Raw genomic sequence first — 72089 nt, forward strand, 5'->3', positions numbered from 1 at the left:
TGATCACCAGAGGAGGCAGGTATGTCTAGAGAAGGGATGGGAGGGCATGAAAATGGGAATCAATTAAAACAAGGAACCCTTTATCAAGCATAGGGTACTTAGCCAGATTTTTCTTATGGTCTCTAAAGCTATCCCAAAGGGAAGACATGAAGTAGAAAGGGAAAGAGAACCTAATACAATGTTTAAAATGATTTTAGAAAACAAAATTATAACCATAAACTTGAATAAAATGCCCATCAAGGGTGACATATTTTATAAGTACCTTGAGGAGTGCAACCCATATGTCTTTGAAAACACCAATGCCATAATAATTGGAAGTCTTCTTCACCATCTTCTCCCTTTCCTTCTCATTTTTGAAAAATTTATGCACCATGGTATCAGTGTAGTTTGTATCCCTATAGTACTTCATACCATCAGAAGAAAGGCTTGTGACTTCCACAATCAAATTTTCATCCACTGTCACCTTGTGCCCATGTAGGATGATGGTTCCATCCCTCCAGTGCATTCCAAAATACCTAGTGACATATTTGTTAACTTTGTGCAATCTTTTAATGTAAGTAACAATAACCCCTTTCTCGAAAAGCTTCCAAATGTCCTGATTTTTCTTCAGATGCTCACATTTCAGAGGCTCAATCGGCTTTCTAATCCCCCCATTTTGAAATTAACCCTACAACTCAGAAAATTAGTAGCAAACAAACTAATGAAAAAGGACCAAGCAGGTAAAATGGCTACCCACAAAGCATGCCAAAATTTGGTGCAATAATTAATCCACCCACTACAAACGCGTGCCAAGTAGAAAAGGAGGGCGATCTTTCTAGAATTAGTTCTTGTAATAGATGCCTCCTCACTCACTGTCCTTAAAGGAAATAATAGGAAATAATATCACCTCAAACTATGTCATAGAAAATTAGCATGATGAATTTAGTTTTGACCCTATCTTCCTTGGTCCATGTCACTTGTCTTGCACTACCAACACCTTTATTAGCAAGGTAATCGGCCATAATATTTGATTCCCTATAAATATTGGAAATAATACATTTCTCAAAAGATTTTATGATATCCCTAGCCTTATTTATCCATCTTTCCACATTCCATGATGGCTTAGAAATACTTTTGAGATAATGTATTATATTCTTGGAATCTCCCCCTATCCAAACATATTAGAAATTATGCTTCCTAGCAAGATTTAGGCCTTGGAATTCCCCAATGGCTTCAATGAGGTGGTTGGACTAGGATCCCAAGGGGAGCACCACCACTTAAATGGGGATACTATTATGAACTCTTAACACTCCCCCTCATCTAGCCAGCCCAAGGTTACCTTTGGCCACCCCATCAAAATTAATCTTTACCCATCCCTAAGGGGCCCTGATCTAGGATTTAACAAGTCTACATTTGGGATTAGATTTCAAGGCCAAAGAGATATCCACTTGCACCTCCCAAGCCTTGGCAAATATAAGCTCATAGTCATTGTAGACCAATTTACTGTTGAAACTTGACTAGGGTTTCATAATAGGAATATTGTCATTTATAGCTCAATTGATTTTTTCGAAGATAATATTTGGTTGAAGGTAAGAGTCCCTGAAAATATGGTTGTTGTGCTCTTTCCAAATACCCCATGCAACATGAGGAAACACAAAAGACCACAAAGTTTGTAAGCTATGGTTCTTAGTAGGAGCATTCCATTGAAAAATAAGATACTTAATCGATTCACAAAAGATCTAGTATAATTCCCCCTCTTATAGAGATTATCTGTGGTAAGAATCTTGTTTAGGAAAGAAGCTAAAAAAAGATATTGATTTTCAAAATCAGATGTTTGATCCATATTTTAGACCACCAAGGAGAAGGAGATGAGTTAAAATACTGACACACCACCGAGGTGATTAAGAAAGACCCAGAAGAAGAACATCTTTATACTAGAGAATCCTCAGAATTAACATCCTCTAGAGAAAAGGAATTCAAAGATGACTGCAGAGGGCCAAGGGTAGGACTAACCAGTGATAGATTGACCCACCCCCCATCAACCCAATAATTCGCCACTCTCAAGCAAAATAAGGAAATACACTCCTCTTTGAAAATAGTAAGAACAAGATCTAAGGCTAGCCAAGTCTTACCAATCCAACAATCATCCCAAAGGAGAATGATCCTACCATTTCCCAACTTCCAACATGACCCCAATAAAAAAATCTCCCTAGAGTTGATGATATTATTCCAAAGATGAGATTCAACTAGGAGTTGTGGTGAATTAATAAAAAATATGAAATTTTTGAAAATCACAATGATACTTGTTATGCCACAAAGTGTTCCATTCTCATCTGCAACCAAAGATTCTCCAGACTTTCCTAGCAAGGACAACGGAATTAAATATTTTGACACTCTTGTGCATCAATCCTTTAAACCTTCCAGTTTTTCGCACACTCTCCCACATAACCAAAGGGATTATTTTCCTCTCCTCCACTCCTGACCATAGAAAACATTTTTGAATTCTCATTTGAAGCATTCTAGGCCTTGCTTAAATTTGATGGTAACATTTTGGGACTTATTGTCTCCACCACACCAACATTCCTTAAAATCGTAGGTATTATTTTATCGATATGCTTTTAGAACATCCATTAATATAGGTTTCCCAATTGAGAATGATTTTTCTTTGATAGTATCATTATTAAGGAAACTTACAACCATATTTATGACAATTTACACATAACCCATTTAAGATTTTAATCAAATCAACACATAGAAGCCATATGCAAAGAATAGACAACATACCCATGAAAATGTGACACAAGATATATCTTGGTAAAACCCTCACGAGAGGAAAACCTAGCCTCAAAAACATCATCCACAAAGTATTATCAATAATGCATCCATTACAATATAACTATAGAAATCCTTTGAAAACCCAACCCTAACCAATAAACCCATGTGGCCAAGCATGAATCCACACATCCCATGCCATGCTTCCTCCTTCATAAATGCTAGCCTGGCTAACCCAAACAAATATCCTTGTGGCTCTTTTATAGATACAAGCAACCAAAAAACCACCAAGTGGTATTATTGTTGGCAATATGTTGGATTTGGTTAAGTATTGTCATTTATGTCAACAATGTATCGTGGTTGGAGGCTATCTCGATTGGACCTATCGTAGTTAGTCTTGGTGATCATCTTGGTTTTGGTGGTGATTTTGATCGGGTATAACCAAATCTCTGGATTTGGGTTTGGATGCTTATTTGGATGGTTATATGCTTATCATATTCGATTCATTCATGATCTAGTGCTATGGTTACTATCACTTTTGTTTCTAGTTGGTATTTTCTAGTACTGATTAGCTTTACCGGTAAGCGATATTTGATGATTTGGTTAGATGATTTTGATCTTTCTTATGAAAACTATTTATATCATGCTAAAGGTTATTCTCGATTATGTCCTAACTATTTCATGACATTGCATTGGCTGGTGTGTTGTTATGTTGGTCCTATTTGGATCCAGTTAGAGTTTATGTTATTGCACTGAGGGTTTCTACCAATTGGTGAAGTGTGCTAGATTTTGGTCTTAACGAAATTTCCAACAGTTGTAATTATTTGGGAACTTGAATTAGGTCCATTCTATATAATGTAAAACATAATATTATTCAAGTGGTATCGTGTGATGTAATTTTTGTAATTATGGGTTTAGGGTCTAGCAGACCTTGTCAATAAGGTTGATGATCTATATTTTTAGGTGACTCATTCATGTAATCATGAAATGGTTTTGGGGATCAATGGTTATTTATGCATTATCAAAGAAAGGATTATGTGTGAATAGAGTCATATCATTTTGGTGAAGGTTTTGTATTGCAAGGAAAACTTTTTTGCTTAACTAGAACTATATCAAGAATTAGTAGAAGTTACTCTCATACTTCATTCTTTCTCAATTGTAGTCTAGTGCTTTGTTAGTCAATAAAACCTCCTTTTTGTGTTGGGCAGTGAGCTCTAGGCGGTTAGCCTAATTGCAAGTTCAATCCCCATTGTAATTATTTTGCCTACTGCTGCAGAAGTTTTCTCTAATTGTGGGTAGGGTTTCCCACCATGGTTTTTCCATTTATCAAGTTTTCCACATCAATATATTGATGTCATATGTGTTGTCCTTTCATGGTTTATCTTCCATTGTGTTTATGCTCTGCTATAAAGTTTAAATTTTCATTAATTAATGTACTTGTGAGAAAATTGATTTACCCCCCCTTAGTTTTCTCGTAGTATCAGATCATTACAATAATTGGTATCAAAGAAAGGTCTTCTCTACAAAATCTTAACTGCTTGAGGACATACAAAGGCATTATTATAAAATTCTACCTTTAACCCCTATCAGAAGAAGAGTCCCATATTTGATGGTACAAATTAAAAAAATGGAAGGAGCGAATGAAGATTCATCTTAGATGTCATGAAGTTGAAGTTTGGGAGATAGTGGAGAAATGGTATATACATCATGGTCCTAATTTCTAAAACATTGGCACCTGCTAATGAATAGAAGAAATATGAAAATGATGTTAGAGAAAAAGAAGCATTTCTAAGTGCCCTATCTTATGAAAAGTTATAAAATGTTATAAAGTTGGATAATTCTAAGTAGATCTGGTTGAAAGTTCAAATAATTTATGAGGGTGACCAAGAAATATATATTCCAAAGCTTCAAGATTTTTGGGTGAGATATGAAACTTTGAATATGGAAGAAGATGAGAAGATTAGTTCTTTCATGGATAGAGTGATTGAGATTGTCATGGGTATCAAATGTTGTTGTGGATCAATTAGTGAGGATGAGATTATGTCAAATATTTTGAGAGTTCTAACTTTTATTTATAAGATGAAGGCTATTGGAATCAATGAACTCCAAAAAAAGTCAACTACCCCTGTTAGCAAAGATACATTGCTTGGAAAATTGACTACTTTTGAGATTGAAGAACTTGGAGATTGGAGTGTTGCTAAAACTAAGACTGCATTCAAAGCAATGCCTCTGGTAAGAAGAGGATAGATTTGAAGTTTTATTCTAAAAATATGGAGGATATTGAGAGAAAAGAAAGAGAACTTGAAGATCTGGAAGCCCTAGTTTCTAGAAGAATTCCTAAGGGACCGAATGGAAGTAATCATGAAGGAAAAGTCCCTTTTAAATGTTTTTTTATACAATAAGATTGGCCATTTTGCTTCTAGATGTCTTGAAAGATCTCCTAAGAATCATAATATATTATCGAGGATTTATAAGCCTAATCCAGAATATCAAAGAAGACCTAGATTTAGAAGGAATAAGGACAAATCATGCTATTATGTTGGTGATGATTATTTTGGTATTACTAATGATGATGATGATGATGATGATGATGATGACGATGATGATGATGATGGTGGTGGTGATGATGATGAGCTTGTGAGTGGAACCAGTAATGGAAGCTCTAGTAAAGACTGATCTTTATTGCTATCAATGATGATTCTCTTGAATCTCTCATTGAAGCAACTCATATTGAAGAAAAAAATTTAGCTACAAAAATTGAAGAAAATGATGAATGGGTCATAGATAGTGGTTTCTCACATCACATCACCAATGACAAGATTAAATTTCTAACACTGCAAGAATTTTATGGTGGACTAGTCAGATTTGGAGACAACAAGGAATGTAGGATCAAAGGCAAAGGAACAATATCATTGGATGGTAAGATTAATACTATAATGTTTACTATGTTGAAGGCTTAAAGCATAATATTTTAACTGTAGGTTAGATGTTGGATAGAGGATTTAATTTGTAATTTAAGGATGGAAAATTTAAGATCACCAATATATCTATATTGGAAATTCCTTCTAGAACTCATATCAAAGGATTCATCCTTCATTTGAACTCTGGCGAGAAGACTTGCTTGATTTCTCAGATTAATGAGAGTTGGTTATGGCATAAAAGGATGTGTCATGTAAATTTTCATTGCATAATGAAGATCAGTTCAACAAAGGTTGTCAGAGATTTGCCTATGATTGTTAAGCATCATAATCGGGTATGTAGAGAATGTCAAATGGGTAAGCAAGTTAGAACTTCTTTCAGAAATATACATGATAAATCTACTAAAATTTTTGATCTTATTTGAATACTAATCTGTGTGGACTAGCAAGGACTAAAATTTTTCAATGTAATAGATACTTTATGTTACTTATTGATGACTATTATAGAATGATGTGGGTAGCTTTTTTGAATGAAAAATATGAACCTCTTGAAAAATTCAAAATCTTCAAAGCTATGGTTGATACTGAGACAAGATTGAAGATAAAGTTCTAAAGATCAGATCAAAGGGGCAAGTTTACATTTGGCGAGTTCAACATCTTTTGTGAAAATAATTGAATTAGAAGATAACTTTATGTACCTAGGACTCCATAGCAAAATGGATTAGTAGAAAGAAATAACAAAAATATATTAGGGTGAACTCACAATATTGGTTCCCACTTTTTGTACATCCTGATTTTTGCTAAAATCATACATTTTTAAGAAAATACAATGATTTAAGCTTTAATAGGTCCCACTTGAAGTAATTAATGGAAGATAGTTAGATCAAAGGCTCTTAGATAAAAATTTACTGGATAGAACCTCTCTACTTCTAAATCATACCTGCAATGGAGTCTCCTTTGCATCTTTCAAATGCTGATTAAAAACCAATTTTACATTAGCTTTTGGGGGGTCAAATGAATTCATTTAGAAATTTTATTTTTTAAAATATTTAGTCCTTATTATAAGCTTTCCAAATAGTATAATTTTTTGTATATTTAATTTCATTAATATATTTATTTTATTTCTTATGAATGTAGTTTTTAACCGAACATGTTCTTCTTTGTTCAATGCATTGGGAAAAATAGTAAACTAATTCAAAAAAAAATTGGAAAAATATCTATGCACTAGGTATTGATGTCTTCTTTCTAACAAAAAAGACAAAATTAAATTTTGATATATATAGAACAATTTGTTTACAAGCGTACAACTATATCTAAATTGTAATTAGTTGGACTTCAAAACTTAATAAAATAAATAAATCATTATATGACTATCAAACCAACTGCATGCTATGGTTAATTATTTAGTCCTTATTATAAGCTTTCCAAATAATATAATTTTTTGTATATTTAATTTCATTAATATATTTATTTTATTTCTTATGAATGTAGTTTTTAACTGAACATGTTCTTCTTTGTTCAATGCATTGGGAAAAATAGTAAACTAATTCAAAAAAAATCAAAAAAATATCTATGCACTAGGTATTGATGTCTTCCTTCTAACAAAAAAGAAAAAAAATGAATTTTGATATATATAGAACAAGTTGTGTACAAGCGTACACCTATATCTAAATTGCAATTAGTTGGACTTCAAAACTTAATAAAATTAAATAAAATCATTATATCACTATCAAACCAACTGAATTCCATGGTTAATAATGTTACAAACCAATATTCAAAATAATTAAGTTTTTATCATTTATAGAAAAAAAGTTATGCATTTCGGGATGCACGTCAATTTTTTAAAAAGTTGTTTGTTGTAAAAAACTACTTTTTGAGGGAGATGGAAAAATCAATAAAAAATAATTTTAAAATTTTTAAAAAATAATAATTAGAATATCTAAACAAGATGTTACAAATCAGTAGTCGACATCATCTTAAAATTCTTAATGGTTTAAAATTTATAGGTTTCGGAAAGTGAAGGTTATTTTCAAAATGTTCATCTAAGTGTCAAAGTTGGTCAAAAAGTGGGAACTAGTATTGTGAGTTCACCCATTAGATGTTGCAAAGACAATGATGACTGGAGCTAGATTGCTTGATATCTATTGGAGGGAAACTATCAATACAGCTATATACACTTTCAACAAAGTACACATAAAAGGTGATACTGATAAGACTCCTTATGAATTATGGTTTGGTCATACTCCTATTGTTAGATATTTTAAAATTTTTGGAAGTAAATATTACATCAAAAGAGATTATGCATTAGGAAAATTTGTTCTTAGAAGTGATGAAGGAATATTTTTGGGATATTCTACTTAGAGTACAACATATAGATGTTATAACAAAACATTGAATAGGATAATTGAAAGCATAAATGTCAAGGTGGACGAGAAAGGAAATAATTAGATCAGATAATATGAATTTGGACTAGAAGATGAATTTATCAAACCTGAACCGGTAATGCAAGAATCAATTTAGAACAATGAACTAGTGACACCAGTTACATCATAGAATTTAATAGTGACATATGAATAGCAAAAAGAGTTAAAAAATCAAGAAAATTCAAAGGCTCCCGGGTATGTGAAACTAAATCATTCTAAAGATCCAACCATTAGAGATAAAAGGAAAGGTGTGATGACTAGAAAAAGATTAGATAGTAAAGACGTAGTTTTAATTTCTCAAATTGAACCAAAATCATTTATTGAAGCAAGTAAGGATGAAAAGTGGATAAAAGAAATCGAAGAAGAATTATATCAGATATAAAAGAATAAAACATGGGAGATAGTTCCTATACCGAAAGACAAGAATATTATTGGAACTAAATAAGTTTTCAAGCATAAATAAAATGAGGAAGGTCAAGTTGTGTGAAACAAGGCTAGATTAGTTTGCAAAGGTTATTCACAGGAAGAAGGACTTTATTATGGAGAGACTTATGATGTGGTTGCAAGAATTGAATAGGTAAGACGATATCTTGCCTATGTTTTACATAAGAACTATAATGTGTATCAGATGGATGTCAAATGTGCATTTTTAAATGGAGATCTTGAGGAGGAAGTCTACATTGAGCAACCTGATGTGTTTTCTTTGTCAAAAGACAAAGACATGGTTTGGAGACTGAAGAATGCTTTATGGACTAAAATAAGCCCCTAGAGCATGGTATGCTAGATTGGATAGATATCTTTCAAATCTTGGTTTTAGCAAAGGTAATGTTGATAGTAACTTATATTACAAAATTGAGCATAATGACATATTGATTATTGAAGTCTTTGTGGATGATATCATTTTTGGAGGAGAAGAAGCTCTATGCATGAAATTTTTTAATGATACAAAGAATGAATTTGAAATGTCTATGATTCGTGAGATTCTTTTTTTCTTAGGTTTGCAGATTAATCAAACAAATGAAGATATTTTTATTTATCAAACTGTCTATGAAGGAATTACTAAAGAAAATTGGACTTGAGAATTCTAAACCTATCAGCACTCTATGATAACTAGTTGAAAATTGTCAAAGGATGATGAATATCCTAGAGTAAATCCAAGTAGATACAAATCAATGATTGGTGGATTGGTGTACCTTGTTGGAATGTTGGTATAGCTAATGGAGATGATGGTATAGTGGTAAAGGATGATGTTGATAGGAATATTGGTGATGATATAATTATGATATGATCAGTTATTTGTGTTGTCATTAATGGCAACCATTTTTGTCCATGTTTGTGTGGTATAGCCTAACCAATAATTGATTGAAGGGATTAAGTTGCAAAGCTAAACTTCTAAGTTGATAGTGAACCGATAAGCAGTAATAGATAAGGAGATGGTTGTGGTAGAGATCGGTGTTGAGATAGGTGTTGTTGTTTGGAATGTATGTTTATGACATCATAAAGAGTCTATGGCTACAACTACATCACATTTGGCAAACAAAAAATCAAGTTCCTAATTGACTTTTGTATATTCAGTGTAGGGTTTAAGAACAGGTAAAAATATTTTTAACTAGTGATGTTTTATGGTTTGGCAATGATTCTTTTCATGTTCTTAAGTTGATGATGACATGTCAAAATCTATGTGAAGAGATAAGATGTTGTTTGAGCATGATCAAGGAGCAAATTTATTGGGAAATAGTGAAGTTCTTAGTAGAATTAGCTAAGGGTTTGAGAGTGTATCAAACTGATGTTTGATGATGAGCTATGATCATTCAATGATGTAAATTGTCTTGTAACTTGTTGTAATGATCTATAATATGGTTTGATAGATTATTTTTCCATGCTAGATGTATTTTCAGTGTAAATTCAAATGGTTCTAGGGTTATGTAACCAACCTAATTGTAAAGGTTATTTAGGTCATGCTTTTGAAGGTTTAGAGTGTCGGTGATCAAAGAGAAGTGTGTGTACCGAACCAGATTGAGATATGTGCATGAGAAAAGAATATTGGAACTAACAAGGATCTAAACAAGCAAGTAGAGAGGTTATAAAACTAGACCATTTATCTATTGTTTCATAAGAGTTACAACAACACTAAAATCCCTTAACCGGGTAGGTCCTAACAGGTCTGGAATTGTAAATTCCTTCACCGGGTGGCTCATTAACTTGAGTTTAAATCCTTTTGCAAGGTTACTCCTAATAGGGTATAGCTCCTAACAGAGCTAAGATTGAAATCCCTTAATCAAGTGAATCCTAACAGGGTCTTCTTTTAATCGAGCATTGGTGCAAAGCTCCTAACTAGGCTAGGCTCCTAACAAGGTGCATTCCAAAAGAGTCCATATTTTGTGGGTGCTAATTCCCACTGTTCTTTTTCCCATTTTGATTTCCACATGAAAAATCTCAGTGTTCATATGGTGGTTTATTTTCTTGTGTGATTGATTTGATATCATTGCATTGGATACATATTAATGAACACTTGAATGAGTAGTTGGATAATCTATTTAAGTGGTTGATTAAGTTGCTACTAGTACTAATAATGAATTATTGTTGAGTAATATCAATCAGAGGGTTGAAGATTTTAGTTTACTATTATTACTAATTCACCTCCTTCTCAGTAATAATGTGATCCTCACAATAAAAATTGGTATCAAAGCATTAGGTCCTCTTTGTGCAAAAGCTTAAGCACTTGAGGAAAATATTTAAGGAAGATGATCAAGGAAGATCCCAAATTCACTAAGGAAAAATAATGTATATGGAGTGATATAATGAAGATTTATATCAAATGTATGGGTACTCAGTTTTGGCAACATGTTACAAAATATGTACCTCCTACCAGTCCCCTAATTGCAGATCATCTTAAGGAGGAGTAAGAGAACATCCAAGCATTATAAGTGATTGTAAGTACACTTTATGATTCTAAATATATTGATATCCATGGTTTAGAAATTGCTTTTGAATTCTAGGAGAAGTTACAATTAATCTATGGTAATGATGAGCATGTTCAAAAGGATAAGGAAGAGAGTCTTAGAGGAAAGTTTGATGATATGAAAATGATTGAAGGTGAAAGTATTACTCAGTATAGACAAAGGATAAAAGAAGTTGTCGGTGGAATCAAGAGTGTGGGTGGTGCTATAAGTGATGACACTGTGGTAAGTAAAATTCTTAGAACTCTATTACCTTCCTATGCTATTAGAGTGCTAGCTATTTAGGAGTTGAGATCAGTTAGTAAGGATAAAGTCACTATTGATTCTTTGATTGGTAAGTTCACTTCTTTCAAGTTAAATACTTTTAATAATAGTGTATCTAAGACATAATCCTTCTTTAACACATATTTATCTAGTGTACTGGTGAGAAAAGGGAAAGATGTTTGTCATAGTTATGAACGCAAGTCAAGTCATCATGGCGGTAGCAATACTGATATGGATGATGAAGATAATGTGATGGAGTTTGAAGCACTATTGGAAAAAAGAATTCCTAGAGGCACTGGTGAGTATAAAGGAAAGCTTCACCTCAAATTGTTTTTCGTGTAACAAGATTGGACATATAGCTCCAAACTGCCCTAATAATGATAAAAAAGAAAAGTTTATAAAATATAAGGGAAAGGAAATAAATAGTTCTATCTTATAGTTCATGAAGGTGTCACTGATAAAGAATCTAAGGATGAAGACAATAAGGAGATTATTTTTATTGATGTTAAGGAAGATCTATCAGATAAGAAGGCTTTAGTATCTCTTTCAATGATAAAATAAATGTTGATGATGTTTATTGGGTTGAAGGTCTAAAACATAATTTTTTGAGTGTTGGTCAGTTGAATGACAAAGGATATCATCTTGAGTTTAAAAGTGGAGTGTGTAGGATCTTACGATGCAAAGGAGAATTAATTGCTACCGTAAAATAAACTAAAGTTAATCTATTTCATTTGAATGCTAATGTAAATAATTGTTTTGTTTCTAAGGTAGAAGATAGTTGGTTATGGCATAGAAGGTTTTGCCATGTGAACTTTTAAAATGTTATTAAGGTTAGAAAATCTAGTATGGTGAGAGGTATGCAACATCTTCTTAAACTGGACAATGTGTTATGTAAAAAATGTCAGATGGGTAAGATGACTACATCTTCTTTGAAGAGTAAATATTTTTCTTTCAAGAATATTATTGATTTGGTGCACACCAACTTATGTGGTCCTATGAGGAGTAGAAGTTTTGATGGTGATAAGTATTTCATGTTGTTTACTAATGAAATTTTAAAGATGTTGTGGGTAAATTTTCTAAAGGAAAAGTGAGAAGCTTTCAACAATTTCAAGGAATTCAAAGCCTTAGTGGAAAAGGAAATTAACAGGAATATTAAGTCCCTGAGATCTAACCAAGGTGGAGATTTTACATCAGATGAGTTTGTAAGATATTGTGCTTAAAATAGTATAAAGAGGAAAATGTGTGCACCTAGGACTACTCAGCAGAATGGAATTGCATAGAGGAGCAAGAAAACCATTGTTGAAGTAGCAAGGACTATGTTGTTGCGAGGAGATGTACTAATAGGATTTGGAGAGAGGTAGACAACACTGTTGTCTACACATTGAACTGGGTACTGGTGAAGAAAGGTAATGATAAAACTCCTAATGTTAGTTATTTCAAAGTTTTTGGCAGTAGATGTTTTATAATAAGAGATGATTATACTAGTAAATTTGACCCTAAGAGTGATGAAAGAACATTTCTTGGGTATTCCACTAAAATAAAAGCTTCCAAGAGTTACAACAAAAGGATAAAGAAGATTGTGGAGAGTGTGAATTCGAAGATTGATGATTACTCTAATGAAACTAATGATACCAACAAATCTGATGAAGCAAATGATGAAATAAAACTTGTGATTATTGAACCGAAAGTACAAAAATATGTTGAGCAAAATAATGCAGATGATGATGCTCAACTGGTAAATGAAGAACTAGTAGACGAAGAAGATGAAAAACAAGAAGAGGCTACAAGACCAAAACCGATTATACCTAGGTATGTTAGGTTATATCATTTTGAAGATAAAATAATAGGTGATGAATGTGTTGTAGTACAAACTAGAATAAAAATCAGATAAAGTTCTTGTCTAATTTCTACAGTTGAACCAAAGACAGTTAGAGAAGCTCTTAAAGATGATGAATGGATAAAAGAAATGAATGAAGAACTTGATCAAACTAAGAAAAATAACACTTGGTCACATGTTCCTAGACCTGATGACAAAAATTTGATTGGTGCAATGTGGGTATTTAGAAACAAGTTGAGTGAATATGGTGAAGGTGTTAGAAACAAGGCAAGACTAGTTTGTAAAGGGTATGGACAAGGAGAAAGTGAAGATTATGGAGAGACCTTTGCACTGGTTTCTAGGCTTGAAGGTGTTAGAATGTTACTTGCATTTGAAACTTTTTAAGGTTTCAAATTTTATCAAATAGATGTTAGTCATCATTTCTGAATGGTTTTCTTGAAGAATAGGTGTATATTGAACAACCGTATGGGTTTGCATTGTCAAGAGATAAGGATATGGTATGCAAACTATATAAAGAATTGTATGGACTAAACCAATCACCAAGGGCATGGTTTTAAATACTTCATGCACATCTAATTAAGATAGGATTTTAAAGAACCAATGAGGACAACAATATTTATTTGAAGACTGAAGGACACAAGTTGTTGATTGCTGAAGTATTTATTGCTGACATAATATTTTGAGGAGATAATGATATGTGTATGTCTTTGTCAAATCATATGAAGAAAGAGTTTGAGATTTCTCTGATAGGTGAGATTAAATTCTTTATTAGGTTGTAGGTCCAACAAGTGGAAGGAAATTTTTTTATCAGTTAGTCTAAGTATGCAAAGGAAGTGTTAAAGACCTTTGGAGTGGAAGATTGCAAACTATTTGGTACTCCTATGGTTCCCAGATGCAAATTGTCAAAAGAAGATGATTCACCCTCAGTGGATGAGAAGGAATACAGGTCCATGATTGGGAAATTACATTATGTTATTCATAGTAGACTAGATATTGCCCATGTAGTTGCTTTAGTTGGAAGGTTTCAGAAGATCCCTAAGGAGACACCTATGATAGCAATAAAAATAATATTTAGATATCAAAAATGAATAGCTGATAATGGATAGTGGTATCCATCCAAAGGTTGTTTTTTTTTTGTAGGTGTTCACAAATTCAAATTGGGCAAGAAATGTTGATGACCAAAAAAGCACAACTGATGGGGCATTATTTCTAGGTGGTAGGCTGGTATCTTGGACCAGTAAGAAGTAGAGTTGTATTTCATAGTCTACAACTAAAACAAAATATGTACCTACATCCATGAATTGTAGACAACCTATTTGGATGAGACATGTTTTGGAAGGTTTCAAGGAAGATATGATAGAACCAGTTACTATATATTGTGATAACACTAGTGCTAAAAATATTTCTAAGAATCTTTTGTTGCATGATAGGACTAAACACATTGAATTGAAGTATCACTTTCTGAGAGAAAGAGTATAGGAAAAGAAAGTGAGAATGGAGCATGTGTCAAGTAAGGAGCAGTTGGTAGATATATTCACCAAACCTTTGGCTAAGTAAACTTTTGAATATCTTAGAGGAAAACTAGGGGTTATACCCCTACCCAGGATTAGCTAGGATGTTGGTGATGCATCAATCTAGTGGATTTCCTGAATATTTTTTTGTTGTGGATTGATGAGAAGTTGGCTACTCTTTAGGGGGAGTAGCTAAGATGTGACATACAGAGATGATGCAGATGAAGCAATAATTGAGATGATGATAGAAGATGCCTTTGAACATTTGGCATAGTTGTCAAAGGGGGAGAAGATCAATAAGAAAGGGGGAGAAGAGAAAGACAGAGAAAAGGAGGAGAAGGTCTAGTGAAGAACTGATGATCAAGAAGTGAACTTTTGGTGTTGCAATTTTTGGTGTTGCCATCAATGCCAAAGGAGGAGATTGTTGGCATGTTGGTATAACTGATGGAGATGATGCTATACTGGTAAAGGATGATGTTGATAGGACTGTTGGTGATGATATAATTATGATATGATCAATTATTTGTGTTGTCATAGATGGAAACCATGTTTGTCCATGTTTTTCTAGTATAGCCTAACTAGTAATTGATTGAATAGATTAAATTGGAAAGCTAAGCTGCTAAGTTGATAGTGAACTAGTAAGTAGAGCTCAGTGTTGAGATAGGTGTTGTAGTTTAGAATGTATTCTTATGACATCTTAAGGAGTCAATGGTTATAACAACATCATGTTTGGTGAATCGGAAGTCAAGTTCCTAATTGATTATTGTATATTCAGTTTAGGGTTTAAGAACTGGCAACATAATTTTTTACCAATGATGTTTAATGGTTTGAAAGTGACTCTTTTCATGTTCATAAGCTAATGATGACATATCAGAATCCATGTGAAGAGATGAGATGTTGTTTGAGTATGATCAAGGAGCAAATTTCTTAGGGAACAATGAAGTGCTAAGTAGAATGAGCTAAGAGTTTGAAAGTGTATCAGATCGATGTACAATGATGAGTTATGATCATTCAATAGTCTAAATTGTCTTGTAACTTGTTGTAGTGATCTGTAATATGTTTTGACAAAAAAATTTACCATCATTAATGTATTTTTTAGTATAAATTCAAATGGTGCTAGGGTTATGTAACTGACCTAATTGCAAAGGTTATTTAGGTCATGTTTTTCAAGGTTCAGAGTGTCGATAATCAGATAGAAGTGTGTGTATCTAACCAGATCAAGATTTCTACATGATAAAACAATATTGGAGCTAACAAGGATCTGAACAAACAAGTAGAGAGGTGTTAAAACAAGATCATTTATCTATTATTTCCTAACAATTGTAGTAGCACTAAAATCCCTTAATCTAAGTACATCGTAAAAGGCCCGACATTGTAATTCCCTTCACTAGGTGGCTCATTAACTTGATTTTAAATCCTTTTGCAAGGTTACTCCTAACAGGGTATAGCTCCTAACAGAGCTGAGGTTGAAATCCCTTGATCAGGTGACTCCTAATAGGGTCTTCTCTTAATCGGGCATTTTTGTAAATCTCCTAACTGGGCTAGGCTCCAAATAGGGCACATTAAGAAAGAGTGCATATTTTGTGGGTGCTAATTCCCACCTTGGTTTTTCCCATTTGAGTTTCCACATGAAAAATTTCAGTCTTCATATGGTGGTTGATTTGCTTGTGTCGTGGATTTGATATAATTGCATTAGTTACATGGTAATGAACACTTGAATGAGTAGTTGGAAAAATCTATTTGTGTTTGATTGAGTTTCTATCGGTATTGGTAATGAACTATTTTTGAATAGTATTGATCTGATTGGTTGAAGATTTTAGTTTACTGTTATTTCTGATTCACCCCCTCCTCATAGTCATAACCAGATCCTCACAATAGCACACCTAACTTAGACTAGACCTGATATAATGATTGTTGTTTTTATTTCTTCTAGATTTCAGTTTGATCCTAGAGAAACTCATGATATTGTCATTATGATGATTTTGAGATATTTGGTAGGTACAACAAACTTTGGGTTATGGTATCCAAAAAATGATGACTTCACATTATGTGCCTATATAGATTCTAATTGGGTAGGAGATGTGGATGACCAGAAAAGACTACTAGTGGTGCATTCTTTCTTGGAAATAAGTTGTTGTTATGGCTTAGTAAGAAACAATCACGCACTTCATTTTCTACTATTGAAGTGAAGTATGTAGTTGTTGCTACCAACTATACTAAGATTTTATGGATGAAATAAATGCTAAAAGATATAAGGGTGAGTTTTGATGAGCCTATTTTTATTCACTATGATAATACTACTACTATTGATATATCAAAGAATATGGTATTTGATTCCAAATCAAAACACATTTTTATAAGGTATAATTTATTGAAGGAAAAGGTTGAAGCAAAGGAAGTCGGATTGGTTTATGTGCCTACTAAGGAATGAATTGTAGATATTCTAACTAAACATTGCCTTAAGATACTTTTGAATATTTTAGAGACTAGTTGGGGATCACCAACCCTCTGGAAGAGACTTAGTGATGTAGGGATGCATCAATCCGATGAGCTTCTCAAACATATTTTTTTGATTTGGGTTGATGAGATGTTGCTATTACTTAGGGGGAGTAGTCAAATATTTGGTTCAATATTTTGTCTTGATATCCATCCTTTTTCATTGATGTCAAAGGGTAAGAAGGTGTTCATGAGAAAAATAGTCAATCTTTTAGGAAACTGTGTTAATCTAAGGGGGAGATATATATTTCAGATCAATCTTCGGGAGATTTTTGGCATTCCTTGGCACTTTGATGTTTTTCACATTCAGTGTTACCATTAATGCCAAAGGGAAAGATTTTTCACAAGATGCTAGATTTAGTTAACTGTTGTCATTTCTATCAACATTGTATCCCGATTGGAGGCTATCCCGGTTAGTCTCGGTGATCATCTTGATTTTGGTAGTGATTCTGATCTAGTATGATCAGATCTCTAGATTCAATTTTGGATGCTTATTCTAGATGGTTATATGCTTGCCATATTCTGTTGGCTCATGATTAGGTGCTTTGGTTTCTATCACTTTTACTCTTAGTTGAGATTTCCCGGTACAGGTTAGCTTTACCAGTAAGCAATATTTGATGATTTGGCCATACAATTTTGATCCAACTTATTGGAACTCTTTCTATCATGCTAAAGGTAATTCTTGATTATGTCCTAACTATTTGATGGTGTTGCATTGATTGGCAATCTATTATGTTAGTCCTATTTGGACCCAGTTAGAATTTTTGTTATTACTCTGAGGGTTTGTACCAGTTGGTGAAATGTGTTGGATTTTCGCCTTAGCAGAATTTCTGGTGGATGTAATTGTTCAGAACTTGAATGAGGTTCATTCTATGTAATGTAAATTATAATATTGGTTTGGTGGTATCGTGTGATGTGATTTTTGTAATTATGGGTTTAGGGTTTAGCTGACCTTGTCAATAAGGTTGATGATCTATATTTTTAGGTGACTTATTCATGTAATCGTGAAATAGTTTTTGGGATCAGTGGTTATGTATGCATTATCAGAGAAAGCATTATGTGTGAATAGAGTCATATAATTTTGGTGAAGGTTTTATATTGCAGGGAAGACATCTGTGCTTAATTAGAATTGTATCAAGCATTAGTAGATGTTACTCTCACTGTTAACTCTTTCTAGATTGTATTATGATGCTTTGTATGTCAGTGAGACTTCCTTTTTATGTTGAGTAGTGAGCTCTAGGGGGTTGGCCTGATTGCAAGTGCAATCCCCATTGCAAGTATTTCACATACTACTACAAAAGTATTATTTGATTGTGGGTAGGGTTTCCCACCATGGTTTTTCCCTTTACCGGGTTTTCTACGTCAATATATTGGTGTCGTGTGTGTTGTTATTTCATTATTTATATTTTATTGTGTTGTTCTTCGATATAAAGTTTTAATTTTAATTAACTGTTGTGCTTGTGAAAAAACTAACTTACCACCCCTCTTAATTTTCTACTAGTATCAGATCATTCCAACAATTACATCAAATCCATATGCCCAAAACCATGTGACAATAAAATATAATATTTTCCTACCTACCCTTTTATCACATTTAATATTGGGTACTTCATCATAATAACATTCTCCAATATTAAATAAATAAAATATAATAATACCAATATGTCAATACAACTCGCCAAGTGGTTATAATAATATTCCAAGGGAATCTCTACATGTTGCATGTCCATCTAGATACTCCTAGGTGTAACAATACAATACCATATTATAAGGTAATTTCATGTCCACCCCACACAATAATTAAATAATAAAACAAAGGGGATAATGTAATATCTAAAATGGGGATAATGTCGGCTCTACTTTATTGGGTGGTTTTAGCCCATGGTTTTATAATATCATTTGGTGGTTTCTTGCATTGTATCTCATATATATGAGGTGCATGAGATAGAGGTTATGTATACGAGTCATATAGCTATTGAGTTACCTTTGAATCTCTGGTTGGTGGTACTATTGTAAAGACCTTTCATTGTAAGTATATTGTAACCTATTATAGATTTCTTAATAATATGTTGCATAACTTTTGGAGTGTTGTGTTTTTCTCCCAAAAGAGTTTCCCCATGTAAATCATTGTGTTGTGGTATGCAAGATATTATGTTTATTTCTATTAAATTTTTGTAACTGATGTAACAATCTATAAACTTCATTTCATTACAATCCTCTCAAGGGTAGTGTAGGAATTTGTTTCGCTACTTAACTTTCTTAGAAGTGGTATCAAATTTTGATCACCTTTGGTTACAATTGTGGGTTGTTGGGTTTTTTCAATTAATCCAGATTTGAGTGGGAGCTTGTGCAGAAGATACTTTTTGATCTTGTTGTAGGGAATTTTTAGTTTGCAAGTTCATTGGGACGAATATAGGTAGAGAAATTTTTTGGAATTAATTTTGAGATGTGAAAGTTGAAGATGGAAGACATACTAATAGATCAATACCTATGCGATGCTATTGATGTGAATGTCTCAAGACCTATAGATCCTACTTTGGCAACTTACTATTATGTTATGGACCAAAAATCCAAGGTTCTAATTAGATTGTGCTTCATAGACACTGGTCTGATCAATTTCCACGAAGAGAACTCTACACAAAAACTATGGACTATACTTGATCAAATGTATCGAGTGAAATATTTATTGAATAAGATTTCCTTGAGGAAGAAATTACATTCCTTAAGAATGGAAGAGGGTGCATGAATTATAGACCACCTAGAAGAATTTAATATGTTGGTGTCTTAATAGATATATGTCGGTGTTAAGATGGTGAAGAAAAGAAATGCTAGTTCATGCTTTGTTCTTTCCCTGATTTGTGGGATTATCTTGTTATGGCTATCGGTAGTACTTATGTTGTTTTTAATTTTGAATATATAGTGGATGTCCTACTTGGTGAAGAGATCTAGTGGAAGGTATCCATTAGTTCAATGGAAGCCCTAACTGTGCATGGAAGACTTAATGAGAAAGGTAAGAAGAATGAGAAGCATAGTAAGTACAAATCTTGAGGGAGATCCAAAAATTCCTAGAAAGTCCAAAGTCATTGGTTGGAATTGTGGTAAATTAGGTCATATCTGTAAAGATCATAAAGAAGAAAAGAAGAATAAAAATAAGAAGTTTGATTCTAATTCTGAGCCTAAGAAGGAAGATGGTGACGCATTCATTGTAGATTTCACTAATCATAGATATAATGATGCATGGTTAATCAATTCAAATCCATCTTTTCATATGACATGCAATAGAGATTGGTTTTCTAAATATGGAGAATTTAATGAAGGTAAGGTGTCCTTGGGTGATGATTCATATTTAGATATTGTTGGTTATGGTAAAGTTAGAATCAAGTTTCTTGATGGTAGAATAAAAAGTATTAGCATTGTGTTGCATAATCCATGTTTAAAACAAAATTTATTATCTATGAGAAAACTAATAAATGTGGGTGTGCAGACCTAGTGTTTTCTAATGTAGGATGTTAGATGGTTAAGTGTAATATGGTGATTGTTATGGGTGTCAAGTTAGACACTTTGTATAAAATAGAGGCATATACTATTGATTGTAATATTACTTCTATTAAAAGTAAATGTGTGGATACTTCATTATAAGATTTGAGGGTTTCACCTTCAATGGATGGACATAGCTTTTGGGTACCTCAAGGTTCTCTTTCTATTGAAGCAAAGTTACCTATAGAGAAGAATATGTTATGACACCAGTGACTTGGCCACATTGGAGAAAAGGGTAGCCACATTGGAGAAAAGGGTCTAAGGACCTTGAAAAATAAAAACCTTGTTGACGGTATGGTTGATTGTAATCTTGAATTTGATTTCTATGAGCATTGTATTTATGGAAAATAAAATCATATTTAGTTTTACTTGAGTTTTCATAAACGTTGTGGTGTTTTGGATCTTATTGATTCTGATGTGTTTGGTTCTGTAGATGTTCCTTCCATTGGAAAATCCACATAGTATGTTTCATTTCTTGATGAATTTAGTAGAAGGACATGTGTATACTCTCTAAAGTGTAAACCTAAAGTTTTCAATAATTTTAAATAATATATGTTGACACGGTTAGCACCTCCTCCAAGATTCTTGACATGTTCTTCCTCCTGCCTCTCATGTATCCTTGTCTCTAGCCACTGTGGTGTTCATTGAAGGCTCAAGATTTTGGTGTAATGGTTGTAGTGTCTTGTCCTAAACCAGTATTAGACCATTGGGTTATGGGTTTGAATCCCAAGAGGCGTCCTTCATTCCAGTAGTGTCCAACCCTCAATTAGTACTAAGGGGGAGATTATTGACTTGATCAACACCTTCAAGATTCACAACATGCACTTACTCCTTCCTATCATGGATCCTTCTCTCTGGCCATTGTAGCATTCATTTATGGCTTGATCTTTTGGCATAATGACAGTGGTGCCTAGTCCTCATGTAATGCCCCGCAAGGAACCCTAAAGGATTGCAACACTACAAGGCAACTAAAGGGAGAAATAATTTTTTTTTAAAGATTAAGTGAATTAATCATAACTTGCACAATTAAAAACATAAGTGGAAGACTATCAATGACATCCTAAAGGGTTACCAATGAAGATTACTTCTAATAAAAAACTACATCACAATATTAATCCAATTATCCATCTAAATTAGGGAAAGTCAACTACGATTAAATAACTCAAATTCATAAATTGATTACCAAAGATAGATTTAAAGAGTTACAACATATATACCTCCAATGATTCATTTATACATAAGATGAAAGATAATAGAAACAACATATATCCCATGAACTTAAATTACAACATTTCATAAATTACATGGCTTCCATAGAACAATAAGGTACAAAGGTTACAAAGTTGCTGATACAATGACCACACGGGCCTCAATGGTACAATAACAAGAACATGAGTTGCTACACAAAGCAAGAACTAAGATACACTGACGAAGCCAATCCTCGCATGAAGGTAGGAACAAGATATCCGATGGGAAGTGGCACTACCACCCGACCATGTGATCCCATAATGGAACCACCCCACTGTGCTAGGAGATAGTAGAAGACCCTCAAGCAAGCAAGATAAGTACAACAGTTCACATGACTCCGCAGTACACAAGTGACTCAACTCACAAAACAATAGCGACCCTAAAGAGAGAGTGTCATCACATGGCTTAAGATGGTTACCCTAGGTAGGTCTCCATAGGTCCCGGCCCCCATATTCAGTTATCCTGGTAACCTCTCCCGAACCCCCAACTCCATCTAAGCATCATGCGGACCCTACCATCCTTTCGTGAGGACAAGGTGGTAGGTTTGCCATTCCAGGCCTTCCCAAACACCTTGAGCCTATACAAGCACTCAACCATGTACGGGGTACATTATCTTAATTAAATTAATAACTACCCACCCCCTAATCAAATTATTAGTTTATCACTTAATAGCTGACTTTCGAGGGGTTATCCTGCCATCCACTTCGGGTGCGGCCCCCGCCCAAAAGCCACTCTCTCTATTAGGACACTAACTGGATAAGACTCTCTATGAGAACTCTATGGTGGGGCTGACAACTATAAATAATCCAGACATAACACAGGTGAAGGACTCACAGTCACAAACCTAGGGTTGACCATTAGGGACATAACACATGATGGCTCACATCCTCAAGGTTTAAACATCGACACCTGACCAAAGGGTAACATCAATGACATAATGACAATCTTAACCATAATGCAACAACATTTAAACAACTAGACTGCAATTATTAAAACATAAGATCCTACACAAGCAATCTTTCTTTAAAGCAGTCAACAACATAAAATGCTCGCAATAAGGATTTCTGGAATTAAAGAAATCGCATCTATTTAACATAAAAAAATGATGAAGTCACATGTCTAATAAGGTTGAATTGGAACCACATTTACGATTTTAAACCCCCAACCAGTTGATGATGATAAAATTGCAATTTACCCAAATCGACTATAACCAAGTCAACATTTAAATCAAATTAAACAGATATATATAAGCTAATATAAAATAATTCCAATATGATACATATTCATCAAATATAATACCATATGATTATATTACATTACTTGGATAATGAAAACTAATATTAAATTTATCCAATGCCTCCTTTATTCCAAGAGTTAATAATTACTTCCATTCATTTTTATATATTTTCCAAAATACAAAGAAAATAAATCTAATCACTAAATAGAAGAATTATTAATTAACATTAATATCATTATAACTAACAATTCACTTTAATATTATTATTTAATATTAAATGATAATGATATTATTATTATTTAAATAACAATACATTATTATTTATTATTAAAAAGAATTAACTTTATTTATTAAATTTTAACAACTATACATTATTATATTATTATTTTTTTTAAAACTTAAAAAAAAATAAAACAAAATTCTAAACAAAGCTACGTGGGGCCCAAAGCTCCCACGGCAGCCAATGCTGCTATCCCCAAGTATGGGGAAGCAGCGCTTGCTGCATCCTCAGACTTGGGGAAGCAGCGCTGCTGCTAACCCCAAGCTGGGGAAGTAGCACTTGCTGCAAGGAGAGGGGGTGTGTGGGCTGGGTTGAGCCCAGCTCCCCACCACCGCCCCCAATCCCAAACTAAATTTTTTATTTTTTATTTTATAAAATTAAATTCTGATTTGTAATTAAAACATCAGGGACCAAAAAAAAATCTAACAGAGATACAGAGATGAAAATCTTTGTTAAAAAAAATAACAAATAATTTCCCCAGCCAAATTCTCCACTTTTTTTTTTTAACATTATAACAAAAAGATATAATATAGAAGTCACTGGTAATAAAAATTTTACCAGCAAGAAAACTTCTGAGACAAAACAGAGGCAAGAAAAATTTCCCCAAATCAGCCCAATTCATTCATAAAATTAAATTGAATGGGAATAAGCTTGATCTCTATTCCCCAATTGATTTTCTTTGCTCCAAACAAGAATGGACAAGAAAAATTTAACTCATAATTATTATTTTTAAACTGGAAAATTACCAGGAAGAACTATTGTGTAAAAGCTTGGCAAAATTTTGCCAGCATAACTCTACTAAAACCCAAAAAAAACAATATCTCCAACTACAACCAGCAAAAGCCATGAATTTCATGCACAAGCAAAATGAAAAACATAAATTAAATTAAGAAATTACTTGGAGAGAGTTTGAGTTTGAAATTTGGTAACCAAATTGATGGGATTCTTCTTCAACAATCTCATGGTAAGCATAGACTCAACACCCAACACTCATAAACCAAGCTTTAAACAATAAACAGAGAATTGGAAGAAAGCATGGATTTTTAAAAAAAATAGGCAAGAAGGATTAAACCAACCTCTAGAGTTCCCAAGAAGAAGTTGTGTGCTTCAGCAGAATTCCAAGCTAATTCAAAACCCAAATCCTTCTTTCAAGAAATTTTTCCAGAATTTCTTTTTCTCCTCCAAACAAGCATATCCCCTCTCCAAAAATATTCTCCCAGGTAAAATAGTAAAAACAATGTTTTAAACTAATTTTCTAGGTTGAAATATTTTTCTATTTAAAAACATTAAAATAAAACAATAGACTTTTTTTTTTTCTTTTTTTTCATATTCCTCTAAAATAAATGGGAATTCCCCTTTTTTTTTGAAAATTACATTTCTCATATTTAGCAATTAAATCAACTTTTCAACTAAAATGGAAATCAATAAGTTAGCTTTATTTGTATTTATAAAAAGCAATTAACTTTATTTATTTTACTTCTACCATTGGATTTAGACATGATTACTTTTCCAAAATAAACAACTATAGATTTAAATCTAATAAATTAATCAATTAGACTTGGTTCAAGGCATAAAGGCATAATAATGAATAAATTGCTTATACCAACAAAGAATGACAACTTAAACTTAAATAAATAACCGAACCACTATGGCACGCAAATTGAGGAAAAGTAAGAAGACTCAAAATTCAAACAAAAGGGATGGACGACCGACTGACGACACTCACAAGAGAAGACTGAGGGTAAGGACTAGGGTCAACAGCTATCTCCTCCACTCCCATTGGACATATAAGGCACGCTCATACCTGTGAAGCCAAGTGGAGACGATACCCCGTACCTACCTGGTACTTGTACCTGCAATATCCTGCATCATCGAATCACACATGCATGCATATAAATATACAATACATGACACGCACACCGATGAAGGAGAATCATGACGTTCCCTATCTCATCGAGATGAGTGAAGGAAAATTGTCCCCTTGCATCCAATACAATTGCAGACACACAACATATATATGACACATCGCCTAGATAAAGTAAGATGTCAGTACAAAGCAATAATCCATGAAATACTAGAAATCACCAATACTAAAATACTAAAAATAACTCATGCATCTAATAACCAGATAAATAGGAAATAATATCAAATATGTCTAAAAAATGTCGAGCAATAAAGTGTCAACTGAATAGTAAACTGCACATAAAATCAGTCTAATAAGTCCGATCGAGAAGGGGTACTACACCTCAACAAATTATTGGCATTAAGATGTCATTGATGTGAATAATTGAGAAGATGTAGCAATGAATGAGATTTGACTCGATAGAGGTTTTGATTGGACAATGATGTAGAGTCTTCGTGATAGATACAAAGTAAGTATTATTGCAGTATCATATAACATACCATGTTAGTCACACAAGGGAAAGGAGGAAGTGATTCGATCATTGGGACATAGAAAAAGGACAAGAAAGACACAGTAAATTGAGTTGGAAATGCATTTGTGAAAATTGGTTTGAATCATAAAAAGTAAAGTTGCAGTTGTGTATAACATGCCATGTTAGTCACATGTTGTTACAGAGAGTAACAGTCGCAGCTATGTATAACATTTCATGTTTGTTACACAAATGTTACAAGTCGAGTGCATAACATGATAGTTATTTGACTTGAGATGTCAATAACATGAGAGGTTAGTCATATCCTCTTTGTGTAAAAGGATGTTGATAACTTGATAGGTTATGCTGCCCTACTATCTCACGAAAGGAATGGTTGAAGAAATGTGACTCTACGAGGCAAAACAACAACTAAGTAAATGACATCTCTTGCTACGCATTGACATTGAAAATAAAGAGGTAATGGTTGTGTAGGATAAGGATACTAAAGAGGATTGAAGTGGACCCCACTATCCCATGACAATGGAGAATGGACAAAGAAGTTATTGTAGGGTAGTATACAATGAAGTTAAGGCTCCCCACCATCCCGCACTATGTAAAACAGGTTAATGTTAATCTTGTGGGGTAGGTTACAAGGAAAATATAGAAGGTCTCTTTGTTGGCATTCTACACTCTTATGAGAATAGTTGGTGTTGTCATTGATGGAAACCATTTGGTAACCTTTTGGCACTCATCTATTAAGCCATTGATAGTAACCAACACCGACATAGACATCTACATACACCGAAAGGCACTTCACTGGTAGCGGCAACAATGCATACCGACACCCCAGTTGACAGGGAATAAACTTTTGTTTATTGTATTTAAATTTAATTATCTTTTGTAAAGCTGACATGGCATATTGTTATAGAATCATATATATGTATGAGATCTTATATGTCATTTAGTATGCATAGAGAGAATATATAGATAATATTTTTGTATAAGGAGATATAGTTGACAACGAAGGTTTTGGTAATAGAATGAGCTTAAACTAGTACTGAACTTGGCATAGTTGATGTTGATTTGAAGTAGTACATTGTATTGGATTTCATAATCCACTTTAGTAGTTAGTGTGACTCTTATTGAGTAGTGAGCTCTAGGCAGTTGGATTTCCTGCATGTGCAGGCACCTCATTGTAAGTAATATTTATTCATTGGCTACTGAGTGAATATTGTGGATCACAAATCCCACCGAGGTTTTTTTCCCACACTGGGTTTCCTCATTAAACATCTTATGTTATGGTGTGTTTTCTATGTTGTCTCTATTATTCCTGTTAACTGCATTAATTCTTATTTACCCGTACATTATTTTGGGATGCAAAGTTCTTAATAAGTTTAAATATTCTTCTAACTGGTTAGATACTCATTCACCCCCCCTCTCAGTATCTTTGGGATTGTCATTAATCCTAACAATTAGTATCAGAACCTGATCCTTTTTTTTTTTAAATCCTAATAGCTTGAGGAAGGTTCTGACAATGGTACAAATGGAGAACTTAAGAAAACAATTGAAAGGAGGTTTTGTAGATTATGATGTAGAGAAGTTGAAGAATATTAAACTTGAAGATGATCTAAGGACTGCACAGGAATTCATTCAAGGACTTCAAGAGAATCTTACTCTAGCTTAAATTTAAAGAAAAGGGGTAAAAGTACAAAGTTGTGCCACACTTTTATAAAGGAAATGGTCAATGTTGATTGATTTTTTAAAATTAAATTAATAGAAAGTGAAATATTTGTTTTGAAATTTGAAATGATGTAAAATAATAGAATTTATATTCTTATGTCTATTTTATGTTTATAATTTTAACAAAAAATAAAAAAATTATTTGAATGTACTTTTTTATAAAGTAAACATTGTAATTTAGTTGTTGAAAAAATGTTGAAATTGAAGTTACACAAGCCACCACACTTTATTTAGTAAATTTTACCTTCTTTTTTTTGAGCTTTTTTTTTGTATATTGGTAACTTGAAACTTTAGTGCATGGATACTTTTTAAAATATTTTTTATAAATAGATATTTTTTAATAAATTTGAAAAGTTGCATGTTTTGAAATATAACTCTTTCCAATTCCCACCACCTTTTCTTCTTAGTTATTTATCCAAATTAGAAAAGAATTATATCACCTTGACATAGATTCTTTTCCCTACTACATCGTTTTTTTAATTTTTTTTTTTAATAAATTTTATTATTTTTCCTTGACAAGATAATCAACCTTATATTTTAGTGTTGATGACCTACTTTCAATAAAAATAAAATATTAAATATAAAAACTAATTAAAATATTAAAAGATATATATTTTGCAAAATTCACTTATAGATCTATAAAAGGGTGTTTTTACATTTCAAATAAAATATTATTTATAAGAGTAGAAGTTGTTGAAACATCGAGTTTAATTTTTTTTTGTAATTAGACCAAAAGTAGAATAAAATATACATTTAGTAGACACTTCCAATTGGAAAAGTTGTACCCCATATATAACTTAGCTATAATGAATCTATATAGATCATATGTTTGACTTTAATTTTTAGTTAGAATTACTTAAATTAACTTGTGTTGATAAGTTAGCCTGAAACATGACATAGTTTTGTGATTTTACCCAAAGAACTTCATGAGAAGATGCAAAAAGATGATGATGAAAAGGAAACTCTTAATGAACTTGTGAACAAATTGAGATTAGAGAACTATAACATGAAAAATGAAATGCAAGACATGACTATGAGATTTTGTAAAGACATTCAAGATAGGAAGAAGAATGAAGATGACTTAACTAGGAGACTCAATGATGCTAGAAATGAAAATCTAAGACTTAGTCATGAAAATGATATGTTAAAGACAGATCTGATTCACATGCAACATGATAAAATTGATCTTATAAGACGAAAGGGAATTTTCGAAAATGAATTGGCTACAACAAATCAACACAAAGAGAAATTCAAGAAAATTTCAGAGAAACTTGATGACATGTTGAAAAGTCAGAAACTTAATGGAGATACTAATGGACTTGGATTTGAAGTTGGAGAAAGTTCTGGTACTCCAAACAGTCATGATCACAATAAACCGGTAAGACAACCTAGTGCTTATAAATTTAATGGGAAATGATTTAACTGTAACAAGTATGGTCATAGAGAAAATCCGTGTAGATTCAAAAATAATTAAAAAATTAATGCACCCACCGGTCAATTTTCCAAATGCAACAGAGTTGGTCATAATTCATAAAACTGTAGATTGAATGTGAGATGTTATGTTTGTGAAAGATTTGGGCACTTATCTAATCAATGCAGAATAGAAACTGGCATAGGATACGGAAAGGCTATTTAGAAGAATAATGTAACTTGTTATGCTTGTATCAAGATTGGACATATTGCAAAATTTTGTAGAAGTAAGACTTCACCGACAAATAATAAAGGATACAATTTGAAAGGAAAAGAAAAGGTAGATGAGGTAAAGCAAGAATTTTCAAAACAATGGATTAGAAAGACATATCAGAATGTTGGTGAGACTAATTCTTTACCAGTAGAACAAAGTATTACTCCACCAACAGGAGATTCTTCATCTCACTAAGAAGTAACCCTTTGGGGGTATTGTAGCAAATTGAATACCATGCAAATTACCCTCGGTCGATGGTGAGAAGATGGATTTCTTCTTTACCGAAAGATGTGTTATGTTTTCACTTAATCGACAAGCATTTAATGCGGTTGTTGAGAGAAAAATCATTATAAATCATTGGATTTCCCTCATTTTTTATTCATTGAGCATTCAAATTAGAAAAGAGTGCAAAAACTGAGCGAAGGCATTCAATATGAAGGTGTGATGCGATTTCTTTCAAGCATTCAAATATTTTCAGGAAGTTAAAGGTATTTTTCAATGGCTTCTTCTTCTGTTCCTAAATTTATTGTGAACCCTACTATCATGGAAAACATAAAACACCCTAGGCCTATGTTCAAAATTATTCCCGAAGTATTTAAGCATGATTATTCCATAGGGGATTTTTCAAAAATTCCTAAAGGTGTAGCTAATGCTGAAAATCATAGGATTTATATTCATTGCAACATTGAAGAATTAGGTTCTGGGGAATTGTTGAAAATATTTAGAACCGTAATTTGTGATGAAAATGACATTGTTAAACCTGAACAAAAGATTGTGGAGACTTTATATTTTGTTGAAATATTGAATATCCCTGAATTTCTAAAAGAAGTAGTGAGAATTGTCCTAAGTAGGGCACATGGAGAATTTATATGGTTGGATTATGTCTGCAAAATTTACCCGGCAAGCAATTAGGGTAGTAATTGGTTTACCCTAAACCGGCAGCAAACCAGACAAAAGAAAAAAAGTTCCTAATAACAAAGTAATGGCCCTAACTGGAGAAACTTTAGACAGTAGATCACTAAGAATGAATGACATCAAAGACATCAATGTGAGATTCATAAGTATGATACTTGGTTACAATACTACACATGCAAACAAACTTAATTTACTTTCTAGTCTTTCATTAATAGTACATAGGAAATGGTCGACACTAATGCAATGATTAATGTGTGTGAATGGCTGAAAGATGAACTCATTGATAACTTGAAAAAGATTAAAGGAGATAAGAAAGGAACATTTCTCTTTGGTAATCTTTTAGTATGCTTGATTTTGTATTTCACTAAGGAAATTCCTAGTATAGGACCAAAAGACTTTGGATATGACATACCAGTAGGAAAACAATTATAGGAAGATTTTACCGGCATGGGTACTGCAAAGGATAACAACATAACTGAATACTTTAAAGCTTTTCAAGCTAAAATGAAAACCAAAGAAAGACTACCATAGAGTGCAGTGGACAAATATAACAAACATATTTTTTGTAATCAAGGAGGATGAGACATGGATGGAAGTTGTACTTCCTCAAACTATCTGGGTAACTAAAATGGGTTATGAGGCATATCTAAACATTATTGAGACTTATGAAAAAGCTTTGTTAGATGCACCTAGAGAAACAACATAATTTTTTTTTGGTAGTGCTAAAGCTATTAAGAGTGGTGTACAAACGATGAAACAAAGGAAGAAAAGAGAAAAGTATATTAGGGATGCTTCAAAGAAGGTAAAGGAAATCAAACAAAATGTTATGAACATTACTAGGATAACGGCTAGTGAGCTGGAAGGACTACAACTAGAGGCACACATTTCACCGTTTGGCACATCTTATGATAGTGAGATACCAACTTAATTCAAAAGAGTTGAAAGGAAGAGAAAACCTTCATTGGTACTCTCTCCTTCACCCAAAAGAACAAGAACTTTAAGAAAGAAACAACAGGCAGTAAGGCAACCATCTAAGACATTAATTCCCAAGAAGAAATAAAAACTGGATATACCTTCATTAGATGATTTGTTTAATGAAATAACTGATGTTGGTAATTTGGCTAATGTGAGTAAACTGTATAGCACATTCAAGGATTCAGACAAGGAAAGCATTGAAAACAGTATAATTTTACATCTAGATATATAGAAGAAAGTCTTAATTGAAGTTGTGGATGACTTGCCTAAGGAACTATATAGGAGATTGGACGCAAAGAGGATTGCAATGATGGAATTGGATAAGAAACTTAAAGTTGAAAATTTTCTAGTTGTACATCTAGTTAACTCAAAAGAGGAGACTGATGACCTGATTTATGAAGCTAACAAATCCATTTTTTCTAGTGGTCACCGATGAGTAAGTTTGATGGCATGTTGAGTAAATGATGTTGCAGAGGAGACTGCTAATAAATGGGACATTTTTTGTGGAAAAATAAAAATAAGAGAAATTGAAAAGGCCAAAGAAACACATTCAAAGTAGATCAGAAGGACAAGGACAAAGGGAAAGGTAAAGTTGGTGGAATACTGAACATCAAGATAACTGACTATTTGCCACCACCTTTGGATACTGCACTAGTACACACTAATGATCCACCAGTTATTGATAGTGAAGGTATCACACATGATAACACTAATCCTAAATCTGAAATACTATTCACCATGAATGTGGATACTCAGGAAGTAAATATTGTTGTGGATAAGGACACTGCAAAGGTTAAGGATGGTAATGTTGACAGTGCCAACATTGCTGAGAAGCTAGTAGAGATTGTTGAGGTTGAGATACAAATAGAGAAATCATTACAAACAAAGAAACCATTGGATGCTAGAAAAACTTATGAAGGAAAACATGTTGACACAAGGCAACCTGACATAGTGATACCGACAACTAAGAAACCTATAGAGGTAGAGGTACATACCATGGCAAAGAAACTGACAATCATTGAGACACCTAAACAATCAGACAAACCTTTACTGGTTGAAATGCAAACTCAGAATGATCCACAGGAGGTTAACATAAGAAAAATGGTTACAAATGTCAGAAGCATGAAGGTAATTAAGGTATTTGGTTAGACATTCGGCACTTCATCAAGTGAATTTAGACCCACAAGTGTTATTAAAGTACTTTTGGAATCTATCAAGAAAATAATATACAATAATGCATTATCTTACAAAGAAGTTGATGACACCATACCAATTCTTAAGTTGATTGCACCAAAATGTAACATAGATCATGTAAAGGATTCTTTAGGTAAGTTGGACACATTGTCCAAATTCATTGCTGACAATATAATAACAGTTGATAAGGTGAATGAGGACACCTTCAAAGAGAAAGTTCAAAAATAGAAGGATAATTTTTTTCAGGACACAATAAATAAGTGCACAAAACACCTAGATAAACTATTATCAGTACTGAGCACTACAATTTTGGAATATAAAGAGTTGTACAAAGAAACGTGCAAACCACATCTTTTGATACAAGACATAGAAAATGAGATAAGAAAAGTACATAAAGAAATAGATAACATAGTTGATAACATAATTGGTTCATTTGAACCTATATCAGTTATTGAGCAGGAAATAGTAGGTTTTGAGGAAAAACTAGAGAAATTTGAGAAAGAGAAGGAAAGGATTAAGGCTAATCCTAGAGAATTTAAATACAAAATTGGTCCTAAGTTGGATAATCTTATCTCTCTGAGAAATAAAATCTCTAAGGCATTACTTCAAGGAGAAAGATCACTGGAAGAGCGCATGCATCATCTCACTGACATGATCCAATAGGCTGAGAAAACCTTGAACAACAACAACAAATTTATGCACAATCTTAATTTGGTCTTGGCAGACATATTTCGGATTGTAACCAACCGGTTACAAACTTTGAGGTGAAATTTTTGCACTCATTTGACAATTTCTGACAATCTTTGTCATTGATGTCAAAGGCAGAGTAGTGGAGAGATAAAAATAATTATTTAGAGGAGATCATCTGCTTAGGGGGAGAACATATTTTTTGTAAATTTTTGGACTTTAGTTTTGGAACAGTTTTTGGATTTTTCTCATAAGTGTTTCCATCAATGCCAAAGGGGCAGATTGTTGGTATTCTACACTCTTATGAGAATAGTTGGTGTTGTCATTGATGGCAATGATCTAGAAACCTTCTGGTACTCATCTAGTAAGCCACTGATAGTTACCAGCACTGACATAGACATCCACGTACACCGACAGGCACTTCACCGGTAGTAGCAACAATGCATACAAGCACCCCAGCTGATAGGGAATAAACTTTTGTTTATTGTATTTGAATGTAATTATCTTTTGTAAAGCCGACATGGCATATTGTAATAGACTCATATATATGTATGAGATCTTATAGGTCATTTAGTATGCATAGAGGGAATATATGGATAATATTTTTCTATAAGGAGATATAGTTGACAGCGAAGGTTTTGGTAATAGAATGAGCTTAAACCAGTACTGAACCTAGCATAGTTGATGTTGATTTGAAGAAGTAAATTGTATTGGATTTCATAATCCACTTTAGTTGTTAGTGTGTCTCTTATTGAGCAGTGAGCTCTAGGCAGTTGGTCTTCCTACATGTGCAGGCCCCTCATTGTAAGTAATATTTAATCATTGGCTAGTGAGTGAATATTGTGGGTCAAAAATCCCATCGAGGTTTTTTTCCTACATTGGATTTCCTCATTAAACATCTTCTATTATGGTGTGTTTTCTATGATGTCTCTATTATTTTTTTTTACTGCATTAGTTCTTGTTTACCGGTACATTGTTTTGGGATGCAAAGTTCTTAATAAGTTTAAATATTCTGCTAACTGGTTAGATACTGATTCACCCTCCCTTTCAGTATCTTTGGGATTGCCATTAATCCTAATAGTCTTGGAATCTCATGGCATGATGGACGAGTAAAAAGTGACCTTGCAGGAAAAGAAAATATTGAGATGGGAGAAGTATCCCACTATACTGCACCATACAAGTTAAATGTATGATGGTCTTGCAAGGAGACAAAGAACAAGGTGAAAGATTGATCCCGCTATCCCACATTGTGTAGACTTAGAAGAAAATGGTTCCATGGGGAAAGAAAATCAAGAAAGGTGATGTATCTTTCCAACTCGCAAGAAGGTTGGACTTGCATAATAAATTTTTTATTCAATCTGTAAAAAATGCCAATTTAGCACACCACCACTATACTATATTTGACCAAGTCTTTAGGTCATATTGAGAAGATCAATGGTCTAGATTTAAAGACTTTAAAGAGCATAGGTTGACACAATTTTGTGCATCCAGGAACTTGAATTTCCAACTAGATAAAATGTTAATTGATTCAATGGATGAATCTAATACAAGACGGGAGATTGAACAGATCACGTTGCATGACAATGATGCAAACCAATTGTGATGATCTACGATTGATCAACCTTATGAAGGTAAATATAGGCTATATAAAGATGTGGGTTGTCGATCGACCAAGTTGGTGAATGTGATTTAAATTATTTTTTAATTGATTACTGGATGTGAGAAAGTGTTACAAAGTTGTGTTGGATTGAGGAGATGAAAGAGTTGATAAAGCTTGAAATTTAGAGATATGGTTGTTTGTGTATAGTTGCTTAAATAGATAGAGAATAGTAGTTGAAGAGATATATAGAGAGGTTGAAGAGAAGAGAAAAAAGTTGCATGTTCATATTAGAGAGAGATTGATAGCTATAGAGACCTAAGATAAGAGATATAGAGTAGTAGAGATCATAAATTTGATTATATAGAGAAAAGGGAGAGAGGTAGAGAAAAAGAGGTGACGAGAGTGGAAAATAAATAATTGTTTGTAGAGAACAAAAACAAGACAATTGCTGAGAGAATAGAACTAGAGAATAGGTCAAGCTCTAGAGGATTAATTTTGAGAGAAGAAGATAATCAGTAAGGTGTTAAAAAACCTCATTTGTAATGAGGTACATAAATTGTGTTTGCTTACATGATTATTGTAAATCTCTTATTCAATGTTCAGAGCTAGGGGTTGGTGCTCCTTTGGGTTGGTGTTCATAAAATCTAGGGGTTGGTGCCCTAAATATTGAAATAAATTTTATTTGTGAGGCTAGATTGGAGCAATAGACTCCAGGAGCTATTCTCATCGAGCTTTTCCCATTTTTCCTTGTAAATACGTGGGTTAGTGCAGGATCAAGGGGGGCCAAAAAGTGGCGATGTGAAAAAAATAGCCTTCTTCACTCGCCTAAAAACGTGAAAATCCATGTTGACTTTTTGCTTGGCCTGGGTGTCAGTACACCTTGGCTTGGTAATTACCTATGCAAATCGGATATCCGATTTTTATTTCTAATTTTAATTTAAAAAATATATTATATGTTACATATTATATAATATATAATCTATTACTATATTATATAATATATATTATATAATAATATATTATATATAATATAATATAATATTATATTATATTATATTATATTATATTATATTATATTATATTATATTATATTATATTATATTATACTATAATATATTATAATATAATATAATATAATATAATACAATATGTATTATATTATATTATATTATATATTATAATATATATAATATAATACAATGCATATTATATAATATAATAATATATTATATATTATATTATTATATTATATATGTTATTTAAAAATAATTTAAGTATAAAAATCGGATATCCGATTTTCTAAGACTTTTATATTTTGACAGTGGCAGCCCATGAGTCATTTTTAACTCACGGGCCGTGCGATTTCATCACAATTTGATATCGGCTCCATCCAATATCCAGTTTTTTGACAAAAAATTGCTAAAAGATAGATTCAGAGGTAAGAATTTTATCATTTTGAATCGTTTTCATTCATTTTTTGTATTTTTTGTTAATGTTTATTTTATTTTTCATTGAAAATATGTTTTTTTTAAGGGAAACTAGGTTTTTTTGAATCAAAAAGCTAATTGTTTAAGTTTGTTAACTAAATTTAATTGTTTACATTCAATTAGGTTAAAAATGAGGGATAACAATGAAAACACTAACAAATAACAACTGCAATAGCCAAACCCTCATTTGCCAAACCCCCCCTCAATTCAGGAGTTGATTGCACAAAATTTGAATGAATTGAGGGGGATTGCAGAAGTATATCATAGGTTCCCTTGTCTAAACCCAATGTTTGATCCTCTCACCTCGATCATAAAAAGTATGGAAACCATGACTGAGGAGCATGATGCCACCCTTTTGTGGCAAGATTCTATTTGGGAAAAATATGCAGATGGCTTGTCGTATAAGGATATCAAGGATCTTGAGATATCCAAAGCTGAAATTGCCTCAGTGTTTGTCAATCCCCATACTGGTCAGCCCATAGATCCCAAAAAAACAAAACTTTCTATTAAATGGTGCCCAAATGATGGGATTCTAAAATTTTTTTGGGATCGTTGGTGGATGGTTTTCGACAAACTACCCAGCAATAATCTTGATATCCCCTTCTATTTTATAAAAAAATTGTATGCTGAGTTTGTTTTACACAAACATGTGAACTACTTTGACATCCAACCTTTCCAAGGTGTAGGTTTAGGTATGCCGCAAAGTAGACCTAGGGTAGTTAGAGTAGTCCAGCACCCGTATGTCCCCCCTCCTCCTATTGATCCCCCACCTCCAGTGTAGCATCCTGATATCATTCATGAGACGGCTTCATGGACCATATCAACTATTCACTCTTTGAGTAGCCTTTTGGTTTCTCAGGCTGCGTTAGTAGCTCAGCCTACTGTTGATGGTAGCAGTGCATCCAGTGGCATTGACACATCATCCTCAGCTCCACACATATGCGTGTCCCATAGTTGTGTCATGTGTGGGCACATATGCTTGGGTCTAGTAGGACAGCCCGTCGATCATCCTATGGATAGTGTAGATTATGAGGTGCATGAGATGCATGATGCACTAGATGTTATTACACAAACTGGAGGATACCCTAGGGAGTCCTCACATGCTAGAGGAAAGGAGGCACCATCATCATACATTGATGATTTAGTGGTAAGATTTGTATTTTCATAGTTCATGTTATATTTTAATTAAATATTTATAAATTAGATAATATTAAGTACTAATTTTTATTTACATGGTCTATTTAATAGTTGATGACTAAGGATGAGTTGAGACAGATTCAGGAGGGCACCTTGTCAGCCATTTCATTTGGCCTTGATAGCTTGATGATACATATATTATTGCACCTAGTCGTTTGTATTTTATTGTACATACATGCTCATCATTTATATTGGTATTAATTATATTATGTAGTAACTTGCATGTATATCTTATTTTACTCTTTTAGGCCACAAGCAACATGAGTGCAGAGCAGTGTGATTTAGGATCTGGTAGTGCAATTGGAGACAAGGGAAAGGTAATTGAATGAAAATATGATTGAATGAATAGTTTAAATAACTTATAGTGATTATACATGTCTAGACATAGATTGATAGTTTCATATACTTGTTGTGTATATATATAGAGAATCCTTGGCTTCGCATCCTTGATGACTACACCTAGTATACCTGAAGAAGAAGAAGAGATGCCTTGCGTAGATGTGTGCTTATTTTATATTTTGATTAGTAGATATAATTTGTTATTATCGGTGACAATTATATGCTAACTTGTATCAATGTCATGTTTCTGAACATATGTAGTTTGTTTATGAAAATATTCAAAACATACCTCCTCTACTGAAAACATACATCAAGAGTCCTGCAAAGCTAAAGAGAAAATGTGGAGATGAGGTAAACATGAATAGTTCAATTATAGTTCATTTTTATGTTAACTTTTCAAATGTGAATTATATAATATAACTAATATTAATCGTGGTTTGTTTTTCTTGTGCAGGATCCTTCAGAGCCGAGCAGTGCGGTGAAGAGGATTGATTTTGATGATCCATCAGCAACTTAGGATGTTATAGATAGTTTTGGGATGCTTACATGTCTAGTTAGCATGTATATTTTGTATATGGACATACATTCACGTATTTAGACATACATTTTGTTTCAATTGGCATTTATGCCATATTTGTGTATGGACATACATTCGTAATCATTTGACATTTTTATATATACAGAAGTTGATATTCGATCATATAAATTGTTGCTCATTTGTGTGTGGTGTTATCATGGAAATCTTTAATCTTCTTTCCAATAATTAACAATGGTTAATAATAGCTATTTAATGAACAATACAATTCATTTCATTTCATTTCATCGTAAGTGTTGTTTTTATAATGAATAATATAATTCATTTAATGAACAATACAATTTATGAACAATGCAATTCATTTAATCAACAATATAGTACAATTCATTCAATAACAATACAATTCATTTAATGAACAATACAATACAGTTCATTTAATGAAAAATACTTGATACAATTCATTATTACCTTATGCATGGTCCTATTTTTCTCTCCACCTCAATTGAACACTAGGAGTTTTATTAGGGCAGCAATTTTTTAGTTGGTGAAAAAATCGTCAGTCTCACTCAATGGAATGTTGTCGCATGGCCGATTTCTTGTTCTGCTCATCGCGATGATGAACTGTCATCTCTAACATGTCCAATTAGGAATTATTACCCTACGCATACTCCTATTTTGCCCCCCCCACTCGATCGAATGCTCGGGGTCATACCCTACCGACATCGTCCCTTGAGCACCCTAAGTGCTCAAAATTGTCAAACTTGGACGGGCCCTAACTCAGAATCCATGGCACCTACAAACATTCCATTTAAACCTATGAGGTCATGAGAGGGGTACCTACAAAAGCCTATCTTGGTTTTTCATGTTTCCCTATGGTTTTATTAGGGCAGCAATTTTTCGGTTGGCAAAAAAATCGTCAGTCTCACTTAATGGAATGTTGTCGCATGGCCGATTTCTTGGTCTATTCATCATGATGACGAACCATTAGCTCCAACATGTCCAGTTAGGCATTATTACCCTACACCTGCTCCTATTTTGCCCCCCACTTGATCGAACGCTCGGGGTCATACCCTACCAACGTCATCCCTTGAGTGCCCTAAGTGCTCAAAATTGTCAAACTTTCACGGGCCCTAACTTAGAATCCATGGCACCTGTGATTGATCTGTTTGAACCTACGGGGCCATGAGAGGGGTCCCTACGAAAGCCTATCTCAATTTTTCATGTTGCCCTACGGTTTTATTAAGGCAACAACTTTTCTATTGGTGAAAAAATCATCAGTCTCACTCAATGGAATGTTGTCACATGGTCAGTTTCTCGTTCTGCTCATTGTGATGACAAACAGTCAGCTCTAACATGTCCAGTTAGGCATAGAGTCCCTATGAAATCCTATCTCAGTTTTTCAAGTTGCCCTACAGTTTTATTAGGGCAGCAATTTTTCGCTTGGCAAAAAAATCATCAATCTCACTCAATGGAATGTTCTCGTGTGGCCGATTTCTCATTCTGCTTATCGTGATGATGAACCACTAGCTCCGACATGTCCAGTTAGGCATTATTACCCTACGCATGCTAATATTTTTCCCCCCCACTTGATCAAACACTCGTGGTCATACCCTATCGGTGTCATCCCTTGAGTGCCCTAAGTGCTCAAAATTGTCAAACTTTGATAGGCCCTAACTCAAAATTCATGGCTCCTACAAATGATCCATTTGAACCTATAGGGAAACAAGAGGGGTCCCTATGAAAGCCTATCTCGATTTTTGAATTTTCCCTGCGGTTTTATTAGGGCAGCAATTTTTCAGTTGGCAAAAAAATCGTCAGTCTCACTCAATGGAATGTTGTCGCATGGCTAATTTCTCATTCTGCTCATCATGATAATGAACTGTCGGCTCCAACATGTCTAGTTAGGCATTATTACCCTACATATGCTCCTATTTTTCCTCCCCACTCGATCAAACACTCGGGCTCATACCCTACCAACATCATCCCTTGAGCGCCCTAAGTGCTCGAAATTGTCAAAGTTTGACGGGCCCTAACTTAGAATTTGTGGCACCTACAAACAATCCGTTTGAACCTACGAGGGCACAAGAGTGGTCCCTATGAAAGCCTATCTCAGTTTTTCAAGTTGCCCTATGGTTTTATTAGGGCAAAAAAATTTCTGTTGGCGACAAAATCGTCAGTCTCACTCAATGGAATGTTGTCGTGTGGTTGATTTCTCATTCTGCTCATCGTGATGATGAACCATCGGCTCCAAGATGTCTAGCTAGGAATTATTACCCTATGCATGCTCCTATTTTCCCCCCCCCACTCGATCGAATGCTAAAGGTCATATCCTACCGGCATCATCCCTTGAGTGCCCTAAGTGCTCAAAATTGTCAAACTTTGACGGGCCCTAACTCAGAATTCATGGCACCTAAAACCAATCCATTTGAACCTATGGGGCCATGAGAGGGGTCCCTACAAAAGCCTATCTCGGTTTTTCAAGTTTCCCTATGGTTTTATTAGGGCAGCAATTTTTCGTTTGGCAAAAAAATCATCAGTCTCACTCAATGGAATGTTGTCACGTGGTCGATTTCTCATTCTACTCATCATGATGATGAACCGTTGGCTATGACATGTTAAGTTAGGCATTATTACCCTACGCATGCTCCTATTTTTCCCCCCCACTTGATAGAACGCTCGGGGTCATACCCTATCGACATCGTCTCTTGAGTACCCTAAGTGCTTGAAATTTTCAAACTTTGATGGGCCCTAACACAGAATTCATGGAGCCTGTGAATGATCCATTTGAACCTATGGCGCCATGAGAGGGGTCCTTATGAAAGCCTATCTTAGTTTTTCAAGTTGCCCTACGGTTTTATTAGAGCAGAAATTTTTCGGTTGGCGAAAAAATCATCAGTCTCACTCAATGGAATTTTGTTGCATGGCCGATTTCTTGTTTTGCTCATCATGATGACAAACCGTCGGCTCTGACATGTCCAGTTAGGCATTATTACCCTAAGCATGCTCCTATTTTTCTCCCCTACTCAATCGAACGCTTGGGGTCATACCCTATGCATGTGACATCCATGAAGGGATATGAAAGGATATTTTGTAAACAATGAGAGACCTTTAATGATAATCAAGTTGAAACCTTGAAATTTATGCAATATGGTTCAAATCCAAAACTGTACCCTGAAGCCACACACTCTTCCTTCTCCTAGCATACAGTAATGAGTCACAAGCTAACATAGAATTTGGAAGGATTTGACAAGAGCATTTTGATTTTACTTACATCTTGTGTATTATAATATAGACCAATTTGCCAATGTGACATCTTCATATGAGAGAAAAGCTTCATTTTATCTCAATACAGTTGTATCTATTTCATTTTTAGAAAAAATAAATAAGTTCTACACTAAATTGCAATAAATAAATTAGTATCCTCTATATTATGGATTTGAATTGATGTTCTCAATTAGTTATTAGTCCTACACCTCACACTCACAAGATTAATAATGAAATGACATTTATGATTCATCAAATGCTAACAAAGTCTAATCAAAGTTAAACTTCAAGATGTATACAACATATCATATTCAACTTGAAGATGCATACAACTTACCATATTCAAGCTCACGCCAACCACCACTTGGATATTGTTATATGTCGATTAAAGTACAATATATGTAATAAAACCATATAGTCTTACAAAAAAGCCATCATAGACCATCTATGTTGATTAAAGTACAATTCATTTGTAACAGGGGCACACTCACAATGTGAAGTTGCAAAGCCCTATGGGAAGCATCAAAATAGAAATTTACTAATCTGACTCATACTACTATCAAAAGCATCAAAGATGCTACTGCTAGAGAACACCATGCTCCATTATGGAGAGAATATCAGGTGCATCTGATGTCAGCGTTTGAAAATGGAAGAATGTTATTCAATTGCCAAAATCTAACTGACTTTATTTTATAAACCATTAATGAATAAAAATAGACAAGGTTACCTGAGTGAAAGTTCGATGACCACCTTGACTAGTCAATGTCAAATGTTTGATTCAATAGATCATCTATCATGACAATTCGATCCACTGCAGATGTGTTCTGGCCACATGCATTTGAATCATCTTCATGATAATAAACACAACAAGACCCACAATTTAATCTCATTAATGCACAAAGGAATATGTACCATCACCAAGGGAGGGCCTTGTCAACGATGAATGAGCTAGCATGAACCTGTATTTTTAAGAATTGTTAGTGTACACATAAATTGCATGGATGAACATAAGTGGTGTTGCAAAAATACGTCCCTTCCAATTATATCGAGTGTACTCACTATGTGCATGTAAAAACTATGTTGCCCAAAAAAAATGTTCATCAATACACCTGCATTTTGAACACATCCTTAATATTCAAGTAACAAAATTAAACATTAAGGTTTAATGATCATTGTTTGAAATGAAATGCATGATAAAAAAATAAGGCACCATTAAATACCTACTACTTAAGTGTGCCTGAAGGGTCATCTCTTTGTTTAAGAGTATCCAGCATTGCTTCATGATCAACAATAGTCACTGTCCATAGCTCTTTGGTCTTTGGTTTTGCTTGATGCTTCAACAACTTGACATTTGTAGCTATAATAAGGTGTGAATACATTATAATGGTTTTGTGTCTCTCATAGTCTTCAAATGCAGGTATGCCATTCTTTCTAATCATGTATGTTTGCAACCAAGTTCCCACAACAACAACTAAACTTGTAGGATATGTGAACCCATGATCATCTGGCACTAGTTGCGTTAGCTTTTGTTTTCCTTGTACACATTGTGCCAACCAATATTTTGATCTCTCTTCACTCCCTTGTGGTGCAACAACTACAAAAACATGTCCTGGTTGTACAAGATCTGATAGACGATCATACTCAAGTGAACTTTCCATGTCATCATTTGAAAAGGATATTGTTTGAGATAAAGGAGTTATATAGTGGGGAACCCACATATCAACCCACTCACTTGACTTGCACTGATCCCAATCACACTGAAGACAACTCTGACAAAAACAAGCCAATGCTAGTGTCCAAGTGGTCCATGTACTTGCATCTGAGTTGAGAAATGAATGCATCTTTGAAGAATATTTAATTGTTTGACAATCCAATCTATCTCCCACTGTTCCCTCCTCAACAAACCAAAATAATCTGCTCACTATTGAATCAAGAGTACCTCCATGTGACAATGTTGAACTACACCAATCAACAATAGAATGTGCATCAAAGAAATTTGCACCTAAAATCCTTAATTTCTCCTTAACAAGAGCTCTCTTCAAATACGCACCTGCTCTATCATACTCTCCCTTCCCATGCCCTGCCTCAAAAAACCACCAAATATGAGGTATATGCCTCTCCACATGCATTCTACTCAACCAATAGAACATATGGGCATTCTTGAATTGACCCATATAGTTATCTAACCATATTATATGTCTCGGTCAATTGCAATATCTTTCTCATGCAAGAACTCAAAATTTTTTTTGAAAGAATGTTGTAGATACTTGGAGGAGTGTGATCTATCATCACTCATATAAAAATGGTACTCCTTGATTATCATCCTGTCCTCTTCTGTACTATTAGGAGCATGTCTATATGTAATGTGAACAAAAATAGCAATCTGGACTGAATTGTAGTACTGAGATTGTACCTCATTCTGTGGTTGCAATGTATAGTTCTCTGCAAAATCAACCACCAATACAATAGTGCCAATCAGGAAAGCATTCTTACACATCCTAAACTATTGAGCCAACTACTGAGACCTATGGGTGTGCTTTGCATACTTGTAGAAAATATTTTCCTTAAAATCCAAAATAAAATCAGCAATACCCACTTCTCTTGAGACTAATTCGCATCTAGAACCTTCGCGTCCACTCTTCAAATTATATTTCACTATCTCGTATCTTTTTTTCTCAACATAATTATTTCCAAACTCGTGTTCACTGCCCTCATGAAAACATGAAATAAACTTTGACAACCCACCGCATTCTGAGCACTTCTCATTCAAACAATCATTTCTATAGAAATAGTAGCCATCATCTCTAGGGCATAAAAATAGATCTTGCAAGTCTCTTGATGATCTCAGAAATAGCATTGCACCACACTCCTGCAACATCTCATTAGTATGCATCATAGAACAAATATGACATAAAAGTTCATGGTACATTGAAAACTCCACATGGTACTTGCAACAATAGGTATTGCGAATCTTAAGAGGAACACAATAAAATGGTTTCAGAGATTCAAAGGCCCTTTGTGATATTTGCAAAGTTGGATGTAATTCACAAAATTTTTTGTACAACATTGTTTGGCTTGATTCCAAGAAATGTTTGGGATGCGGTGTGCAGTCTCGGTTGTCGATTCTTAATTTCAAAACATCCTTTACATTGGGTGACACTTTAGAATTAGAGTGCCAAAATTGTTGAATCTCTTCCTTCACATTGTCAGTCAACTTTCTATCAACACGTGGAAGCGTCCCACCAAATGCCCATGTATCTTGTTGAAGTGGATCATCAAGTCTTTGTCTTCGTGCAAGTGCTATATCCAAAGTTTTATAGTTTATGTTAAGATCAGCACAAGTTTGTCTCATTTGATGAGCCTTCCTCAATTGATGGCTTACTAAGGAGGTTGTAATCACTCTTCAAGCGGCTCTCTTATCTTTCTTTGGTATTCTTTCTAATAGAATTGAGATCGTCAAATAGATTTTTTGCAATAATAGAATTTCTCTTTGTCTTCTTGTTCATACGAATGTTCAATTTGTTTAGCAATGGTCTCATCTTTAGCATCTTTAGGAATTGAACAAAGAGTTGGCATTGCTTGGTCAATGTCCTATTGCTAAAATTTTGTTTGAAAAGTTCTGTAGCCCACAACTAAACGGTTCTTGTTGACCTCTTGCCTTCAAGATTCACAATAATGTTCTCATCAATTTCGAATAACCATTTTGGGGTTCTTGAAGATCTTAGATTTGGAATTTGTCTTTCATCCATGAGAGGGTCTTCATTTCTAAAGTAACTAGGTGTTACATATGGTTCACTTGGTGAGGCAATTCCACCTTCAATGTTAAATTTTTCCACATTTTCACCTCCTATGTCAAAATTTTCCACATGTCGAGCATTTTCATTATCACTTTCAACATTTTCAAAATTTTCAATATTTTCACTTTCAAAATTTACATTTTCATTTTCAATAACTTGTGGCACATTTTCAATTTCAATTTCCTCTTCAATTGAAGTAACATTAGCAATATTTAACATACCTTGTCTTCTCCTCCTATGACATTCTCTATCTCTTTCTCTATACACTTCAACTTGGTCATTTGAAAGTTTTCTTTTGCGTTTAGACTTCCGATGACTACTACTCCCCATTTCCCTCCACACATATTCTCCTTCATGATTGACAATGTAAGTTTTCACTTTAAGAATCTCCCAAAAGCACAAATTTGTCTCTAGCTGTCTAAAACCCCGTGATCCTCAACAGAAAACATAGGACCCAGACTATCAGCCATTGGAAACTATAGAATGGCCCACAAACCCCTTTTTTTTTTTTTTTAGTACTAAAATTGGATATCCGATTTTATCCGATATTCGATTTTTAACAAAAATATGTGGTCCCCAAAAAAAACTCCCATTGCAGCAATTTATGAACTAAATGATATCTAATTAAATCGGATATCGAATTTTATTGGTCATATTTTAGAGAGAGAGAGGGATAGAAGGAGAGGGAGAGAGGGAGAAAGAGAGAGAGAGAGAGAGAGAGAGAGAGAGAGAGAGAGAGAGAGAGAGAGAGAGAGAGAGAGAGAGAGAGGAGGAGGAGAGGGAGAGGGGGAGAGGGGGAGAAAGGAGAGGGAGAGAGTGAGAAAGATAGAGAGAGAGAGAGAGGAGGAGAGGGAGAGAGGGAGAGAGAGAGAGAGAGAAGGAGAGGAAGAGAAGGAGAGGGAGAGAGAGAGAGAGGGAGAGAGAGAGAGACACATACAATCTGACCCCTAATGTTATAACTTGGTGTCTTAATGGGTCCTATGGTGTCATTAGGGGCTATATGGTGTCTTGTGACACCATTGGACCCCTTAAGACACCAAATCATGTCGTTAGGGGTCATATTATGTCTTATGGAGTCGTAGAACACAATATGACCCCTAACGACATGATTTGGTGTCTTAGGGGTCCGATGTTGTCGTTAAAGGTCATATGGTGTAGGGGTCATATGTTGTCCCATGAACCCTTATGACCTCTTAGGACACCATATGACCCCTAATGACACCATATTGGGTCGCTTTGGGTCATATTATGTCCTAAGGGGTCATATTGTGCCTTAAGGGGTCCTATGGTGTCCCAAGACACCATATGACCCCTATGGACACCATATGACCCCTTAAGACACCAAATCATGTCATTACGGGTCATATTGTGTCTTAGAGGGTTGTAGGACATAATATGACCCCTAACAACATGATTTAGTGTCTTAAGGGGTCTGATGGTGTCGTTAGGGGTCATATGGTGTCCACAAGGGTCATATGGTGTCCCATGAACCCTTATGACCTCTTAGGACATCATATGACCCCTAATGACACCATATTGGGTCTCTTTGGGTCATATTGTGTCTAAAGGGGTCCTATGGTGTCCCAAGACACCATATGACCCCTATGGACACCATATGACCCATAACAACACCATCGGACCCCTTAAGACACCAAATCATGTCGTTGGGGGTCATATTGTGTCCTATGACCTCGTAGGACACAATATGACCCCTAACGAAAGGATTTGGTGTGTTAAGGGGTCCGATGGTGTCGTTAGGGGTCATATGGTGTCCCATGAACCCTTATGACCTCTTAGGATACCATATGACACCTAATGACATCATATTGGGTCGCTTTGGGTCATATTGTGTCCTAAGGGGTCATATTGGGTCCTAAGGGGTCCTATGGTGTCCCAAGACATCATATTACCCCTATGGACACCATATGACCGCTAGCGACACCATAGGACCCCTTAAGACACCAAATCATAACATTAGGGGTCATATTGTGTCTTACGGGGTCGTAGGACACAATATAATCCCTAACGACATGGTTTGGTGTCTTAAGGGGGCCGATGGTGTCGTTAGGGGTTATATAGTTTCCATAGGGGTCAAATGGTGTCCCATGAACCCTTAGGACCTCTAATGACACCATATGACCCCTAATGACACCATATTGGGTCGCTTTGGGTCATATTGTGTCCTAAGGGGTCATATTGTGTCTTAAGGGGTCCTATGGTGTCCCAAGACACCATATGACCCCTAACAACACCATAGGACCCCTTACGACACAAAATCATAACATTAGGGGTCATATTGTGTCTTACGGGGTCCTATGGTGTAAATATGACCCCTAACGACATGATTTGATGTCTTAAGGAGTCTAATAGTGTCATAAGACACCATATGACCCCTAACGACACCATAGGACCCCTTAAGACAACAAATCATGTCACTAGGGGTCATATTGTGTCTTACGGGGTTGTAGGACACAATATGACCACTAACGCCATGATTTGGTGTCATTAGGGGTCATATGGTGTCCATAGGGGTCATATGGTGTCTTAGGACACCATAGGACCTCTTAAGATACAATATGACCACTTAGGACACAATATGACCCAAAGTGACCCGATATGGTGTCACTAGGAATCATGTGGTGTCCTAAGAGGTCATAAGGGTTCATGGAACACCATATGACACCATAGGACCCCTTAAGACACCAAATCAGGTCGTTAAGGGTCATATTGTGTCTTACGGGGTCGTAGGACACAATATGACCCCTAACAACATAATTTGGTGTCTTAAGGGGTCTTATGGTGTCACAACACACCATATGACCCCTAACGACACCATAGGAGACACCAAATCATAACATTAGGGGTCATATTGTGTCTTACAGGGTTGTAGGACACAATATCACCCGTAATGACATGCTTTGGTGTCTTAAAGGGTCTGATGGTGTTGTTAGGAGTCATATGTTGTCCATAGGGGTCATATGGTGTCCCATGAACCCTTATGACCTCTTAGGACACCATATGACTCCTAACGACACCATATTGGGTTGCTTTGGGTCATATTGTGTCCTAAGGGGTCATATTGTATCTTAAGGGCTCCTATGGTGTAAATATGACCCCTAGCGACATGATTTGGTGTCTTAAGGGGTCCTATAGTGTCACAAGACACCATTTGACCCCTAACGACACCATAGGACCCCTTAAGACACCAAATATTGTCATTAGGGGTCATATTGTGTCTTATGGGGTCGTAGCACACAATATGACCCCTAATGACATGATTTGGTGTCACTACGGCTCATATGGTGTCCATAGGGGTCGTATGGTGTCTTGGGACACCATAGGGCCCCTTAAGACACAATATGACCCCTTAGGACACAATATGACCCAAAGCGACCCAATATGGTGTCACTAGGGGTCATATGGTGTCCTAAGAGGTCATAAGGGTTCATGGGACACCATGTGATAGCATAGGACCCCTTAAGACACCAAATCATGTAGTTAGGAGTCATATTGTGTCTTACAGGGTCGTAGGACACAATATGACCCTTAACAACACAATTTGGTGTCTTAAGGGGTCTTAGGGTATTACAAGACACCATATGACCCCTAACGACACCAATCAATCCCTTAAGACATTAAATCATAGCATTAGGGTTCATATTGTGTCTTACGGGGTCGTAGGACACAATATGATCCCTAACAACATGATTTGGTGTCTTAAGTGGTCATATGGTGTCCATAGGGGTCATATGGTGTCCCATTAACCCTTATGACCTCTTAGGACACCATATGACCCCTAATGACACCATATTGGATTTCTTTGGGTCATATTGTGTCCTAAGGGGTCCTATGGTTTCCCAAGACATCATATGACCCCTACGGACACCATAGAACCCCTAACAACACCATAGGACCCCTTAAGACACCAAATCATGTCTTTAGGGGTCATATGGTGTCCTAAGGGATCATATGGTGTCCTAAGGGGTCATAGACCCCAATATGACCCCTTAGGATACAATATGACCCAAAGTGACCCAATATGGTGTCATTAGGGGTCATATGGTGTCCTAAGAGGTCATAAGGGTTCATGGGACACCATATCACATAACTATCATTAGGGGTCATAGTTGTGGGTTGTAAGACACAATATGACCCCTAATGACATGATTTGGTGTCTTAAGGGGTCCTATGGTGTCCCAACATACCATATGACCCCTAACGACACCATGGGACCCCTTAATACACCAAATTGTGTTGTTAGGGGTCATATGGTCTCTCTTTGTCTTTCTCTCTCTGTCTCTCTCTCCCTCTCCTTCCTTCTCTCTCTCTCTCTGTCCCTCTCTCTCTCTCCCTCTCCTTCTCTCTATCTCTCTCTCTCCTCTCTCTCTCTCTCCCTCTCCTTCCTTCTCTCCCTCTCTCCCTCGCTCTCTCTTTGTCTCCCTCTCTCACTCTTCCTCTCTCCCTCCCTCTCTCTCTCTCTCTCTCTCTCTCTCCCTCCCTCTCTCTCTCTCTCTCTCTCTCTCTCTCTCTCTCTCTCTCTCCCTCTCCTCCTCTCTCTCTCTTTCTCCCTCTCTCCCTCTCCTCTCTCTCTAAAATATGACCAATAAAATCCGATATCCGATTTAATCAGATATCGGATTTCTGGCATGTGGTAGTTTACTTCATAAATGGCAACAAAGGGAAATTCTTTGGGGACCACAAATTTTTGTACAAAAATCAGATATCAGATAAAATCCAATACCTGATTTTATCCAATGTCCGATTTTATCCGATATCCGATTTCTGTACTCAAATTTTCAAATTTCAAATTTCGGCTCGAGAATGCTTTTGTATTAGGCTTGGAAGTGACAAGCCTGGAAAGTCAACTGAAAAAATGTGTTTTTTAGTATTCCTTGATTTTCCAGACTTTACATTGGTGGCTGACGACTTTTTTGGTAGCCAAAATTGATAAAATGAAAAGGGTTTTTTAAGGACATTACCATCTTTCCAACAATATAAGTTTTGACTTATTTTGACTTTAATAAATAATTATTATTTAATTTCTAATTGAATTCTGACAATAGTCCTGATTGATATACTGATTGAAAAACACTCATAACTTTCAAATGGTATAACATTTTTTGAAACCGAAACATGTATCACATCCTATGCTTCATCTACTATAGGGAAAAAATTTTAAAAATTAAATTTCATAAGGTTTTGATCAAGTTAAGGTGGTCAGATGTAGGAGTTTCTGAATTTCTGAAAAGCTGTAGTAAAAAAATCAAAAATAATTATTTATTTCATAAAAAATTAAAAGCAAATATGTGTCACATCCGGACATGAGTCTAATACTTATATTATAAATATTATAAAAAATATTAATATTTGATTGTGATTAGGGTGGTCAGACATACGTCTACTTCTTAATTTTTTCTTGAAATTTTAATACCACTTCATTGAAATTTGAAATTTTCATCAAATAGGATTTTTTTTTTCCAAAAAATAACTAGTAGCTTAGAAACTACCTTCAATTTTCTATATATTCTCTTGTTAAATATTTTAAAAATAATGTTCACAACTTATTCAAATTTTCATGTCAAGTTGCATAACTCTGATTTTTCTGAAATTTCATTGCCACTTAAGGGCCTGTTTTGGCACACCATGATCCTGCACATGCCCACGTGTTATGTGGTATGTCTTCTGTAGATGTAATTCTTGATCTATTTTCATATGCATACATTAGCTTTAAGTTTTAGAATATCATGGATTCAACCCCCCTCTCAGTGACCACTTGTGTTCTTCAATTTAAAGAAATGGTTGAGTTCTAGACTAGAAAGAAAATTAATTTTTTTATGACTGATAATGGCACTGAGATTTTATCTAATGATTTTGATAGATTATGTAAATACTAAAACATTTATAGACACAAGACAACTCCCTATTCTCCACAGTCGGATGGAGTTGCAGAAAGAATGAACTAGGACACTAATGGAGAAGGCTAGGAGTATGCTTAGTGGTGTTAGTCTAAAACAAAAGTTTTGGGATGAAGTAATTGCCACTTCTTGCTACCTGGTTATCAAGTCTCCTACATCAATTCTTATTGATAAAACACTTATGGAAAAATGGTCAGGTTATAAGGCTTCATTGAGAGATCTTAGATTTTTTGGTTGTGAGGCACACTCAAATGTCCCAAAGGAGAAGCAAATAAAGTTAAAGAATGAGGTTGTGAAATGTACCTTCATCAGTTTTAGTTATGGTGTGAAATAATATAATCTTTTGGGCACTATTGTATAGAAGGTAATTCCTATCACATTACAGCCAAAATAGACTAAATAGGAAGATTTAATTTAATTCCCTTCTATGATTGAAAGAGTTAACTCAAGACTAATTGATAAGAAATATGTTGAGGAGAGCTCATATAGCTTTGGATCTTGAGAAGAGGACAAAAAACATCCAACTCATCTTATTCAAAGGTCTACAAGACATAGACAACCACTTGAAATGTATTCAGCTAATTATTGGAGATGTATTTTTTCTTTGAATACTAATATAGATGAACCTAGATCTGTAGAAGAGGCATTAGGTATGAATGGTGTAAAATCTAGGAATATTGATATAGAAGAATAAATTCACTTGGTGATTTGGAGGAAGATATTTATATGACACAACAAGAGAACTATGTGGTGAAAGGTAAAATTAATTTGGTCTATAAATTAAAGAAAACTTTATATGACCTAAAATAGTGTCCTAGGATGTGGTGCTAGAAATTTGATACATATGTCTTGATTTTGGGATTTGAACATTCTAAATTAGATCACCGTGTTTATTATAAATCTGTTGGTGATCATTTCTTGTATAATGCCTTATATATTGATGATATGTTATTCATTTGTAAAGGGAAAGGTATGATTTAAGAACTAAAATCTCAGCTTGCTGCTAAATTTGAAATCAAATATCTTGGTGCAGTGAAACATATTATTGGGATGGAAATTAGAAGAGATAGAGTGAATAGAAAGATATGGCTAGGCTCGAGTAAGTATGTAAATTTAGTTTTATGAAGGTTCAACATGCAGGATTGTGGACCATTGTGTGTTCCCTTTACAGTTTGAATAAAATTACCTATTTTAGATTGTCCTACATCTCGATCATAGATGGAAGACATGAGCATAGTGCCTTAGTAGAGTGAAGTGGGAAGTTTTATGTATGCTATGGTGTGTACTAGACTAGATATTTTCCAAGCAGTGGTATTTCATTCCAAATATATGTCTAATCCTATTAGATTCATTGGGATGTATTCAAAAGAGTCTTCAGATATTTGAAGGTTACCACAAAGTATTCTTTGTGTTATCATGGTAATTTGGTTGGAGACATGATTTCCCTTGATATTCATGGTTATCTAGGTTTGGATTGGGCAAGTGATATTGATAGAAAAAGATCCACCGATGATTATGTGTTTACTTTATTTGGTGGTACAAATAGTTGGATGAGTAAGCGACAAGATGTGGCTACTTTTTCCACTGCAAAAGTAGAGTATATGGTAGCTACTCTTTCTTGTAAAAAATCCATTTGGCTTAAGAGACTATGTTCAGATATTAGAAAAAAACAAGGTGCAATGATAATTTATTGTGAAAGTCAGAGTGTGATTTATCTAGCTAAGAACCTGACATTTTATGCTTAGAACAAAAACATTGATGTTTAGTGTCATTTTGTAAGAGATATGGTCAAAGATGGCAGGGTGATGTTGGTTAAGGTAGAGACTTTGATGAATGTTGCAAATTCTTTAACTAAGGTTGTGAGCACAAAAAAGTTCAGATGGTTTTCAGAGTATATGGAACTCATGGCCCCTAGCAGTTAATTTATTATGTAGATACTCCCTTTTCTCTTGCAAGGTACTCAATAAGTGGGAGAAAGTTGGGAAAATGGTGTCTAACCCTTGCATTTACACTAGGTTACTATTTATATAGTAAATTTTTCATTTTAGAATGAAATGGTGCAAAATTCTCCTCAAAGTTTTTGATTGGCTAGAAAAGCATGCCAACAAATTTTCATTGCAAGGTCTTAACTATTTTTGACAACATTAAAGTTTTAATTTTTGAAGGGTGTGGTGAAAGGTTTAAATTTAATTTTGATGAATTTAGAGGCTCCAAAATGCCTTGAAAAGTTGGCATAAGTGGAATAGAAGGTTATGCAGTGATAGAGAACTTTGTGAACTTTCCAACATATCAAATGTTTCATCAATTAGACACCTAGTTCACAAGTTATGACCTCCAGAAGTTTTGACTCCTCAAATAGGAAATATAAAATGCATCAAACAAATAAATGAGATATAAAAGGTAGGAACACATGTTGATGTGTGTTTTTGACCCATCATAGGAAATATAGAATGGGGATAAGGTTGGCTCTACTTTATTGGGTGGTTTTAACCCATGGTTTTGTAAGACCATTTGATGGTTTCTTGTATTGTATCTCCTATATATGAGGTATGTGAGATAGAGATTGAGTATAAGATTCTTATTTCTATTGAGTTACCTTTGAATCTCTAGTTGGTGATACTCTTGTGAAGAGCTCTCTCTACAAATATATTGTAATCTGTTATTGTTTTTTGAATAATATATTGGGTGGATTTTGGAGTGTGGAGATTTTCTCTCAAAAGGGTTTTCCCCGTGTAAATAATTGTGTTGTGGTATGCATGATATTAAGTTAATTTATATTAAATTTTTGCAACTGATGTAATGATCTATTAAAATTTTTCCATTATACTTCTCTCATGGTTACTGTAGGAAGTTGTTTCACTACTTAACTTTCTTACATTAATGCAATCTCCATATACCACATTAGGGGATTGTTTAGGAATGCTTAGACCTATGAAGAAAAGTTCAATCAATGCTTAGTATATTCATCAACCAAAGCACAAAATATCTGCACAACATATATATCCATATACATATCTAACAATAGTATTAGTAATCATGATCAATCCTTCAATAGAATCACTAGAAAATATGTTAGTAGATCAAACTCCATCATAACCATAATACATTATCTCATATTCATTAAGAAGTCATAAGAATTAAACCCTAATATAATCAAAATTTCTTTATATGCATAAATCATAATAAACATCATCATGTCCTAAAACATATTGTAAAGTGGAAAATTGAACCTTAGTGATTCCCCACCTAGGAGAGAGAAAGGAAATCACTAGGATGATTTTCACTTGGGAGATACTTTACATTGAAAAGAGGGGTTTGAATCCACTAGATCCAAATCCAAGGGAAAGAAGGATGTCAATACCAAGTGGATGATAAAGATTGAATGCAATTTGCCCTCTTTTGTAAATAGGAGAGTTGACTTGTTGACTATGCATAAAATCAAGACAAAATGGATGAAATGAGGAGCTATCAATTTGAGATCATGTTGTAAATTTGGATATGAGAAACTTAGACTAATATGAATCTTCCCTACAAATTTGGAGAAAAGTTTTCTAGACCGTGTTGATAGTGCACACGGTCCTCCAGAAAATCCAGATGAAAAGGGTTTTTCCATCTTTGTAAATAAAGCCCAAACTTGTAATTATAGTTGCACACCTACAACCTACACACAAAAAAGAAGGGAATAAGGGTTCTGGATAGGCATTTTCCTTAGTCAAACCCCGATTGAGGAACCAACCTTGAAAGAAAGTAATTGCAAATGCTTAAATGTAAATAACAGAAATGTATACCTTGTAGATTTACAACTTGTTGATGATGATTGCTTTGCTTCTTCATTTTAGTCACAAGTATCACATGAAATGGCATGTAATATGAAAAAACCCTAACACACACACAGGCTTGTAAATGAATATTGTAATATTTCTCTAATGGATGAATGAAGAAGATACATGAAGAAGAAGACTTGAATTCTTGATGAAGACCTTTTGCTTGAATTTCACCTATCATGTATTTTGTATGCATGAAAATGAGAAGAATAAATCCATTTTATACATTCCTTAGAGAATTAATTCATCTTACCAAAGGCCGACATCGGGGAGGTTTGAAATCCTGAAATGCCAATAGGGCTAGACAAACCTATCTTACGGCCACCCTAAGATGGGGTGGACATGAATGTCACACCCCTGTCTTTCCCTATCTTGGGGCCTTGACAAGGTCTTGAGGCTATTTCAGGGCTGAAATGGGGAGAATTCGTGGGTGAAACTGCAAAAAGGGGTCTTGATTGAGAAGGGAGATGTTTTCGGTAAGGCGAGGACCTCAAATATAGTTAAAATTTATAGGTTCAGAATTTTATGATGCTACATTTAGCCCTCACTTTAGCAGGAGTATGGTTTATGCCAATACTATCAGTAAAGTAGAAGAAAGAGAGAGATGAAGACAAGAGATGCAGAGCAATACCACAAGGAGTATAAGATGTCACTAATCTTGAGGAACAAAAGACCCAAATATTAGGATCTTAACTCACTCAAACATATGCAATATCACACAAAACAAAACAAAGCACAAATTACACATGACAAAAATAGGACACAAGACAATAAACCAACTAGCTGAAAAGACCTCGATACTTAGATGTCTCAATAACTAATTGAAACACAAGGAACAAGGCCACAACATAAACACAAGTGATCACATAAAAGAGAAAAGATGACATCATCCATGAACCATCAATTGTAAAACTATGAGTTCATGAGAGGAAGAAGAGAATGGATATGAATACACACTTTTGTGATCCATGAGAAGAAAGGTGAACAAGAGAGAAACCATGGAAATCTTGCCCCTAAAAATAAGTGGTCCATGGAAAGAAAGACATGGAAATATATCCCCTAGAGTTTATCTAGGTGATCCATGTAAGGGAGGAGAGTGAGAACACCATTAGTTCCACCCAATCTCATGTGGGTGTGTACAAGTGAGGTTTGAAGCTCCTGATAGGATTCTATGCTTGAGTACTCTACAACCTGTATAAAATGTATAGTACAAATATCAAGAAAGGTATAATGTCTCTCTCTAAGAGTTTGTGCTCTAGTTTTGATAATAATCACTCTACATAAGAGAAAAGTGGCACCATCTCGCTCTAATAGTTTGTGCTTTGGTTCCAAAAATGACTCACTATAGTAGAAAAATAAGTGTCATCTCTCTCTAAGAGTTTGGGCTCTAGTTCCAAGAATGACCTATTGTACAAGAGAAAATTTTTGACATCTTTCTCTAAGAGACTGCCCTTTGGTTCCAAGAATGTCCCACTATACAATGCACGAGAGAAGTATAGTACAAAGGAGCAGTGTGGGTGCCCCCCCACTTAAGATGTCAACATATTTTTATATTGATGTATTAAGGAAATTAGAACAAGGATACCTTCCTTCGACACTAAGAAGATATCCACTATGCAACAATGCCATTAATCCAAGAAAGAGAGGGAATACTCTTCAAGCAAAGATAAGATAGTTGAAAAAAGATATATTACTATAAGTTTAAAGGAGATCCTTGGAGAAGAAGAGATTTTTGTTCAAAATACATATACCTCCAAGAGGAGTCATTTTAGACAAATATAACATCTTCTAGAATAGAGAAAAGAAGAGAACAGGAAATCAATCCTTCCTCCAATTTCTAGGTGAAAGGGATTCTTGATGAAGGATGAATCACTTTTATACCAATGGGGATGGGTGAATTTATTATAGATGTACATTACCAAGTGTGAAAGAGTTTTTAGTCAAGAACTTACAGCTCCTGTATAAGAGATAACTTTTGAGTGAACAACAACAATTCCACACAAGTAATGAAATCAAGTAATAAAACTCACATCATCCACAACATAGGAAAGAGTGGATCCTTAAAGAAAGAGAGAGAGAGAGAGAGAGATAATTTCCCCCAAAGTGTAGGAAAATGACAAGAATACAACAAATTTTAGAGAGAGACTACTCATAAGAGATGTACCATTTCAAGAAAGGAATAAATCCTAACCAAGGAATAGACATGCACTCACATGAAGGATAACTCCATTCAAGAAAGGACATTGAGTTATGAATGACACAATAGAAGATGTAATTTGAAAAGAGAGAGAAAGAAGAGGAAGATTCACAAAAGTTTTCTAGGAAGAGATTGTTCATAATAGATGTACCATTTCAAGCAATGAAAAGATCCCACTCACAAAAAAGACATGCGCTCGCATGAAGGAAAACTCCATGCAAGAAAGGATATCAAGTTTATGAATAATGTACTCCATAAAGAAAATAGAGAAACCTTATAAAGAGGAAAATAAATATTCTTTCCCCTCAAACATAGAGGCAAGGATAAATAGACTATTATATTGCTAAATAAGTATGATTTCACCTAAAATTGTACCAGCATGAATGAGAAGGAGCCCACAATAGGTAGGCTAACTATGTCACATAGTGAGAAGAAACATAATAGGAACTTGAATGTTATTTTAAATTATCATGATGAATATTCTATTCATTGTCATATGTTATTTTTAACATCCCTATATCAATGTAATGTTGTATTTGTGTTTTCAAATTTTGACACTCACTACTGTAATGGCTATGGGTTTGATAATATTTGCAAAAAGAAGAATTTTGAGAATGTTTTTTGTGTTTTCTTATTCATTTAGGATACAGAAGAGATATTAAGTTAGAATTTATAAGATTGGTTAACACATTTTGTTGTTGTAACCCAAGATTAGAATGAGAAGATGTGGATTTACAAGAAAATGGAGAAGAAGAAGAATGATGCAGGGACTTCGCAGGGTCATAACTTTTGACTCGGTTGTCTGATTTGGCTGAAATTTTATGTGGGCTTAGATCTTGAGGAGTTAATTAAATTTCCAACTAAAAAAAGTTTGAGAGGGCCCCAATTTTCAAGGCCAGATTCCTTCATCTAAGGCCTCAAAATTGGCTTTCAATCTTTTTTTGGTTTTTTAGAAAGTTAGTTTTTTTGGTTAATTTTGAGCTCGTAATATTTTTAAGATTAGAAATTTGTTAATTTGTGTCGTAGGAATGTTTTTTTATATTTCTAGAAGATTTCATAATTTTTGGGATAGATTTGAAAATTTCCTTAAATGGCAATTTTCAGATTTTGTAAAAATCTACCCAAAAAGGAAATTTTTGGTGATTGTTTAAAATAGGGACTTTTTCATTGTAATGGAAGAATGGTTGTAGTTGCAAAAAAATAATGAATAAAATTTGACCTAGACTTGTGTTATTTCTAATTATTCTTTGTTATATTGATTATGTTTTAATGGGCTACATCATCTGGTATCAGAGCAGGAAGATGGTTGGGAGAGGAAGAGGAAGAAGTCTTGCTTAGATGCATAGAGACATGAAAAATCTCCAAAGGTAGGTTGCAGAGCTCACAAATATAATGGAAAATTAGAGAATGAGGCAAAGGGAAGATAATTCTGATGAAGGCTCGAATGAAGGAGATACAGATCAATCTAAAGAGTTTGAAGAAGAACTAGTAAAACATGAAAATTTTGAAGAGAGGATGCTAAAGGAATTAGAAGAGAAAAATGAAGGAATTAAAGTTGAAATTTTAGAATATGCAGGTATTCTTAAACCAGAGGATTTGATTGATTAGTTGAATGAGATGGAGAAATTTTTTGAGTGGAAGTCTATGACAGAGGAAAAAAAAAAAAGTTTGCATGCACTAAGTTATAGGGTCATGCAATGATCTAGTGGGATCATCTACAAAAGGAGAGAGTGAGGAAAAGAAAAGAGAAGATCAAAAACTAGAGCAAGATGGAGAAGAAATTAAGAGAAATTTTTTTTGCTTTTAGACTATGCACAAACTCTATTTCACAGATTTCAAAATCTGAAGCAAAACTTATCTACTATACAAGATTACACAGATGAATTTTACAAGTTGTCCATTCAGGTTGAGCATCAAGAATCTGATGAACAAATGGCTATTAGGTATGTAAATGGATTGAAGTTTTCAATTCAGGATGAATTAAGCATGAACTAGATCGACAGTATGGAAGAGGCCTATTAGCTAGCTCTAAAGGTAGGAGAAAAACAAAAGAGACAATATTTTCAAAGGAATAGAGGAGCAAGAAGGGTACTTCATCTCCTTCACGTGGCAGTTCAAGTTATGGTAGGGGAGATTCATCCTAAGGAGTAGAGAAGCAAGATGATACCCACTCAAAGTCCTCTAATCTACAATGAGGAAGAGGCTATGGTGGCGGTAGAGGATGGGAAAGGCAAATGAGACCATTCACTTGTTCTGGGTGTGGGGAAGAAGGCCATAGAGCAGTTGAGTGCTTGAATTTTAACATGCAAGATAGAAATCAAGGAGGACCATCCAGAGTGATTTTAGCTAAATCTAAAAATGATGGAGTAGATTTAGAAGTTCTCCCAGACATAGGAGAAAACCTCATGATAAGGAGAACCTTGATAATTATAGATAAGGAGAAAACATAGATTCAAAGCTCTGATGACTCATGGCTTCGAACCAATATTTTTTGAACCAGATGCACCTCAGGAGGAAAGGTATGTCAAGTTATTATTGACAATGGTAGTTGTGAGAATATGGTTTCAAGAGAGATGGTAGATAAGTTGAATTTACAGTGTGAGAAACATCCTCACCCTTCCCGTATTGCATGGTTTAAGAAGGGGAATGAAGTTACTATTGATAAGAGGTGCTTGATGAAGTTTTCTATAAGAAAAACTTACAAAGATGAGGTCTGGTGTGATGTCATCCCAATGGATGCATGTCATGTATTATTGGGGAGGGCTTGGCAATATGACAGGAAGGTCATTCATGATGGGGAAAGGAATACTTATACATTTTGGAAGGAGGGATCAAAAGTCATCTTATTACCCATTAAGGATGTAGGGGAAGCTAAGAATATGTCGTCTGAAAGAGAGCTTGTTAAGAAGATGAAGGTGACAGGATTTTGTTATGAATTAATGGTACAAAAGGAGGAAGGAGGAGGGATACCAATACCTGCTAAAGTAGGAAAGGTACTCAAAGAATATAGTGATGTTATACCTGATGAGCTACATGATGGTCTTCCACCAAAGTGAGATATTCAACACCATCTTGATCTAATTCTGTGAGCATCTTTACCTAATCATGAAGCATATAGGATGAGCCCTACACAACATGCAGAGCTCAACAAGTAGGTGATGGAGCTTATGAAAAAAGGTGTTGTGTGAGAAAGCATGAGTCTAGGTGTTGTACCATCTTTATTAACACCAAAGAAAGATGGTACATGGAGGGTGTGCATAGATAGTCGTGTAATCAATAGAATTACCATCAAATACCAGCTCCCTATATGCCACTTGGATGACATGATGGATGTTCTTGTAGGGGCTCAGTATTTTAGTAAAATTTATCTGAGAAGTGGGTATCACCAAATTTGGATCTGAGAAGGGGATGAATGGAAGACTGCTTTCAAGACTAGATATGGATTATATGAGTGGATGGTGATGTCATTTGGGTTGTCTAATGCACCTAGTACCTTCATGCAATTGATGAATACAGTACTTTAACCTTACATTGGTAAGTTGGTTGTAGTTTATTTTGATGACATTTTAGTTTTTAGTAAGAGAAAAGAGGAGCACTTGCAGCATTTGCGAATCATAGTGGATGTGTTGAGGAAAGAGCAACTTTATGCAAACCTGAAAAAGTGTACTTTTAGGCAAGAGAGTCTAGTTTTTCTTGGATTTATTGTTTCTGTAGAAGGTATCAAGATGGATTCAGAGAAGGTTAGAGAAATTATGGAATGGCCTAGTCCTCAGAGCATAATAGAGGTAAGAAGTTTTCATGGTCTGGCCACATTTTATCGAAAGTTTATTCAAAATTTTAGCAGTATTGTTGCACCCATCCCAGATTGTACCAAAGGAAAGGAATTCATGTTGACCAATGAGGCTGAAGAAATTTTTAAGTTTCTTAAGAAGAAGGTAACAAAAGCTCCCATATTAGCATTACCAGACTTCGAAAAAATGTTTGAAGTTGATTGTGATGCCTCACATGTAGGTATTGGAGCTGTTCTTAGCCAAGCAAGTAAACCAATAGCCTTTTTTAGTGAAAAGTTGAATGAGGCAAGGAAGAACTATTCCACATATGATCTAGAGTTTTATGCACTTGTGAAAGCCTTGCGACATTGGTGGCATTATTTAGTTCCAAAGGAGTTTGTCTTGTTCATAGATCACATTGCATTAAAATATCTGAACACACAAAAGAAGTTGAGTAGTAGACATGCGAAATGGGTTTCATTCTTACAAGGCTATACATTTGTTTTGAAGCACAAATCAGGAAAGAAAAACCAAGTTGCAGATGCATTAAGCAGACACGCTGTACTTCTAACAATAATGGAGAATGAGGTAGTTGGTTTTGATGCAATCAAAGATTTGTATGAGTCTGACAATGACTTCTGGGAGATTGTGGAACAATTGAAGAACCCAATAGCTAGACATATGTCTGATATTCAAGGTGAATACTTTATGTAAGATGGCTATCTCTTCAAAGGGAAACAATTATGCATTCCAGTTGGTTCCATGAGGGAGAATATCATTAGGGAATTTCATAGCAGTGGTTTGGCTGGGCATTTTGGCAAGGATAAGACAATAGCCTTACTCGAAGATAAATACTACTAGCCAAAGATGAAATGAGATGTAACCAGATATGTGGCAAGGTGTAGGATCTGTTAGGTTACTAAAGGACACTCACTGAATATAGGGTTGTACATGCCACTTCCTGTACCTCTAGAACCATGGACAGATTTGAGCATGGACTTTGTTTTGGGATTGCCAAATACACAACGAGGTAAAAATTCTATTTTTGTGGTTGTTGACAGATTCAGTAAAATGGTTCATTTTATTGCTTGTAAGAAAACTAATGATGCAACATGAGTGGCCAAATTATTTTTTTCAGAAGTTTTTAGGTTGCATGGTGTGCCAAAAACCATTGTCTCTGATAGAGATACCAAGTTCTTAAGTCATTTTTGGCAAACTTTATGGAAGAAGATGGGGACTAAGTTGCAATTTAGTAGTTCCTATCACCCTCAAACTAATGGACAAATAGAGGTAGTCAATCATAGTTTGGGAAACCTATTACGATGCATTGATAGAGAGAAGCCCAAGCAGTGGGATTTGGCATTGTCCCAAGCAGAGTTTGCTTACAACATCTCAGTGAATAGATCTCTAGGTAAATCTCCATTTCAAATTGTTTATGGTAGGAATCCTAAGGGTGTTTTATATTTGGTGTAGTTTCCCCTTGGCTAAAGAATCAGTGATGATGTAGTGGCATTTGCAGAACACCTTCACCAATTGCAGGAAGGGGTGAGACAAAAGTTGCAGGAAAGTAATGCAAAGTACAAATCTATAGTCAATGTTGGTCGATCATGTCTCTAAGTAAGGTGATTTAGTGATGGTTTATCTACAGAAAGAGAGGTTCCCTACAGGCACATACCACAAGTTAAAATATAAGAAAGTTGGTCCTTGCAGGGTTCTCAAGAAGATCAATGACAATGCTTATTAGGTCGATCTACCACCTGATATTGATATCTCTCCTTTATTTAATATTTCTAATCTATACACATTTCATGGTTACATTCATGATGATGGTAGTGAGGAGGAAGTAGATTGGCAGCGAACACTCCCTAGTAAGAAACGGGAGAAGATTGCACAAATTCTTGACAAGAAGACTATTCGCACTCGGCAAGGAGAATACCATAGATACTTGGTACAGTGGGATGGATTAGCACCAGTAGAGAGCACATGGATTATAGAGTGGGAATTTCATCAGTTGGATCGAGGTCAGTGGTAGCAATTTGAGGACACCCACTCATTGGAGTTGTGTTCTTTTCAACCAGAGGAGAATGATTTAGGGACTTTGTGGGGTCATAAATTTTGACTGAGTTGTCTGATTGGGCTCAAATTTTATGTGGACATAGCTCTTGAGGAGTTGATTGGATTTATGACCGAACAAAGTTTACTAGGGCCCTAATTTTCAAGGCCGGATTCCTTCATCTAATGACTCAAAATTGGCTTTTACTCTTTTTTTGATTTTTTAGAAAGTTGGTTTTTTAGTTAATTTTGAGCTCGTAATATTTTTAAGATTAGAAATTTGTTAATTTGTGCCATAGGAATGTTTTTTATATTTCTAGAAGATTTCATAATTTTTTGGATAGATTTGAAAATTTCCTTAAATGGCAATTTTTGGATTTTGTAAAATCTACCCAAAAAGAAAATTTTTGGTGATTGTTTAAAATAGGGACTTTTTCATTATAATTTGAGAATGGTTGGAGTTGCAGAAGAATAATGAAGAACATTCGATCTAGACTTGTTTTTTTTCTAATTACTCTTTGTTATATTGATTATGTTTTAATGGGCTACATCAATATGCCATTCATTGTCATATGTTATTTTTAACATCCCCGTATCAATGTAATGTTGTATTTGTGTTTTCAAATTTTGACACTCACTACTGTAATGGCCATGGGTTTGATGATATTTGCAAAAAGAAGAATTTTGAGAATGATTTTTATGTTTTCTTCTTCATTTAGGATAAAGAAGAGATATTAAGTTAGAATTTATAAGATTGGTCAACACATTTTGTTGTTGTAACCCAAGATTAGAATGAGAAGATGTGGATTTACAAGACCATGGAGAAGAAGATACTGACAAAGGAAAGTGTGATTTCTCATGACTTTGTTTCTCACATTCAAGAATTTGTTCATTGTATCCATGTGTATGTTAAAAAGACAGTTCAGTCTTAGGGGGAATTGGATTGAATTTTAAAGAGGCCCAATCAATTTCAAGATTTGTATTAAGAGAGAATTTGGAATATGAAATTTAGGCATCTTAGACTCTCTAGAAAAGGTAGGAGTGAAATATAAAGACCCCCAATCATCCTCTAAGAGTTCTTCTTTAGGAGCTTATTTGATAGGAGATTGTGTATTTGAGTGAATTGAAGAGAGGATTGTAGGAACTAAGAAAGCATGTGATGCTTTACTTATGTTCTCATCAACTACCTCATTAGTATATGTGTAATGGACAACATAATAATTAGGAAGAATTTTTCATTTCCTAGGAACATGAATGGAATTGATTTGATTTTTGTTAGGCTATTGATTTTCGGGAGAGAGAGCATTATGATGAGAAATAATATCATCCTCTTCTTATAAGGTATCTTTATGTTCAAGACACTCATTAGGAAAAGGACTATCATATGTAATTAATGCTTCATCTTAAGAGGGAAGATCATGAAAGAAGGTATGGTATCACTAGGATAAGTAGCCATAATATCATCCTCTTGCAAAAAATAATCTTTATGAGGGAGGTACTTTTTAGGAGAAGAAGGAACATAGTTATCCAAATATTCATCTTGAGAAGGGAGATCTTTGAAAGAAGTGTCCATATTCCCTTTTTGCACCAATGTCCCCTGATTAATGAGATCAATTTTGGGAGAGGTTAAATCATAGCTATGAATGAAAGGGAGAACTAAATTATCATCATATGCATGAGAAGGAACATCATGGAGATCTTTAATGTAACTTGAAATTGAATTATAAAAATAAGACAACAATTCCATATGCACTTATGATCAATCATGAAACTTCATATAATGTTCACCCCATTCATACATAGAAAATTGAATAAAAGAGCGAAAATTGAATTTGAATTGAAAATTTGAAATTGGAATTTTGAAATTTGAATTTTAAATTGTGAAATTTCAAACTTGCAAAATAATTGAATAACTCAAAATTCTAGGAAAAATGATAATTCAATTAAATGATCAAATTGATTGAAAGAACAATAATGCAACCTCTTGGGAAATTAATATTTAAAATTAGAATTATTTAAAAAAAATTAACCTCTTAATTTAAAATTATCCAAAAGATATTAAAATTAGGGCCTATTGAAAAACCTCTTAATTTAAAAAATTGAAAGTTGTTGAATTAAAATTTTGAAATTTAAAATTAGGGTTGTTCTTAGTTAAGCACTTAATTTTAAAGTATATCTTGAAAATTGAAATGTTGAAAGTGGAGATTGTTTTTTAATTTTAGAGAGATCAAAATTCGATAAAATCAACCAAATTTCTCAATTTAAGCAATTAAATATAGTCATAATAGTCTCCCAAAATTTTAAGAAAAAAAGTCAGGAACTGTGTTGAAAGTGCACACAGTCCTCCCAACTTTTTTGGAAATTTTAAAGGATGAAAGTTATGATAATTTTAAAGCTTATCTCCCAAAATAGATTGATTTTACGATCTCTTGATAGGTGAAATTAAGGTTTGAATGTTGAAAAAGGACTCAATTAGGGTTTTGAAAAAGATAATAAATTGAATTGCAATTTTGGAAAAGGTTAAACCTAATGGATAAGGCCACCTTAAATAATATTTATAAGATTGAAACTAGTTGAGATTGATTGAAATTTGGACAAAATCCAATTAAATTTGAAAATTAGGGTTTTAGGACCAAACCACTGAATTTTGGGAAAAGGAGGGAAATTGAAATTTTGAATTTTTGTAGTAAGAAGACCAGTCTAAAAACAATGATAAATATAAAAAATTGAAGATCCAAGCTTGACACAAATTCAATTTCAACTCTAGATTTTTTGTAAATTGCAAGAGAATCAAACATGCAATTTTGAATTTGTTTTCAACCTTAGGAGGTTTAAAAATTGATAAAATCAACCAAATTCCTAGATTTAAGTAGAAAAATAAAGTCAATTCCATCTCCCAAAATTTCAGGAAAAATATAGGGAACATGTGCAAAGTGAACATGGTTAGACCAACTTTTTTTGAAATTTTGAAGGATTATAGAATTATGATTTTATTGCAGATTCCAAAATAATAGCTGATTTGGAGATGTCTAGATTGAACTTAGGTTTTTACTTTTTGACCACTTAATTTTTCAGAATGAAAAAACATATTTGAATTGCAATTTTGAAATACAAATCAGATTTGAAACAAGCAATTAAAAAGTTACACTTCACAAGCTTAATTTCCTCAAAATAAAAAAATTAGGGTTATTATGCAACTAACCTCCAAAATTTGCAAAAAGATCAAACTTGGAAATGAAATTTTGAAATTCAACTTGCAATTAATCAGATCTAATTATGAGAAATCAAAATTAATGTGTAAGACATCAGGTTCACCAAAATGTAAAGTGGAAAATTGAACTATACTGATTACCAACCTAGTAGAGAGAAAGGAAAGAACTAGGATGATTTTCACTTGGGAGATACTTTACATTCAAAAGAGGGGTTTGAATCCACTAGATCCAAATCCAAGGGAAACAGGGATGTGAATACCATGTGGATTGCAAGCATTGAATGCATTTTTCCTTCTTCTGTAAAAAATAGAGTTGACTTGTTTACTTTGCAGAAAATGAAGACAAAATGGATGAAATGAGGAGCTACCGATTTAGGATCCCACTGTAAATTATGATCTAAGATACTTAGACTGATATGGATCAGCCCTAAAAATTTGGAGAAAAGTCATTAGGATCGTGTTGAAGATATACACGGTCCTCCGAAAAATCCATGAAATGAAAAGGGTTTTTCCGTCTCTGCAAGTGAAGCCCAACCCTGTAGTTACAGCTGTGTACTTGCAACCTACACACAAAAAAGAAGGGAAGATGGGTTGTGGATAGGGGTTCGTCTTAGAAAAACCCCAATTGGGGAATGAACCTTGAAAGAAAGTAACTGAAAATGCTTAAATGTAAGTAATGGAAATGTATACCTTATAGATTTGCAATTTATTCATGACGATTGCTTTGCTTCTTGAATGTAATCACAAGTGTCACAGGAAATGGTATGTAACATGACAAAACCCTAACACACACATACTTGTAAATGAATGTTGTAATGTTGCTCCAATGGATGAATAAAGAAGACATGAAGAAGAAGACTTGATCGATGCTTGAAGACTTCAATTCTTGATGAACACCTTCTTCTTGAATTTTTCCTATTGTCTATTTCGTATATGTGAAAATGAGAAGACTAACTCCCTTTTATACATACCTCAAAGAATTATCTCATCTCACCAAAGGCTGACATCGAGGAGGTTTGAAATCTTGAAATGCAGATAGGGCGCAATAGACCTATCTTAGGGCCACCCTAAGAAGAGACATAGGGGTGCCACACCCTTATCTTGCCCTATCTTGGGGCCTGGATAGGGTCCTAAGGTTATTTCAAGGCTAAAACAAGAGGAATTCTGGGGTGAAAGTGTAGAAAAGGGTCTTGATTGAGAAGGGAGATGTCATCGCCAAGGTGAGGACCTTAAATATGTTTAAAATTGCTAGGGTCACAAATTTATGATGCTACACATAGAATCATCTTGAACAGTCCACCAACATGAATCAAGTATTATGTCCATACAGACACATTGAAAGGAATACCATACACACATAAAGTTAAACATGAGTCCAATAGAAGTAAAATAGAAAGCAAGCATGGATGGGTATTATCAGTATTTCCTAGTTCTTCAATGTGGAGAGAACATAAGGAATTGTCTACAATCTTCAATGAAGTTTTTTATTCCCCATATGGGGGAACCAAATAATTTAGGACATCAATTATAATCTTGGAGTCTCTCTGAATTACCAATTTATAGAAGCCACGAGTTATGCCCTGTATGGTTTCCCACCATAAAGAAATTAGCTTAGCCTCATTATATGTATTAATACTAAAATATTTAGTGTAAACCTCCATCAATTGTCCCTTAATGTACAGCCCCAAAGAACAAGGTTACTCACACACACTCAAACAACTAATTAGAATCTCCAAACCAAAGACTCAACCTTTAAAATCCATGAAACCCTTGGCAACAACATAAATGGAGTCACCAATACCTTCTCTTTCTTCAATGGGCCCTTTGATGCAAAAATAACTCACGGAGTTTTAACCTTCCACATCAATTCTTATATTGATACCAACCCCTACATTGGACCACCTATAACCAACTTGAGTATTACACATCTACCATTGCAAAGGAAGTGTGGACCTGATAGAGAGAATCTTGTTCTAGTTTTATAACACCACTCACAACACAAAGAACTTCACTTTTGAGCCCACAATACATTCAAGTGGGTTTGTTATCACAAGGCACCTATTCCTTGAAGCCCTGCCTTGGGAATTTTGAGGACATAAATTTCTAAACTACCAAATGACACCCCTAACTCTTTACACTTTTTGACACCCTATTCTAAGAAAAAAAATACTTCCAACTCCCAAGTCTTAATATTACATGGAATCGATCAAAACTACTACAGCTACAGTAGGCCTAATCAGGGGTTCAGGACACTTTTACAAAGGAGATATGCATAAATGACTTAATACAACTCTACCAATGATTGGAATAGATCTGCCACATCTCAAAACACCAAATCCATTATTCCCTAGGGTCCACCACTCTTAATTTTTTCTCTACAAATTTTTTTTTAATCCTAACTGGGTAGTCACATCAAGATGCCTAACCTAGGGTTTGCTTTCAAAATTCACCACTTTAATGGGCAACTTAGAAACCATGAAAATCATAAAATAAATTACCTCCCCTTCCATTTCCCTTATTTTGAGCCAATTTGGTCTAGGAATGTGGGGTTAGGAGAGCATTTTCTTGAAAACCCTAGTTTTTGAAGCTTTTTAGACCACCCTACACTAAGTTGCAGATATCCTCCTCATTTCTCAGTATTTTCTTGTCAAATATAAACCAAAAGGACACTAAAAAAATTTAATACACAAATCAAGAGTTTAGTCTATCCATAGAACCTATACAAATCCATACAAAGCACTGTTGCAACGAGTTTTATGAGAAAATCTTAGTTTTTAATAAAGTTTGATCACTTTCTTTGAAAACATTCACCATCCAACCTTTCTCCTTGACATCCAAGGCCTTAATTAAAGTATCAAAAACCTTCTCAAACAACTCCAACTAATTTTTTATTTAATTAGCCATTGGAATAGAATTTTTTTACAAATTGACAACTTTTCACAATAAAAGTTGTCACTCAACTTGGCAATTAGGAACTTGGCCCATCAACCAACAAAAATGAACTTAAAAATACATTATTTCATGGCTAAAAAACCTAAGAAGGTAATACATCATGAAAATAATAACAAAACATTCCAAGGAACCCCTTGGATCCATGTTGCCACTTAGGCTCACAAGGTGACTTGGTTTACATTATGAACAATAGGAACATATTACATGAAACCATGTGAATGAAAGACCTTAATGACACTTATCCAAAAAAAAAACACTAAAAAAAACATCACAAGATGCATATGCCTTATTCAAGGCTTATTCAAGCACAAATACCCCAAGGGGATCCTACACCATACACTTAGGGTGGAAAAGAACTCAAGTCCCTTGAGAGATCAAATCATGAACAGTAGTGCCAATCTTTAGAATGTCTTATTTAGTAATCCAAGTGGCATCCTCATCAGGTAGAACACTCCACTTCACAAGGAATTATTTATAGGCCTTCCCTCTAGCCTTTTTCACATGTCTTGACTCCAAAATGCACTCATGCTTCAAAGGTTGGCTTGGTGGCAAGTCTCTAACCAACTCATCATCTGTATCCATACATGAATCTAGACTTAAAACTAAAATAGTAGTAACTATAAAAGGAAACAAAAAAGAAACATTAAAGATAGGAGATATCACCAATCTCGGAGGCAACTCAATTTCGTATGCATTTTGTCCAAATTTGTGCACAATCCTGCAAGGACAAATGTTTTTCATTAAAAGATTGGTATGATACCCATTTGGAAGTATCTCCTTCTTAAAATGTTCCAAGACCAAATCTTCTACCTTGAATTGAACATCCCTTCTCTTGACATCAGCCTTCTCCTTATACTTTATCGCACTTTGTTGAATAGTATCCCTTCCCGTATCATGAATCTCCTTCATTCCTATAGAAACATCCTCTCCTAATGCACTCCTCTTGTCCATAGCACTCAAATATATAATTTGCAACATTCCTCTTGGATTAGAACTATAAATTACTTCAAAGGAACTTTTACCTATACTTCCATTGATGGAGTCATTATAAGAAAACCTTGCTTGAGCTATCACCATGTTCCATGCTTTTCCATGTTGTTTGGTGAGGAACCTTAACAAATTTACTAATGATTTATTGACTACCTCATTTTGACTATTATTCTGAGGAGGGTATGCTGAACTGAAAGAAAAATTACTTCCAAGCTTCTTCAATAAGGTCCTCCAAAAGTGACCTACAAAATTAGAATCTGTATCATTGATAATATTGAATGGTAAGCCATGAATCCTTACAACTTCCTTAATGAATAAACCTTCTATATGTGAGGCATCATTAGTAGACTTACATGGCAATAAATGTGCCATCTTACTAAAATCAATCTAACACTACAAAGATACTATCAAAACCCCTTGGGATCCTAGGAAGAACCAACACAAAATCCATGATTACACTTTCCCAAGGCTTGTGAGGAATTGGAAGAGGTTGATAGAGACCTAAATTATTTGAAGTTCCTTTAGAATTTTGACATATTCCACAACCCTCAACAAACAATCTAAAATCTTCTTAAAGTTTAGGCCAAAAGTAGTACCTTCTCACTTGCTCTAATTTCTTGTCTAGGCCAAAATGACCTCCCAAACTGCCAGTATGCTTTTCCCTCACAATAATATTCCTCATAGAACATTTAGGCACACACAATTGAATTCTCTTAAACAACCAACCATTCATATGATAAGAATTGGAATTGTTTTGACAAATTTCATGTACCTCTTTTAAATAAAGGTCATCCTTGTAAATATATTTGAGAGCATAAATCCCCATGATTTTTAATTGAACTTATTTTACGGTTAGATCCCTCCTACTAAGAGTATAAGCCACCTTGTTGGCTTGTCCTTTCTTGTGTTTCATTTTAAAGGTGTCGGCTTGTAGGTATTCAACCCACTTTATGTGTCTATGATTGAGTTTATCATGTCCATTCAAGAAACTCACAACATGATTATCAGTTCAAACAACAAATTATTTAGGTAATAGGTAATGTCTCCATTTATTTAGAGCCTGCACCATAGCATACAATTCTAGATCATAAGATGAGCACTTCCTTTTGGCATCATTGAGTTTCTCTAAAAAGAAAGCTACTAGTTTGCCTTCTTGACTAAGGACTTCCCTATGGCTTGGCCACTTGCATCACATTCTATTTTAATTTTTTTGTTAAAATGACAAATAACAAAGATGGGTTGTTGAGCCACCTTTTTCTTCAAGTAATCAAACCCTTTATGTGCTTTACTAGTCCAAAGAAACTTACATTTCACACCAACTTTGATTGTATCAAGTATAGGAGAACAAATCTGATTGAAATTATTAATAAACCTCCGATAAAAGCTTGCAAGACCATGAAAGATTCTCACCTCACCTAATATCCATGGAGTAGGAAAATTCAAACTAGCCTTAACCTTAGAAGGATCCATCTTGAAGCTGCCTTGGGAAATCACAAACCCAAGGTACACAAGCTCTTCTTTCATGAAGTCACACTTTTCCAAATTAATCATGAATTTCTCCTCATGTATCCTGCTCAAGACTATATTCAAGTGCTCCAAATGTTCTTCCTTGGACTTGCTAAAAACAATAATATCATCAAGATAAACTACAATTAATTTTCCAATGAAATCCTTTAAAACCTCATTCATCAAATATATGAAATTACTAGGTGCATTTGATAGACCAAAAGGAATCACCTTCCACTCATATAGGCCCTCATTGGTTCTAAAAGCTATCTTTCATTCATCTCCTTCCCTAATTCTAATTTTGTGGTATCCACTTTTAAAATCAATCTTGGAAAACCAACATGCTTCTACTAGACAATCAAATAAGTCTCCAATTCTTGGCATGGGAAACCAGTATCTTATGGTGATCTTATTAATTGATCTT

Source organism: Cryptomeria japonica, chromosome 11 (genome assembly GCF_030272615.1).
Source record: "Cryptomeria japonica chromosome 11, Sugi_1.0, whole genome shotgun sequence".
In the NCBI taxonomy this organism is placed as follows: domain Eukaryota; kingdom Viridiplantae; phylum Streptophyta; class Pinopsida; order Cupressales; family Cupressaceae; genus Cryptomeria; species Cryptomeria japonica.